This window comes from Sycon ciliatum, chromosome 1 (genome assembly GCF_964019385.1).
Source record: "Sycon ciliatum chromosome 1, ocSycCili1.1, whole genome shotgun sequence".
NCBI lineage: Eukaryota > Metazoa > Porifera > Calcarea > Leucosolenida > Sycettidae > Sycon > Sycon ciliatum.
In genome coordinates this window covers 83,797,989-83,868,547 of record NC_088643.1, presented here as the reverse complement: position 1 = coordinate 83,868,547, position 70,559 = coordinate 83,797,989, and the positions used below count along the sequence as shown (strand labels likewise).

Genomic DNA, 70,559 nt, shown 5'->3' with positions numbered 1-70,559 from the left:
CCGCCTCTATGTGCTCCACCGAAAGGAGCCACTCAACGATTCCTTACGAGCTGCATACAAACTCTCGCGCAACCTGTACCACCGGTCATTAAGAGCCGCCAAGGACACATACTTGTCAACGCTCGGAGACACAATGCTTGGCAAGGAAAGAAAGGGTGGCTATGCGTGGTGGAAACGTGCCAAAGCAATATGCAATATTGACCAAACAAATAAAAAGGCAATTCCAGACCTGCAGAACGGCAATGAAATTCACAAAACAGATCAATCGAAGGCCGAAACGCTGTGTACCTTCTTTGCTCGCCAATGCACAGACAACGCACAGACAACGCCGCCGAATACTGTAGCAACTAGTATGACAATCAATGAAGCCGACGTCGATGGCAACAAATTTGGATTCGGAAACATACGCCCTATTGAAGTCTTCGATGCAGCAAGGAGGCTGCAACAACCTAAATCATCATCAAACATCAACCTGACAAACCGTATACTAAAGCAATTCGCAGACATCCTTTCCCAATCACTATCAGTATTGTTCAACTACAGCCTTGATGATGGTGTGTCCCCGTCCTCCTGGAAATCATCCACCGTAATACCGGTGTACAAGAATAGAGGTTGCGCCAAAGAGCCTACCAATTACAGGCATATATCCCTTCTCCCATGCATAGCAAAACTAATGGAAAAGATTCTCTCGGAACGTCTACTTCGATACTTGATGACCCATGGTGTAATTTGTAAAGGTCAATTCGCATATGTACGCAACAAGTCTGTAACGGACCAACTTATCTTGCTAACCCAATCAATGGCTGTAAATATTGATAATGGCACTAATTTTGACCTGATATCTCTAGATTTCAGGAAAGCATTCGACCGGGTCGACCACTCTATACTCCTAAAGAAATTCGGTAAGATTGCTACAGCTTCGTCAGTAAAATGGCTGAAGAGCTTCTTAGGGGATCGACAAATTGAAGTAAAGGTACATAGCACTAAATCGAAGAAGCGGAACATCAACTGCGGAGTGCCTCAAGGTTCCCACCTTTCACCACTCCTATTCCTACTCTATATAAATGACCTGCCCAACGCTATGCAACATTGCACACAATAATCTATTTGCAGATGATGTCACCCTCCACTGGCTTACAAGCCTGAAGACACCCTCGCCAGTAGAGCGAACATGCAGTCTGATCTCGATGCATGTCAAACATGGGGCAGGAACAATGGAGGTGAATTCTCAGCAAGCAAGACATCCGTGCTGTGCCATAGAGCTATCAATGATACACCTACTGCAGGAATCCAATACCAAATGTACAATGAGCCATTAACGGTGGTTTCTGAACTGCAACATCTTGGCATCACCTTGACCGACAACCTGGATTTCCGCAAACATGTCGCCTCAATAACTTCGAAGTTCAGATATCGAGTGCACCTACTGTCAATAATGTCCCAGCAACTTACGCCTTCGGCAATGATCATACTGTACAAAGGGTTCGTAAGTCCTGTGATCGAATCTAGCTGTACGGTGTGGTCGTTTGGATCTAATAAGAAACCCATGACCACTCTTGATCAACTACAGGCAAGGTTTGCTAGAGCTCTACTGAAAAAGAAAAAAATTGCATTTGATTACACTTCTTCCAAATCTGTCTTAAATTCTAAATGCTCCCTAGAGTCACTAGCCTATCGTCGTCAAATCATCAGTCTCAGTACTTTTCACAGATATGTTTTTCATCATCGTGATTACCTTGCTGATTTCCATTTCAAGATTACGAATAGTGAGCGACGACCAAATAAAATCATTCTTCCCTAATTTAAATCATTTTCTAAGTCTCTCTTCATGTTCCGAACTGCTATTCTATGGAACTGTTTACCCCCCTGTAACCGTTTGAAGGTATTCTTGGAAAAGACAATGCTTGCTCAAGGCAACACAACTGATATAGGGCACTTCGTGCCCTAAGGTGATAACGCGCGTGCTGACAGGATAGGGAAAGGTGCAAGATACAGAGCTAGAGGGCAGATAAGGTTAGCGCTAACAGGGAACTGTTACACCATCCCTCCCTCCTAAGCGAGGCACATGTGCCTCCAGGGAGTCGAGGAATATGTGGAAAGGGAATAATCAAAATGAAATCGTGTCAACCCAACAACGCTCATCTAATTGAAGCACCGTGCAAGGTAACCAAGGACAGTCAGGCGAGTGAAGATAACGGAAATGGGGAAAATCTAAAACAGGAGGGGAATGGATTGCTTAACACAACAAGGATCAAGTGGGAATTCTCAAGGTACACGTGCAATTGAATTTGAGCGAGAACATTTCGCTGTAACCATAGTGTCACTAACATGCCCTGGACGCCCTGTAACGCCTCAGAGCAACTATTGGCCTACCGGCCTCGTCCAGCAAGTTCTCTTCTGGCTCCCAGGTCGCTTCGTCGTCTGGGTATCCTTGCCACTTGACAAGGTACCGAGTCTGATGCCTTCGCTGGCGATCGTCAAGAATCTTCTCCACCATGTATCTGGTCTGACCGTGCAAGTCGGTGAACGGTGGCGGGGGTGGCTGCCGCCTGCCGGGAATAGTATTCTGCTCATACCGGCGCAGAGCAGTGACATTGAAGACAGGGTGGCACCGAATAGCGCTGGGTAGATCCAGCTGATAGGCGTTGGGTCCGATCTTCTTGATGATTGGGTAGGGCCCGAACCACTTAGGGCGTAGCTTCTGTGAAGGCTGATCCCGGGCTTCTGCGGTTGTTAGGAAATCCTTGTACACCAGCACCATGTCGCCAACCTTCAGGTTGCTGGGCACCCTTCCCCTGTCTGCATACTGAGCTTGTCTAGCCTGAGCGGCAATCATGGCGTCCTTTGCCAACTTGACGGCATCCGCCCGATCCTGGATCCAGTCTGGGGCACTCCCTCCTCCCCTCCGTGCCAGGAAATCTGGTGGGGACTTGGGATTAAGTCCATAATTTAGATAAAACGGCGTGCTAGAAGTGGAAGACTGATATGAACTATTAATTGCAAATTCGCAAAGAGGCAGAAGCTTGTCCCAATTATCTTGTTTGTGGTTAACAAACGCTCTAAGCACATCCTCAATTACTCTATTCATTCTCTCAGTCTGCCCATCGGTCTGTGGGTGATTGGCAGTACTAAACGACAAGGTGGTACCTAATTGATGAAACAATTCCCGGAAAAATTCAGAAGTAAATCTTGGGTCCCGATCACAAACAATAGTGGAACTCAAACCGTGTAATCTAAACACATTCTGGAGATACAAATCAGCAGAACCCTTAGCGTCAATTTTGGAAGTCGTGGGGACTAAATGGACACATTTTGTAAGCCGGTCAACAAATGTATAAATTGCATCAAAGCCCTGAGGGGTCTGGGGTAAGCCAACGATAAAGTCCATGGAAATATCTTTCCAGGGGGTGTCTGGTACTGGGAGCGATTGCAGGAAACCGGATCTAGGCAACCCACCCTTAGTGCGCTGACATATGCCGCAAGACTTAACAAATTTCTTCACGTCAAGGCCCATCTTGGGCCAGTAGAAGAATTGACGAAGCCGGAAATATGTACGATCCCGTCCCTGATGGCCTGCCGTAACACAGTCGTGGTACTCCTGCAGGAGCTGAAGCCTTACTGCACACTTGGGTACACACAAGCGATTGTTTGGTGCTGCACGGAGGTATAGGTACCTGGACTCTTCATCCCAATAGTACCGCTCGTGTAGATTATCAGAGGAATCGCCGCGCAGCCGCTGAATTATTGGGGAAAGCTGCTCGTCATTCTGATATGCTTCCGAAATCATCTCAGCAACCCTATCACTCAGTTCCAAAGCAAACTCAATCGTATTCAAATGGGGTGCTGGTAGGATGGGTGGGCAATTCTTTTCCTCAACTACATTGCCAATTGCTGACCCGCGCAGATCAGGGCGGCGGGATAACGCATCAGCCATATTTTCCTTGCCGGGTTTGTGATTAACTGTGAAGTCATAGTCTGCAAGAAATTCAACCCATCTAGCTTCGCGCTTAGTGAGATTGGCTTTTGTGCTCAAGTAGACTACGGCCATGCTGTCACTGAACACTTCAAAATGCTGGAATAGATAAATTCTCCAGGATCGCAGTGCAAACACCACCGCCAGGGTTTCGCGTTCTGCAGCAGTGTAATTTCGCTCCGCTTGTGACAGCTTACGACTGGCATATGCCACAGGATGCCAAGCACTATCGCTTTCCCCCTGTTGGAGAAGGACGCCTGCTATTGCAAAATCACTTGCGTCTGTTGCAACTCTGAAAGGCTTCTGCACGTTTGCTAGTTTCAACAGCGGTGCACTCAACAAGGCCTGTCTCAGGGATTCGAATGCATGCTGACGGGGGCCACTCCATTCGAACCTGGCATGTTTGCCAGTGATCTCCTCTAATGGCCGCGATATAGTAGAGTAGTGCTCAATAAATCTTCTAAAGTAGTTCGCAAAACCAAGGAACTGTCTCACCTCCGTAACTGTCGTCGGTGGCTGCCATTCCCTCACTGCTTTAAGCTTCTTTGGATCCGGAGCGATACATTCACCGTCGATGCGATGCCCTAGAAACAGAACATCCTTGACACCAAACTCACATTTCGACTGCTTACAGAATAGCCTATTTTTCCGGAGCGTCTCAAGAACTGTCTGGATATGTTCAAGATGATCTTGCCAGGATTTGCTGAAGATAAGAATATCATCCAGAAACACTACCACAAACCGCCGTAAGTACGGTTGGAGAATACTGTTCATCAATGACTGAAACGTGGCAGGGGCGTTAGTTAATCCAAAGCCCATAACCCGGAACTGGAAATGACCGAAGGGAGTATTGATAGCCGTCTTAGGTACATCTTCCTGACGGATCCTAAGCTGATTATATCCCGAGCGTAAATCCAGCTTACTGAAGTATGAGCTACCTTGAATAGTATCAAACAGGTATGAGCTACCTTGAATGGTATCAAACAGGTCAATGTTTGGGAGGCAAGCTTTGTTTTTGATGGTGATCCTGTTCAAATTCCGCCAATCACAAACCATGCGCAATGAGCCATCAGACTTTTTAACGAAAAAGACTGGGGCACCGTATGGTGACTTGCTGGGTTCGATGAAGCCCTTGCGGAGGAGTTCCGTGAGCTGGGCTTGCAATTCGTCCATCTCGGGTTTGGGGAGACGGTAGGCAGCCCGTGATGGAGGAACGGCACCCTCCTCAGTCACAATCTCATGGTCGACATCCCTCTCTGGCGGAAGCTCGGTCGGCAGGTCGTCTGGAAAGATGTCCGAGTACCGCCGCAGAAGGTTAGCCAGCTGCTCTTGATGATCTGGGTGTTGTCTGGCGGCTGATGGCTTGCTGTCCTCCTCCTCGTCGTCAGTAGCGTTGACCCACGCCAGGATTCCCTGCGCGCCTTTCCTCAACTCGCGGCGAGCCTGAGAACCAGATATGAGCATGCTCTCAATTGGCGGCGACTCATGACGCTCCGTATCACTATTTTGGCCGGAAGGGGGTTTAGCAACGAGCGGCTCACCGTTCAGTTTGACTTCGTTGGTCTGAAAGTTGATATCCGGGTTGTGTCTGGTCAGCCATGGCTTGCCCAGGATAGCATCATAGCGGCTCAACGGAAAAACTGTGAAAGATTGGGTGTCGCTGAAGTCTTTCACGATAACCTTTACCGGACCGGTCCTCTGCAGTTCCGATGATGTCGATGAGCCATCAGCCAGGGTTACCTTCAGTGTTTCGTCCTTGCTCTCCGTAACAAGGCCGTTTCTTTGCACGAAAGCTTCCGATATGAAGTCGTGCGTCGATCCCGAGTCAATAAGCATAATTGCCCGGCGGCCGTTGATCCTGCCCTCAACACGGAGAAGGTCATGCTCCAAAGGAAGCTCCGTGTCCTGTACTGCGATATCAACGTTGCTGACATGGGATTCCTGTTCGGCAACATCTTCCGAATCAGCTTGCAGCGTCGGTTCTTCCAGCTCTAGTACGCTGTAACGGTTGCGTATGTCAACCGGGTAACCGTTGGGTGCTTTCCGCTTGGTCGCCAGCGAGCGCACGCCATTTTTCACTGGCGACCAGCGTTTGGGTGTTGATTGCTGGGACAATCCCGAGCTAGGTGACCTGGCTTCCGACAAGCGAAGCATCCACCCTGCCGACTCAGGTGACGCCTCTCCTCCGGTGTTAACCTTTGGGGTCGTACGGGCTGACTTCGGTGCTGAATCGGGTTCGGCTGTTGGTCCGCCGTTTGCGCTGACCTGATCGCTTGGCTCAGATCAGTGGGGTGCTCTCGCAGCACCCGGGTCTTGACAGATGGGTGCAGTCCATTTACGAACAGCAGTCCTCGGGTCAGCTCGTCGATCTCAGGCACTTGTAGGCTTAGGCGCGAGAACTCGGTGACATAGCTCTCCAAGCTTGAGTGCTGCCTGACAGCGAAGAGATCCAGTCGCACCCGCTCTTGATGATGCAACGGACCGTACACCTTGGCGAGGGCTTCACGCAGCGCTGGCCACGTCGAGAACTCCACACCCGTATCCAACGATGCGATGAGCCATAGCTTGGCGTTGCCGCTCAGGAAGCCCGCTGCGTAATCCACCATCACCGATGAGTCGGTGATTCCCAGTGACCGAATCGCCAGCTCAATGGAGAAAGCCCACTCCTTGAACTGCGATGGCTTGCCATCGAAGATCGGCGGCTCCTTAGCGTGCCGAGGCTTCCCGGACGAATGAGCGGGCGGCACAGGGAGCGGTTGTTGTCGGTTGCTCAGACGGGCGCTGACTTGGCGACTGGCTTCACGGACCTCGCTGGCCAACCTGAATAGCAACACAGAAAAAACAAGGATCGCCACGACAATGGCGAGCTCCAAGAACACCATGTTAACCATCCTCCGCTACCAGTTAACCGTTTGAAGGTATTCTTGGAAAAGACAATGCTTGCTCAAGGCAACACAACTGATATAGGGCACTTCGTGCCCTAAGGTGATAACGCGCGTGCTGACAGGATAGGGAAAGGTGCAAGATACAGAGCTAGAGGGCAGATAAGGTTAGCGCTAACAGGGAACTGTTACACCTTGGGCTTGCAATTCGTCCATCTCGGGTTTGGGGAGACGGTAGGCAGCCCGTGATGGAGGAAGCGTGCTGGGCCCATAACCCAGAGGTCGATGGATCGAAACCATCCTCTGCTACCAGTGTAACCGTTTGAAGGTATTCTTGGAAAAGACAATGCTTGCTCAAGGCAACACAACTGATATAGGGCACTTCGTGCCCTAAGGTGATAACGCGCGTGCTGACAGGATAGGGAAAGGTGCAAGATACAGAGCTAGAGGGCAGATAAGGTTAGCGCTAACAGGGAACTGTTACACCCCAGTCTAACATCGGAAGCCTCGCTCTATAAGTTCAAAGCTGCCCTCAGGAAATTTACAGCTGACCATGCTTATGCAATCAACGGAATTCCGCCGCCTTGCAGTTGATTTTCCCCATTTCTCTCCTCATCAATCCCTACTTGTCTTTGTACATACATCTACATCTACTGTTCTTTCAATCAAATGAACCCCTCGATAGGCACATTACCTTTGGGTCATTTCATAATAATAATAATTATTATATCATGAAAGAAGCCTCTTGTCCGGGCCAATAACACCAAAAACGCAGATAGATGTGAGCTCAAAAATGGAACGAAAAATAGCAAATAGAATCAAAACTCACGATGGAGTCAAACTCACGATGGAATCAAACTCATGATGGAAACTACAACCCAATGAGTTGGAAAACCAAACACAGAATTAGATATTGGGAATAGAGTCAGACATGACAACAACCGAAATCAGTACACCAAAAATCTGTCCTACAAAAAAACAAAGGAACAAGAAAAACAAGAAAGACGAAGTACAAAGAATCCCCAAAAAAGAGGGGAGAACGGGATGAAAGAGGACCGGAGAGCGGCAAACCCCAGGAGGACTTAGCGATTATTATAATTATAAAAATGTAGAAGAGAAAAGGACATGTGGATACGAGTTAAGAGTAACTCTCCATCACTGTAACATGATACTATATACAGTCAGAAAGTGCAATAACTAGGCACAAAACTGACATGTGTTGAAGCTAGGTGTCAGAACGTCGAATGTCTCAGTACTCTGTCAGTTTTGTGCCTAGTTATTGCACTTTCTGACTGTATATAGTATCATGTTACAGTGATGGAGAGTTACTCTTAACTCGTATCCACATGTCCTTTTCTCTTCTACATTTATTTATGGCTCAACATCCGAGTTTCAAATAATAAAATATTTAAATAACCGACGAGGAGACAACAGTCGTAAAATAGCAATGAAAAATATCAATTGTGAACCTTTTCGTGTGACTATCATCAGTGGAACATCGTCACATAATAAGAATCACTAAAACAACCAGTTATATACATGTAGCTAGAATATGAAAAGAAGCGCGAGAATGCAGCACAGCTCGCGGTTATGCATAACGCGTGTAGTGTGAACCTTTGCAGTGTATCTGAGAATGGTAGCAGTAGATGAATGTGGCAGCTGAACGGAGAACATTTTCACTATCTCGCGAACACATGAAAGCTCGTTCAGAGCTGAAAAAGAACAATGATATCATCATCACTCGGCCAGACAAAGGACGGGCAACAGTTATCTTAACGCGAATGGAGTATAATACAAAAATGGCTACCATACTGGACGACGGGTGTAAATTTGTGGAACTCGGTCCGGTTTCAACACATGATAAAACATTGGCTCGGGAGAAGGAAATAGTAACCTATCTGAAGAAACTCCGAGCAGCAAAGGACATAACAGAATCCGAGTTTTTCCGAATCAAGCCTATCGGTTCGGTACGTCCACGCATGTACGGCCTCCCCAAGATACATAAACCATCCTGCCCGCTTAGACCAATACTCTCCATGATAGGATCGCCCCAATACGCCATATCCAAGTGGCTCTGCGGCATGATACAACCGGTATTAGAGCATTATTGTAAACACAACGTTAAGGACACGTTTGAATTCGTTGAAATCCTTCGTGACAACCCTATCCCACCTACAGCCCACATGTGCTCTTTCGATGTTGTAAGCTTGTTTACAAACGTACCACTAGACGAGACAATAGATATCTGCGCGCGAAGAGTATACCACAATGATGATGACATTGATCTTCCATGGTTACCGGAGACGGCATTTCGACGTTTGATGCTGATGGTGACAAGTGGCGTAGAGTTCTCGTTTGGTGATGTTATGTATAAGCAGACGACAGGAACTCGACAAGCCATGGGGCCAACATTTTCGTACCACTCACCCTGGATGTAAGCTTAGCTATGGGCAAAGTGCATTCTCTGCAGTTGAAGTAATAGGAAGAGAGCCTGATCGAGCCCGTCGCAAACTGCTCGAGGCGATTGAGATTCGTGATGCCAAGCCCTATGTGAACATAAGCACCGGATGGGATTTGTTGTGAATTTTTCTCAGCTTCCCCTGCTGCTACTTCAATATTACTGAATAATTATAATATGAGGCGGGTCACTCAAATATATTCTGTTCCTGATGCCTCGTCGCGTCCCTGGTGGTAACAGTTTGGCATGGAAGTTTAACCTCATAGTGCATTGACACATGGGGCTCCGTGCTCCCCTCCTGTGCTAGAATTAACACCATTATTATTTGGCATGTACCCTCACTTCGTAGAGCACAACGGCGCGCTCTTCTTCTCCGTGATGTGCACAGTTGCACCTTTTCTCCCCCCCCCCCCCCCCTCTGTATAGAGGTGACATAACTCGCATCATTTTATTTTTTGGCGCTACACTCTGCGTAACGCCATTCACAGAGCACAATGCGCGCTACCTTCTGCTGCTTCTCCTTCGTGATGTGCTAGTTGCGCCTTTTCTCTCTCTCTGTCCCCCCCCCCCCCCTTCTGCATACTAGGTGACATAATTCGCATCTTTTTTTTGGCGCTACACTCTGCGTATATACTGCTCTTGTGTGGCTTCCACGGTATTCATTGTTATTACCTGACGATGGCCAAGTGCCGAAACGTTGTAAAAATAACGGAACTGGTTCGGATGTGATGTGCAGCGCTATGGGAATGGGTGTGTCCACCCGAATTCTTTTCATTGACTAATGCCACTATGGTATCATTTGCTTGAGCAAGTGATATCGGACATACTGAACATAAATGTACTATTTGTTGTGATCGCTAGAGTACCTCTCAACTGCTATTCATGGCTTTCAGTAGGATTCACTTGCGACAATAGTATTTTATATTTATGCCTGTATGCGTTATTGCATGCACTTGTCTTCAATGCAAGTCCCACGAAAGAAAAATGAGCCAGTGGAGTACACCCGCACAGTGATGGGTGCTAGGTGGCAGCTACATGTACGTGTAAAACTATGAATATAATAAAATATCACAGTACAGTAGAAACAGGTTAGAAACAGGTTATGCACAACTGCGAACTGCGCTGACTAGATAGCTGGGACAAAACATAGAAAAAGGACAAACAAAGGCACAATGCTTTGAAGTCAGGCAGTTAATCTTACATTGACTACAATGAGTACACAAACTGATTGCATGGAACAAAGATCAGACTGCAGGACTTGATGTGAGCTAGTGACAGAATTGCTACAGAGTACATGTACTGTTCAAAAAGAGTATGTGCAACTGGAGTAAGTATGTAATGTACTGGATAGGTTGAATGAACAATGTGTTGAAATCTACCCGCGGTTACTTTCCCAGCAACAGCAGCAGCATTGCATGAAGATGTGGTCATCCAAGTAGCTTCACTGTATGCAGGGCAGCTAGTAGCTGTAGTTATGATGGGGAGTGTTCAATAGTCTCCGGCTTGAAACACAACCTTACAGGGCATTGGCATGGCAACCTGTAGATCAACAGTATAATACACAGTAGATTCAAACACACATTGCATTATTGTGACAAATGGGAAAGAAAAGACAGTTTTTAAGGGAGCTGCAACGGGAAAAGCCTGAAGAGAGATAGTTTGAGGGAGCTGCAACGGGAAAAGCCTGAAGAGAAATACTTCCTTTGTATTCAAGCCGTTTAGCACATTGGACTAATAGAGTCTTACGGTAAACAGGCACACCAGATTTCCCGTAAGAGAACCACAAGCATACAAACATCAGCAACAGCGACATCTCCAAACATGTCACCTGCGGATAACCCCTACGTTTCCCTACCACTCGCGGCCGCTGAGAGCCAATTCAGGACACCGTAGCATAGGCGAATGAAATGAACGAATTCAAAATACAAACACACGAACAAAAGTGAGAATCAGAACAACATCATTCCTGAACTCTCCATCGAATGTGGGTGTATTGCATGAGGGTCGGTGGGAGGGTTCTGCTCCAACCCCAAACTTCTGACCTCCTTTTTCCATGGTTGGCTAACGCCCTCCCCTTTGTATTGGCTTTTGCCACTGGACGATGAAATAAAGGAAATATAATAAAAAAAACGGCAGGCCACTGAGAAGTGGAACAATCATGTGTGCTTTTGTTTGGTGCCGAAGTGTTTGCACTCACCAGATGAGCAAGATGACAAATGTGATATCCAAAGAGGAAGTGCTTGCGTGGCTTGCATGCTCAGTCTTAATCATCTCCATACTGGCGGCAGTCAATCCGTCTTCCCTTGGGAACACAATTGAGAGCAAAATCAAGGAGTTGGCAAAATGAGTCTCATCAGCTCGAGTTCTAGTACAGTATGGCGCACTGAAGAGCCCTGCACAAAAATCAGAAAATGTCCAGTTACTACTTACTATGAACCGTACCTGCATGACAAAGTATATGTAGTCACAAAATACTGAGCACAGGTCATACCATGAACAGCGCTCTATACACACAATGCACATGTAACAGTGTGTGTGTGTGTGTGTGTACATGTGTATGTGTGTGTGTATGTGTGTGTATGTGTGTGTGTGTGTGTGTATGTGTGTGTATGTTTGTGTGTGTGTGGTGCGTGTGCAAAACGGGCATCAACCCGACTTTGCACTGAAATGCTAAATGGATGGAGGTTGGTTCGGATATGGCTTAACCAACAAGATCGCTTCCAACACGTCTGTCACTACAAAATTCATGTACTCATACCTCGGAATCTTAGTGGGTATTCATCATCAAAGATTAACATTGCTAGATGGAGAGCAAGATGACAGATAGAGAGAACTAGCGCCGCAACACTTATCACGTAATGACCTCTGGATAGAGCCGTTGCATCCTCTTCTGCACAGTGCAAGATCAGTAGAAAAAACCTGAAATCAGTTCAAAAATAAATGGAATTACGCTTTCTCTCTCGCTCTCTCGCACTCTCTCTCGCACTCTCGTGCTCTCCCTCTCGCTTTCTCTCCCTCTCGCTTTCTCTCCCTCTCGCTTTCTCTCCCTCTCGCTTTCTCTCCCCTCGCTTTCTCTCCCCTCGCTTTCTCTCCCTCTCGCTTTCTCTCCCTCTCGCTTTCTCTCCCTCTCGCTTTCTCTCCCTCTCGCTTTCTCTCCCTCTCGCTTTCTCTCCCTCTCGCTTTCTCTCCCTCTCGCTTTCTCTCCCTCTCGCTTTCTCTCCCTCTCGCTTTCTCTCCCTCTCGCTTTCTCCCTCGCGCACTCGCGCACTCTCCCTCTCGCTTTCTCTCTCACTCGCGCACTCTCCCTCGCGCACTCTCGTGCTCTCCCTCTCGCTTTCTCTCTCACTCGCGCACTCTCCCTCTCGCTTTCTCTCTCACTCGCGCACTCTCCCTCTCGCTTTCTCTCTCACTCGCGCACTCTCTCTCGCACTCTCGCGCTCTGCTCTCTCTCTCTCTCTCCCTCTCGTGCTCTCCCCTCTCGCGCACTCTCCCTCTCGCTTTCTCTCTCACTCGCGCACTCTCTCTCGCACTCTCGCGCTCTGCTCTCTCTCTCTCTCCCTCTCGTGCTCTCCCCTCTCGCGCACTCTCCCTCTCGCTTTCTCTCTCACTCGCGCACTTTCTCTCGCACTCTCGCGCTCTGCTCTTCTCTCTCTCTCTCTCTCTCTCTCTCTCTCTCTCTCTCTCTCTCTCTCTCTCTCTCTCTCTCTCTCTCTCTCTCTCTCTCTCGCACACTCGCGCTCTGCTCTCGCTTTCTCTCTCTCTCCCTCTCGTGCTCTCCCCTCTCGCGCACTCTCCCTCTCGCTTTCTCTCTCACTCGCGCACTCTCTCTCGCACTCTTGCGCTCTGCTCTCTCTCTCTCTCTCCCTCTCGTGCTCTCCCCTCTCGCGCACTCTCCCTCTCGCTTTCTCTCTCACTCGCGCTCTCTCTCTCGCACACTCGCGCTCTGCTCTCGCTTTCTCTCTCACTCACGCACTCTCCCTCGCGCACTCTCGTGCTCTCCCTCTCTCTCTTGCTCTCCCCCTCGTGCTCTCCCTCTCGCTTTCTCTCTCCCTCGCGCACTCTCGTGCTCTCCCTCTCGCTTGCTCTCCCTCTCGCTTTCTCTCCCTCTCGCTTTCTCTCCCTCTCGCTTTCTCTCCCTCTCGCTTTCTCTCCCTCTCGCTTTCTCTCCCTCTCGCTTTCTCTCCCTCTCGCTTTCTCTCCCTCTCGCTTTCTCTCCCTCTCGCGCACTCTCCCTCGCGCACTCTCCCTCGCGCACTCTCCCTCGCGCACTCTCCCTCGAGCACTCTCCCTCGAGCACTCTCCCTCGCGCACTCTCCCTCGAGCACTCTCCCTCGCGCACTCTCCCTCGCGCACTCTCCCTCGCGCACTCTCCCTCGCGCACTCTCCCTCGCGCACTCTCCCTCGCGCACTCTCCCTCGCGCACTCTCCCTCGCGCACTCTCCCTCGCGCACTCTCCCTCGCGCACTCTCCCTCGCGCACTCTCCCTCGCGCACTCTCCCTCGCGCACTCTCCCTCTCGCACTCTCCCTCTCGCACTCTCCCTCTCGCACTCTCCCTCTCGCACTCTCCCTCTCTCGCACTCTCCCTCTCGCACTCTCCCTCTCTCGCACTCTCCCTCTCGCACTCTCCCTCTCTCGCACTCTCCCTCTCTCGCACTCTCCCTCTCTCGCACTCTCCCTCTCGCACTCTCCCTCTCTCGCACTCTCCCTCTCTCGCACTCTCCCTCTCTCGCACTCTCTCTCTCTCGCACTCTCTCTCTCGCGCGCTCTCTCTCTCGCGCGCTCTCTCTCTCCCGCGCTAACTCTTCAGCGCGCTCTCTTTCGCGCTCTCTCTTGTGAGCGGGTCTGTAAGCATCACAGTAAGTGTGATATGTACCACATCCCAAAATCCAAAGACTTTATTGATTCACTAAACAAACTCACTCGTGCTAGTTGTGCATGAAGTTGACTCCACCTTCTCTGGTCCTGTGGTTTGTGTTCGTGCTGGAGTTGCTGTGGCCTTCATTGTGGCTGGTGTCGTTGGTGGATGAGGCTGCGACGTGGGTGTCGTTGGTGGATGAGGCTGCGACGTGGGTGTCGTTGGTGGATGAGGCTGCGACGTGGTAGACGCAGTTGTAGTGGCTGGGGGAGTTGTAGTAGGGACATCTATACAGAAAATGAACAGAAACACCAGGCAGTGAGTGGGGAAATGATGGGTGACAGAAGTGGATATTTCAGGCATACATGTATGCGTTCACCGAATATGGGTTCAGAATTGGTGTCTGTAATTGCTCCAGGTATCTTCAAACATTCAACATTCAGATTTTCAACTACTAGTATCCTAAATGTTGTCCACCAAGCTTCTAAAAACAGCACCGTATACAATGATCAACACAGAAGAAGTAAATCACAGGTAATTTGTTCTTTTGGTAGGTCATGCAAGCTCCCACAGTCTCCACAAGCCATTCACAGACAATCCCAGCAAGATTATCTGATTCCTGTTTAGTATGAAGGTGTAGCCAAGGCTGCACTGTCCACTTCAAACATGGTTGAAGTAGAGATAATGCAAAATACAATTTCTTACCAGCTGTAACAAGGTCATGCCCTTCAACTGTACGCAATCCGTAATGGTGTTGTAGACCAGTGACACGTTTGGATAACAGGTAGATTGTGCACAGCATAGACAAAAAACACGCCCTTAGGGAAACATTATCACTGTTGAAGTTACGGTAATGCTATGGTGTTAAATTGAAGTTCATGAGCTCTATAGAAAATACAGGTCTACCCTTGTTAGTGTGCAGTTACCAGACAAACCTCATTAGGCAACGAACCAAAATCCCCCTGATTGAACATGTAAATAGTCGTAAATCCAAATCCAGATAAGAGGTAGTTCGTTTGTGTAGTGTGCACAACTTTTAAATCTGTCTATCCAATCATCGTCCTGATAAGTGATAACGAGTATTGGTTACAACTAACATGTCAACAAATGTTGTCCCTAGTTCTCGCTATCCCTGACTCATTTTAAAACTAAGACTTTCTGATATACACACTGTGGACACGCATAGCTGATATTCAGGTTACCACAGCACAGTATGTACAGGATGCTTGGGGAAGGTAGAATGGCAAGGCGTGCAGGGGCAGGGGTCACACTGCATATGTCTTTATGTGGTGAGTGTGTGACTCCTAATCCTGGCTGTGTCAGACGCAGGGCGAGAGGGGAACTACAAAAACTAGTACAACTACATGATTGTAGAGGAGACGGTTTCAAATAGGAAATAAGTTGCAAACCGGAACGGACTCAATATTTATTTTCTCTCTTGGTATTTGGATTAGAAAACATTATGTCACAGTGAGACTAGGATGTGTTTTACTCCGAGTCAAAATTTCATATGGCTCTGCGGTGACCAGACGCGCCACACCAAGCAGGTGAGTTTTTGACGTGTTGCTTCGCTCTGCGACTTGAGTTTTACGTCTTTTGAAAAATCAACTTCTTGTCGCAGGTAAACAGCGGCTCGCCTCTCGCCAATAAAGCACCTTATGCCAATAAAAACTAATGGAAGCACACACAAGGCTTATTGTAACTCTGTACTGGCCGTTGTGGAGCGATAGCAATTACCTAATTTCAGAACTCAGAGCGAATTTGACGTGCACTCTAAAACCTTTCCGGTTTGGAACCACCCCTGATTTGAAGCGAAAAATTGGGCAACTTGGAGGCAATGGGCCAACACAAAGGAGTGGCTCAGTTCGATTGACTCTGGCCTCATAGCAAACTTCAACATGCCAGTTTCCTTCCAAAAACATATTTCGAGTGAACAATCTACGCTGATGATCGGTTTGGGTGTATACAAATTTGGCTGTCAAACCGTTCCGGTATCGAACCGTCTCCTCTACATGTCCACCGGTGCACCTGTAGACTGAGTCTGTGTAGGTCTACATCATAATTATATGATAGCAAAGAGAACACGTACAACTACGGAGGATTAGCAAGACGAAATTCGCGTTCGCGTTCGCAAACATTTTTCAGAACTGGATTGCGAACTTTCGCATTTTTCGTTCGGAAAAGTAGTCGGAACACGAATCGCGGATTCGTGTCAGGGCAGTCATAAATTTACCACGCTGTACTGTCTGTACACAATGTACGTCGTGTCAACGTCATGCATGTGCGAATTCTGTTTGCTAATCCTTCTCATAACGCGAATTCCGCCACGGAGTTCGACTTTCCTTGGAGAGCGAACGCGAACGCGAATTTCGTCTTGCTAATCCTCCGTAATGTTCCGAGTGGGTTACTTGCTGTAACATTAAAATTATCATTAATTTTATACTTTTTGGTCCAAGCTTACCGTTTAGAAGTGGCACGACGAGTAGGACGACCATCATCATGATCATAGTAGTGGCTGTTCGCGACTTCATTTTTTCCCGATTCCTTCAGTACAATCGTAAACGTGAATGACTTGATGGCGAAGAGTCGGCGAAGACCAGTCGGCAACCTTGCTCCAACGGTGCAAACGATGCTTATTCCTGCGGGCACTGGAACGAGACGTTGTCTTGGGCAGCACAGGATACACGACGGCGATAACAGAACGTTACGGACTAACGAGAACGTTGACGACAGGACATCCGAAACGAACGACGGCAAACATGGACGTGTCGAAACTGTAATGATGAGCTGAAGTGCCGGTATTCTGAACTTTATTCTGACTCGATGCGCGCCATTCGAACAGAACTCTACTCCTACGGTACCATTCTCGCTGAAGCAGTGAAGGTGTTGGCTGACAAGGTGAAATGCTGCAGCGGACGTGAGAGGAGAAGGTGCCACTGGCACTGCCCCACACCACCAGCTGACAATACGGAGGATTAGCAAGACGAAATTCGCGTTCGCGTTCGCTCTCCAAAGAAAGTCGAACTCAGTGACGGAATTCGCGTTATGAGAAGGATTAGCAAACAGAATTCGCACATGCACGATGTTGACACGACGTAGGCAGTACAGCGTGGTAAATTTATGACTGCCCTGACACGAATCCACGATTCGTGTTCCGACTACTTTTCCGAACGAAAAATGCGAAAGTTCGCAATCCAGTTCGCGAACTGAAAAATGTTTGCGAACGCGAACGCGAATTTCGTCTTGCTAATCCTCCGTAATGTAGACTCTATCATCATTCAACTCAGGATCAATGTTCCCACATGTCCGCTGGAGGCCGTTCGCTCTCTGATCTCATCATTTCAGATCCATCGTCTTTGACACTTATAAGTTGCATTAGCAGACCTATGCGCCAGGACTAGCGCTAGCCTACTCGCGATCCCAGCCCGGCAGGCTGCAACCGTACAGCAATCCTTTCACTTATGCAAGTTACTGAGAGATTCCGTAATTCGTGATGAAATCGTCGGCCGAGGTGAGTTGGAGATCTGTGGGGACACCGTGCAGGTTCTTCCTGGAGATGGGATTGTATCCTCCGTAAGGGTTTTTGTGTACGGCTGCGAACCTGGACTGTACGATGGCCATATTGCCTCGTCCCTAGCACAGTATGGAACAATTGTCGGAAACATTGAGAGTGAATCCATTTCGTATGGCGGGGTGAAAATTCTCACGGGTGTTCGAAGGGTGCTGATGATCCTGAAGCATCCCGTACCGTGCAAACTTTGTATCCGTAGTACAGGTCTACTCTCCATATAACGTAATCTCTGGGACCACGCAAACATTATGTTATGTAGAAAACCGTGGGTAAAATACAAGATGCACCTCAAAATGAAGGGTATTACGAGGCGGGTTCAACCGTGCAAACATATACACACTGTACCACCATCGACATCAGATACCATCAATGCCGCAGAATATGTGCACATAGGACTAAACTGGCTAGCTACGGCTACAGCTTGATTGTACCGCGCACGTGAATCTACGTTGTATCGAGAGTGTACACGTCGGGGACTGCGCGTATAGGGTGCGTTATGCCGAGGTTTACGTTATGTAGGACTAAACTGGCCTAAACTGCCTAGCTACAGCTATACTACCGGTTGATCATACCATGCACGAGAATTTATGTTGTATCGAGAGTGCGCACGTCGGGGACCGCCGTAGCGTGTGTTATGTCGAGGTTTATGTTATGTAGGATTATGTTGTGTAGAACAAATTTTGTGTGGGTGTGATGCTGTTTCGGCGCGGGATTTGATTTTTTTATGTACTAACGAGGTTTATGTACAAGTGAGAGTTGTTATATCGAGAGCAGACCTGTAGCATGCACAGTACCTATCATCATGGCCAGCCGCAAACATGCTACAGGTGCCATAGCTCTGAGCACGTTGCACGAAACTGCCCCAGGAAATCAGCTGCCCCTGAAGACCGTACATACGCCAGCAGCGTACTACTACAGGACAGGCCAGTTACACCTTCAGAGTTCAGGAGACCCCGCCAGGTCCAGCGAAGTACCTGTGGATGACCCTCAAGAGACCACAAAGCCGAACAAGGAAGTAGAACCTGAACAATCGTATCATCACAATGATCGTAGCAGCAGTGGGGAGACCACTGTATCGCAGATCACTGTACCACAGCAGCCACAGCAGCCACAGCAGCCTGGAAGAGAGTCTCAAGAGCGTCTCAAATACCTCGACCACGGACACAGAGTGTACAGCATGCAACACCAGCCAAGCCTGCCTTTGCCCGCCCACGTGGGAAAGCAGGCCACCCCTCCCCTGATGATGAGGGTTTTTGTTCTAGCGACGGGGAAGCACACATTCTCCGCCACGGTCGTATCTCCAATGGCCTCTGCTCTGACCGACCCTCAGATAGCATGGATGGAGGAGAGCACACCTCGTGAGCGCCAGAGACTTGCCCAACGAGTGCATCAAAGACGCTCAAGCCGCTAGCTCCTGACTGAGCTACGGTTTTACGTCCGAAGCACAGGGCTCACAGGTCTGATATGCTGACCTGCGCTGTGGAACACTCTGCCAGCCAGTGTGCGTTCCTGCAAAGCCGTGGCCGATTTCGCAGCAGCCGTGTACCCGTACACTCTCAGGCCATAAACGTTTTAAAGAAGAGAAACAGTGACATGCACCCCCCCCCCCCCACACACACACACGGACAGTATGTATAGGCATATAACGAACGGTCTTTTCCTGTTAGCTCTGTTTATCCAATACATGAGATAAAACGTCTTTCTTGTTGTTTTCCCCCTACATGTAGCTGCTTCCAGCATGGTAAACGACAGTACCATGGCCTTTTCAGATTTTCATTGTACCTATTTGTAGTACCTCCCGGGATCAGTATTTCCACTTGAAATTATATCCACCCCAATTCCTCATTCTTAGCATTCTTTTATTCGCTTCCATGTCATTGGGCTTATTGCCCGTTTGGTATTGCGAATTCAAATAAAAAACAACAACAGGTTATGGTGACCAGTCCACATGCCGGGTGACGGAGTGAGAAACGTAGATCTACATACCGCATTACCGGTAACAAGTTCCTGCACGAGTTGACCTCGAGGGCGGTACCGCGGAATCCAGTGCGCGTCGCGAGAGCGGCAAGGGCTGGATGAACATCGCCCATCGGCCATCGTTGTTTTGGAAGAAATCGCAACTTTCGCAACTTTCTTCATTTTTGCGAACTATTTCGCAACTATTCCGCAACCTTGACCCCTTGGCTTGGGGTCAAAAGGTCAAGTCACGAACTACAACTAGTTAACTGTACATGTACATGTCGGACAATCGCATACTCGGTCATTTATCGCCTGCCTTCAGACTCATTTCAGAGAAACAGTTGATCAACGGTAGTTACGATAATGTGCATTCCCTTTTCCGTGCACTGGAATGATGTAGGATACGTGCAAAAGGCTATTAGCACTGTGTATTATTATTATTATTATTATTTGTTTTACATCGGAAGCTCAACAGTGCAGCTGCACAAATATGAAGAGGCCGATGGGCGTAAAGTGGTGGTTCACAGCAGAAAGGGGTGTACGAGTTTGCTGTCGCTGTACTTCTGCTATTTCTGCTCTTTCTTGGTGGTTTTTGCACAAGAACTCTCCAATTTTAAGTTGCGATATTAGCAACTTTGGAGCTTTTTCTGAAAATATGGATGCGATTTCAGCAACTTGCACTTGTTTTGGCACGGTTGCGAAAAGCATAAGTTGCGAAAAATTATGGCATCTTTGGGAAAGGGCTACCCACCACCCATGGCTGTTTCTGGACTTGTTTTAGGTTTGGATCCCGCGCACGGACAGAATGGGCACAAAAATATGAAAAAATTGTAAATGCATTTTTTCGGCTCCTGGGTGGCTCGCACACCGTGGCACTATGCCGGAATTTTGAGTTTTTCCGGCCTGGAAAGCCTGTCAGTGAGGCGCAAGAACTTTTTAATCGTATCCAGAGGGCCAGCATAGTGGCAGGAGTGTGTGGTCAAAATTTCACTCAAATCCGTTGAGAGACACCAACGTTACGGTCAATTGATTGCCATAATTATGAAATTTATGGGTAGGCTGTAGGGTTTGGCGGATAATAGTGAGGTTTTGCATTCCGAATTTCGGTTCGGCGTTCTTCGGTCTTTTGTCGAACATCAAAATGTCGAATTTTCGCACCAACGTTTGTTTTGCAAGTCGAAAATGATGTGTTTTCATTTCGTGAGCCCCAGCATCAGCAACGACCTGTCCCGTGCTCCTTTTCTTGCTGATTCCAACGAACTTTGATCGCCCAAAGAGTCGAGGGCCAAACCTGCCTCCTCAGTCGCCTCAGAAAAACCAACTCCATGGCCAAGTCAAATTTTATGCGTGTCGCCATAGTCTTTTCAGCCACACAGAAGACGGTGAGGACACTCCAGGCGAAAGAGAATCGACAGGCAGTGGAGAGGAGCAATCAGAGGTAGCTGACGATGCTATGTCGCCAAAGACGCCTGCGAAGCGATGCCGAGATAAGAAACCTCTTTGAATAAATCACGCGCTAGCGCTCTTCTACAAGAAAATGCATCCGAAAAATATTTTCGGCAAAGTGAGCTTTTTCCGAACAAACACTCCGAATCTTCGTGTGCATTTTCGACCTTGCTCCCGCGTGCCGAATCTTTTTGCCGAATTTCGGAATGCAAAACCTCACTAATGCTCGAAAAGGTGGCAGATTCTGCTCGAAAAGCAGTGAAATTGGCAGAACCATACCTTTGAGCCTCCCAAGTTGGGTTGTCTGTTGCCTTGCGTTTTCGAGTTGTAGTTAGACCGGTTTGTCCAATGGTCTTACTAGTCTCGTCATCATCATCCCGTAACGTTCCGACATTCTTTGTTGCCGAGGGACATAGCTCGACGAGTGGTGCACATCTTCGTGGCGCATGCCTTCCCCTCATTGGAACTTTCCACACCTGAGCTTTCCAAGTTAGAAGGTGAGCCTCCCAAGTTGGGTTGTCTGTTGCCTTGCGTTTTCGAGTTGTAGTTAGACCGGTTTGTCCAATGGTCTTACTAGTCTCGTCATCATCATCCCGTAACGTTCCGACATTCTTTGTTGCCGAGGGACATAGCTCCACGAGTCGTGCACATCTTCGTGGCGCATCCCTTCCCCTCATTGGAACTTTCCGCACCTGAGCCTTCCAAGTTGGAAGGTTGTTGGTTTGTGCTTCGTAGATGTGTTGGAGCTAGGTGTCAGGTCGTCGAATGTGTCAATATCCTTGTCAGTGTTGTGCCTCGTCGTCGCACTATCTAACTGTATTATCTTCTTACCTTGGTGGACTGTCATAACTAGTAACTTGTTATAGCCTCATTATTACAGGTCCTTTTCTCTTTCCACGTAGATTATTTGGCTTTTTTTACGATGATCATTACAAAACAACAAGGACAATCAAGGCTTGTTTGATGCTACTTCAACTCGCAATCATCAGGCAACAATGCTGCCTGATGATTGCGAGAGCATGAAACTTGAAGTAGCAGCAAACAAGCCTTGATTGTCCTTGTTGTTTTGTATTACGCTCTGCCTCCGCGGTGTTGAGCTCTGTCAGCACACTGGGTACATCCTCCGGTGCCATTATTATTATAATTTTGTTCACAGCTAGCTGTACAGCGCCCTTTATACTTCTAGTTTCTCAACGCCACAAAGAATTTACCATCACTACAAATTCCATGCAATGTACAATAATAATATTGCACATTTACATGCCATGTCCTCAGTCAGGCCAGGTGTAACCGTGGTTCAGTATGAGCCCACTGTGTTAGGGCGCGCTCACACTGCGATCATGAGCACGCGTCCATGCGTCAGCAAAACGCAGAAACGTGGCAGTCGTGCTCACACTAGGCTTCGTACACGCGTAGACGTGAACTTGTCACACAAACTTTACGAATTGCAGTTCGTATCCAAAAGAGTTCGTGCGTTTCCTAATAAAGTTGTGGCCCGTTTTGGATGTAATTTTTCGCATGTTGCATGTTGGAGGAAGTGCCTCGTGGCTCGTATTCTTGAAGTCGACGAAAAAAATTCATACAATCAGGTAGGTTTGGACCAGGGAGTCGTAAAATACAGGTATTTTACGACTCCCTGGTTTGGACTCTTGAGGGACTGCCGCTGACATCCAAGCGCTTTCGCTTTCCTGACCTCGTGGTCAGAGCAAGTGCCAGTGCAGTGGAAATTCCGGTAGTGGTTTCTTTCGTCTGTTGCCGAGATGAGAACTGTATTTTCCGATGATATGTAACTGAAATGCCTTGAGGTATGGCATTCCATCATCGCAGAAAAGTAGAGAAAGATAATTTCCCAAACCGAAAAGCCAGACCAAGCTGCCATCGTATTGAACGAGTACACTGTAGGAATTGGTCACTGACCCGATCACAACCAAGCAACTACAAAAACAAAAACAAAATCGACATCGTCCAAAAAGGGCAAAGAATGCATATATGGCGGTGCGTGCGTGCAGGACCACAACTACAATATTTTAAAAATGTGCAAATGATTATGTCGAGGTGACATCGACAACCGCTGTTGTTCTGGAGGTTCATCCAACTGCCATAGTTTGTCGATGTGGGCTGTGACACATGACACGGTCACCGGCTGACTGTTTCGACTTGGTGCAGACGCTGGACCAGATAATACATTCCCTATCTCTGTGTTCCACACCGTCTCACCATTAACTTCCTTCTTGCTGTGCAGTACCGCGTTGATATAGTCTGCACCAATCAGCATATGTATTTCGTCTGATGTCCCTTGTTGAGGCTTGTCACTCAGCTCTACTCCCCAACTGTGCCACTGCGCAATGGTCTGCGGACTTGCGCACTTCAGTTCCAGCTCAAGCGTTGGTTTCACGAACGCGCGTACCCGAATGCTAGCGGAGCTACCCTGGATCGTGATGGCGTACTTATCCATGCGCTGTTGGGTTGGTTCCGCGCCGAACGGCTTCACCTCTACATTTTCAACCCCAACGTGTTCTGCATCGATTGCTGACACCAACGCTGCAGTCACGAATGACGCCTCAGCACCCGAGTCCAGGAACACGCGAACCTTCGCGTTTCGAGTTCTTCCCTCAACTCGTGCCACTCCGGTCATCAGCCGCACACTTGGCGAGTGTAGACAGCACGATCCAACATTCTTCTCCGTAACTATCTCAGTCGGTTTCTCCCGGCTGTAACCTGCTCTATCCAACACATCATGTATTAGCAGGTGGTGTTTCCTCTGGCATTTCGTGCATCTCGAGCCTGACCGACATTCTCTGGCCATATGGCCATACTTAAGGCAGTTCCAGCAGAGTCTCTCTCGCTGCAGAAAACCCTTTCTCCCTTCCTGTGGCAGCGACTTTAGCTGCTTCTCTGCATCTGCGACCGATATCGCCATGCACTGTGCCGACGCCGTGGGCCTTGGCACGGATCGTTCTACTGGCTTCCTGGCAGTATCACCCTGTCGTCCGTGCGCGACCTGGTAAGACGCGCCGTGCTCCTGTACCTGGCGCAGTGACATCCCGTAGCACTGCCGTTCGACCAGGTACGTCTTCATCTCAGGTCCGCATTGCTCCAAGATTACCTGCTTTGCCATTGCTTGCAGCACCGGGGACATTTTTCCTATATCGGCGCTATACTTGGTGTCCACCTCGCCATCTTCTGTCATAGCGAGTGTGGCCCACACCTCTACCTCTCGGCAAACACGGACAACGTATTGATGAAACGACTCATCTGACCGCTGCTTGCCTGTCAGCAATGTCTTCCACGCTTTATCCGGAGTCTTTCCGAGCGAGGCAAGCAACTCTCGTTTTGCTTCCTCGTAATTATTGCATCCAATACATATCCTCTCCGCTTTGCTACCCGCTAGCGCGATGCGTAGTCGCAGCAGCCATTCGCTTTCTTCGAACTCGTTCTTGGAACAGATGTCCTCGAACAGGTCAAGATAACGCTCCAATGGCTGCGTTCCATCATATGAGGGGATTTTCATCACCGGTTGACGCCCACCGCTGTGACTGGGAGATTCCTCTGTACCTCCCATCGTGGCTTTACCCTCACCCTCCTGCGCATTGGCGATGCGCTCGTTAATCTCCTTCAGTGTTTTGGCAAACTCGGTGCGGAGCGCCTCCTCTCGCCGTCTGGCACTGCGCTCCTCACGCTCCGCGTACTGTTGGAGCCTCTGCTCCACATGTATCTTCAACAACTCGCCTTCTAATCCTAACCGCTCTCCATTGTCGATAAAGCTGGCTTCCAAATTGTTCCATAGTTCCTCTGCCATGCTCGCTCCTATCCTGGCGTGGTCGCCAAATGTTACGAACCCTCTAAGATTCTCTAAATTGTCAGGATCGTACGACCACACGGCACGAGGACAACTCTTTTCCTTTACACAGTATATTTCACTTCATCTGATAATTAGCAATGAACACTAATAACACCAGCTATTTATAGCATGCAGAAACAGCGTACATGCAAAACATAAGTATATAAAACTGGACATAACAGCGTATACAGCAAAACGCACACAACGCATATAGCGTATGCCATGCAGCAACATCAGCGGTACGGCGGAGTCGAAATACAACATTTCAACGAATACAATGCCATAAGCGCGAAGGCCTTTCCCAATTGAGAACTGGTGGTTTACAACAACCGCCGATTTTCATGAATCAACACACCGGAATTTGAGAAATTGAACATACTTCAGGCCAGGTTGTACACAAATACGCTTCACGTCTACGATCATGTTACCGCCAAGTCGTGGCACCCCCCTCCGGAGGTCGCGGTCACGATTTGAAACGTGGCCGCGACGTTTTGGTCAAGTTCATGCCGTTGCCATGCAACTTGGCCGCATGGCCGCATGGACGCTGGTTTTGGTCGCAGTGTGAGCGCGCCCTTATCGAAATGGGTGTCTTCACTCACAAGTGGTTCGGGTCCTGTAGATATCCGCCAGTACAACCACCGTCCTTAGGCTTAGTTCAAGTAACTTAGTTATATTGTACATGTATTTTATGCTGACCTTTCATATTTATATATTTATATTTATTACAACATCTCAAGACTCAGTGGAAACACCGGCCAATGTTAAGAGAGTGGGTGATTGCCAACCACGGCGATAAATAAAAGTAAGGGGAGGGAAAAAGAAGGAGTAGCAAAATGAACAGCAACAACAACTCCGTAAAGAAAGATAATGTCAAATAAAAACAGTGAAAAACACAGAGACACAAAGGACATGTGGATAATGAGCTATTTATGTCGTAGTAAATAAGGGGCGGCACGGATCTTAAACAGGCGGAGTGAGGTCAGATCCTTAACTTCTCTGGGTAGAGTGAGCCAAACAGAATAAGCAATAAAGAGAGGGGAGCGCGAAAGAGTGGATGAGTTACACTTAGGGAGTAAGAGCGAGTTTCTAGTTCTTAGAGAAGAGAACCAATTAAAACCGTGACATGAGATGAGGTGGGCACAACTCAAGCTTAATAGAATGGACAAGAGAAGCCAGGTGTGCACTGCGTCCATGTGATAACGGGGTTGTGTGAGCGATTTTATAAAGGGCGGATGATGAGAGCATGCGGGGTTGACGGAGGAGGATTTTAAGGACTTTCTTGATTTTTTACAGATATACTCGATGTGCATACTGGCCAACCCTCCCGTTTTTCCCGGGAAAATCCCGGAAAATCAACACTCCTCCCGGGGTCCCGGGGATTTCAAGCAAACTCCCGGAAAAACCAAAGTTTTGTCTGATACAGGATTTTCCTGAAAACTCCATGGTTTCTCCCCGAATGTCCCGCTTTTTGAACTTTTTTCAAAGGTATGTACGGTGCTCATTCGCACTTCGAACTGTGCACAGCACTTTGAAGACCTGACCATGCAAGATCTGCACTGACAAAGTGACAGGCGGGCGCCGACTGATCACACTGCACTACAGCCTAGTACAGGGTCGATCTGTGCTGTACGCACAGCTGCAGAGTCGAACGTTTTTTTGGCGGGAAAAGCTCTTTTTCACTTGTTTTTGTGCCATCCAGGGATTTTGAGAGAAATCCAGGGATTCTGCATGTCTTGTCAAGGGATTGAGATTGTGGTGGTTGGTCAGTATGGATGTGGGGTACCCAGCAGAGTCAATCACAATGCCAAGGTGTTTGTGAGAAGACACTATGTCAATTGGATTTGGAAAGTTGGCATGGATGAGGGTTGTGAACTCTGGCTGGGGCGGGAAGAGCATGATCTTTGTTTTTGATAGATTTGGGGACAATCTCCAGGACGACATCCAGGAAAGAACTTCCTAAATGCCAGCACGCAAGTTGTTTTTCAGGCCAGGGAGGGAAGCTGATGAGGTGAGAAGGGTCGTGTCGTCAGCAAACAGAGCATACAAACTTCCAGTCAACTTGCCCATCATGCTGGTGGCTTATACTGAGCATATAAACCTCATACAAACCCCTTACAAACCCCATATAGACCGCCACCATAGAAACAGGAAGAAATTGACTGTCGGTTTGTATGAAAGGTCAGCATAAGTATAATACATCCCACTAGTACGCTTGTACGTGAAATATAAACCATCATACAAACCAGGGAGTAGTACAATACAATATAGGTATTGTACTACTCCCTGATACAAACCTCGGCTTCGCCTCGGTTTGTATGTCGGTTTATATTTCACGTACAAGCGTACTGTTGGGTTGTATTATATTATACGTATTGATTTATTTGAATTCGGTATCTCAATAGTACAATGTACAACTTGGGAAGTTCAGTAATCCATGTACTTCAGGTGCTGATCAGGGAATAGGAAACTTCACGGTTTCGTTATTCTACAAAGAACAGAAGGGCTTCTTTGTCTTTGGTGCAGCGGCTTGCAAATTTTAATATAATTATGCACAGGCACTCAGAGTAAAGTCATGTACCCCATGTCACCAATGAGCAGATCTTATGACAGAGCCAGAGCGACACCAGCACACTGCCAGCCAGGAAATAATTTTGTACTGTTCTATTTATTTCTCAGTTTTCAGCTTGATGGATCGGCAGCACTGCCACACAAAATATTACTTCAAGTGCTATCCAAGGAACAAAGAAGAAGAAATAAACACGAAAGAGAAAGAAACAGGTTAAAGTAGTATAGTATAGTATTTATTCATAATTGTTTCTCTAGGGCAGTCCCCACAGACCTATGGTCTCCTTACGGGGTACCCTAGCCAATCTAGGATTGCGCTACGAAAAAGGAGTAAGAGAACTAGTTCTATATACGGAGAGTACAATTCCCGTGCACAGGAGCAGAACTGTTCTTACCGTGATTGGGTATTGGCCCCGACTATTGGGACATACAGCGACAAACAATTGGAGCATGGTTCAGCTTCTCAACACCCGTGGTCATGATTGTGAACAATGAACACCACGGCTAGATGGGGATCAGGGCACAATGTACAAGATGAGAGGATTGTTCTACGGAGGGCTAAGGTAGGGAGGCCTGGATAGTACTGAGTAAACACAAAAGAGACTGACTCATAGTTCTCAGGCATCATGGCCGGCTTCACAACCACCGAGTGCTAAGACACAGTACGAATGTAAACCGAGGACGCAGATGTTAGCATGTAACCTTTCTTGCTTCGACTTCTGCCGCGACTTCGTTCTCGTACTCCCCTTTATGTACAAGTGTTGTGCAAACCCTCCTTTAATATAGTCTGTCTCATTTTGCCCTAGCTGAGATGTTTTGATGCATAGTGATTATGACGCTCATCATTCGCTCCCTAGTCACTGGACAGTTCTGTCCGTTTGGTTTTAGCGAATTCAAATAAAGAAAACAACAACAACCGTGACGCTCTGCTAACAAGAGATTATGACAGGGATGAGACAGTGGAAAACAAAAAGCAGAACTGCCAGAGATGGTGTCTTTGCCAACCAACAACTACATGATATGAAGAGTTGAGTGTTGGCGTGGCTTTGCATGTTGTTATCACGTAACGTTGCACTTTCGTTTGGGAACTAGACGGAAGATGCTGGAGAAGACAAAGGTAGAAATGAATCAAACGCATTCGCCATGCGCGAGCACACACACACACACACACAGAAATATAATGACAAATTTCTTTAGGTAGCTCAAACTACTTTCGCCATGAAAACCTTTCTAAAAACAGGAGACGTGCTGGTTTCTCTGGTCTCTCTAGAATGCATTGACCTCAGAAATCATCGGATATTCGTATGAGGCAAAATACTATTACTGGTAGGGGTGTCAGAAGGTATTGTATATTGCCATTGGTGTGGTTATGAAAAAGGCAGGGGGTTGGGGCCTTCCCCGGGAAAATTTTGGAAAATTGGGCCCAAATAGCCCATATTTCATTGAATCGCCTGTTCCGGCACCCCTGACTGGGAGAAAAAGGCCAGAAATTGGCTTTTTGTCTGGCATGTTCCAAGTATCATCTGTAGCATCTGCCGCTAGGGTTTACCGGGTGTTAGCGGCCGTCGAGAGTTCCCTTTGGGAACGGACACGATAATTTACTCTTTTTTTCAAGTATTTGCCGTGTCCGGAAAACGAAAGGGAACAGAATTCGAGGAATTTCTTTCCATAGCCTTTGTATGGTTCTACTAATTTCAATGCTTTTCGACCAGAATCTGCCAGTTTTTAGCATTACTACTTGAAGTAGTACTTTATTTGCCAAGGCCTACTCCCAGCCAGTCAGAGGAAGATAAGAGGACTGATCCCATGAATGTTCCATGAGGGCCTGCCACCATAACAAAAAAGAAGAAGAAATAAACCTGCCACAGTTTTCTTCCTCTTCTCCTTTTTAGGTTTTTGTTGTTGTCGTCGTTGCTGTTCAAAACGTGAGAGGGGCCCGGAAAAGCCACACGATTCGGGTCCGAACTAGCACACACTGCATTTTATTTGCGAAACGAGGCTAAAAATGCCTTGCGACTTCACACGGCATGAAAATGATGTGCCCAATAAAAGAAGTGAGGAATAAAAGAAGTGAGGGAGGGTGATAAGCCAACTATAGCAAGAAGAGAGAAAGGGAAATAGGTATACGGGATTGTAATGGGAACTGTGTGATGGGAAAGCGATTGCAAGCTAGAAGAATATTTGGATGAATTTGAGGGCGTTTCGAATAAGTAGTACAAATTACGATTGAGCGGGTTCAACCTCTGACCCTGTGAGGAGGGGTGGGGGGCATTGGCAGGAAAGTCACCAATAGGTCATCTCTCCTTGGCAAGGAGATTGATTACTTTCTAACAGCGTATTTCTAATGCACAGTCCACTTGCTAATGCTCATTGAGGAGCACAACAGATACTTCATCACTGGTTGCTAATGCTCATTGAGGGATATAACAGGTATCCCCACACAGTCACTTACCCCGAGTTAACGTAAGTCTGTTTCTGATGCGGCATTTAGCTGGGAATCTTCTCTATTGAGCTGATGGAATCATGGCGATCCGTTGATCTTGTGCCATACGGCTGGAGCAGTTGGCAGGGAGGAAAGCAAATGGGGAGATACTAAAAGTCAGCGAAACTGGCGATTACCATACCGCTACTCTCTTACTTTATCTGCTGCATTCAAATGTACATGTACATGTATAGGCCTAACAGGTCATATTAATTTTCATGTACAGGTGTTGTCGCTGAAATACAACCCATAGTGCACAACTGGTGGCCTGGACTAGTTCAGATTTCCCCTCTGTACCCGCTGTGCATGTTTAAGTTAAGTTCAGCTACATTGTACATCCGTACCACTTCCAGGGCGCCATGGGCCGTGCAAGTTGAGGGCACCAAATATGCACTTTGGGTCGAATTTCACTGAGCACAATTGTACATGGGATATTATAGGTTGGTTCACTGCAATACTTCACATCATGTATTAGCCATCCCTGCAAGAACACGCAAGCATCATCGCAGCCAATCCAGTTGTTGCAGCGCGAGGGTTTCACGCGCTGATCAACTCTATATTGCGGTGTTTATTTAGCCAAGAACCGCAAGAGTGAACGCGTACGTTTACGCTCCTTGCTCTACAAGACTGGGTCGGAATGCCTAATGTGCGGTGGAGAGTCACTGGGTTAGTTTGGGGTGACTGAAACCAAGGTATTGGTTCACAGCCGATATGCATGGATGCCTTCTCTGCAGTCTCGGACCAACACTTCTGGAGCTTGTCGAAAGGCAGTGTAGTATCCCTGCCTTGCTAGTACTGAACCGCAGCTGACTCCTACTCATGATACCGTATAGCGTATAGTGTAGAGCGTATATTTAGCGTATCCCCGTACGTTAGCGTATGGAGTCTGTTTGTCTGTAAGAGCTGCAGTGTTTTACTTATTTCTAAAAAACTGCAACAACAACAACAGAGCCGAGCAGAAGAGCTGCTCTGACCTCCAGGTGTGCACCGGAGAAAGTTCCTTTATTCAGTGCCGCTTCTCTTTCTTGCCTTCTTACATGTAATCCAGGTGTGTACCTGAGAAAGTTCGATTAAAGTTAATTCGTGTTGATTGCCATGCCTCCACTCGGCTACACACTACATTGGTGGTAGCGGTGCGTGATTTCGTCCCTTGCTGTTTAAGCAACTTCCGTGTTGTTGTTACCCTCCTTAGTCAATCGTTGACGTAATGGCTCAACCCGCTGCCCGCCACGTGCACAACTGGGCCACCCCGGCCAAATACGCAGGTCAGCTAGACGACAACTGGTTGGTGTAGCGTTGGCACGCTGGTGACTTCAAAGCGTGTAGCGTTTAGTGTTTAGAGTATAGCATATCCCCGCACTGTATCCCCGTACATTAGCGTACGGAGTCTGCCTTTGTATCAAAGCTGCTGCTCACGATTCTTTTATAGCCAGTTAGTTAATTTAGTTGCCAGTCAGTTAATTTCGTTGCCAGTACATTTCAATTGCCAATTACAGTGTGTTCACTGAGACCCTTGTGCGTTCTTGCGTCCGAGAGACTGCGGCCCGCTACAAATTGGTGGCAGCGGTAAATTCGTTTTGTTTCATTCTATACCTAACTTTGTTACTTTACACGTTCTCCGATCCGATGGCTCAACCGAATGTACCTGCTGTGGTACCCGTCGCTGCGCCCGCTGCAGCCCCAGCTCCGCCCGCTCCTGCCCAACTACCGAGAGGGGCGTACCATGTGCAGTCCGAAAAATACAAAGGTCGCCTGCAGGACAACTTCGCGTCCTGGCTGATGCATTTCGACCAGGTCGCCGCGGTAAACAACTGGAACAACGTTCAAGAGACGCAGTTCCTGGGCCTCGCACTGGAAGGCGAGGCCCAGCTGTATTACCAATCGCTCCCAGCGGCCACTAGGAACGGAGGCCGCCAACAGCTAGTCCAGGCGCTGCAAGCTCGGTTTGATCCTCCATCGCGCAACGTTTCAAGCTCGTCGCCAGGCAAAAGATGAACAACTGGGTACTTTCTGTGAGGCGGTTCGCTCCCTGGCCCGGCAAGCTTACCCCCAGATGGCCGCGGGGGACCTCGACAGCCTGGCAAAAGACCAGTTTATCTCCGGGCTTGACTCACGGGGCATGCGGGTCTGCGTTCGGGAGCTAAACCCGCAAACGACAGACGGGGCCCTCCAGGCCGCGCTCCATCACCAGGCAATCCTAGCTGCCGAACTGCCCGCCGCGGAACCTGTGCCGATCCCTGCCTTTGCTGTTTCCCAGCCGCTCGATACGGTGACAGACCAAATGAAAGCTGGGTTAGACCATCTGGCTACGTTGGAGGCCAGTCTGCCAGGACCAATTCGTCAGTCCCGACCTGACCAACTACCACAGCCCCCGCAGACGCAAGGCCCCACACCTGTCACTTGCTGGTCATGTGGCCGACAGGGTCACATCAGCCGAGAATGCCGTGCCCGTCATCCTGCGCCGGCGGGAAACTACCGGCGGCAGTACTAAGCACCTCGGACGCTAGCCCTGCTGCATCCTGCTCTTCCGGGACTGACGTAAGCACTGTGTTTATATGCCTTGCTGTCTTGCTCCTTGCCCACCCTGTTACGCTCACGATTTTAACGGTTTTGCTCACTGTGCTGTACCGCCACCGCCTCCCTGATGTACGTGCTTTTCTCCTCGACCTCTCCCCATTACACTTTTTTTCGTCGAGACAAAGCGACCATACATGCCGCCTACCTGTAATACCCGTGACTGTGAACGCAGTTGATTCCAAAGCTTTGTTAGACAGTGGGTCTTCCAAGTCAATTGTGAGCAAGAAGCTGTGGGATTCTCTGAGTCAAGGCGCTATCGTGCCTCCACTCGGCTACCCACTACAGCAGTACAGGCGGCGAACAGTGGCGTCTGTCCTTTTCCCGTGATGTGAATGGGCTTTCAAGCCCTCTCGTTTCACACATGTACTTCCAAATCAAAAGCTAGCAGAAGGTTGAATAAAGTCGGTTTAGTTTGTTCACGACATGAAAATCCCAACGGCAATACATACACATCTCTGACGCCGTTCTGCTCCATTTCTTTATCCACATACCACATGGCATGGCACATACCACATGGCATGGCACATACCACATGGCATAACACATACCACATGGCATGGCACATAGCACATGGCATGGCACATAGCACATGGCATGGCACATAGCACATGGCATGGCACATAGCACATGGCATGGCACATAGCACATGGCATGGCACATAGCACATGGCATGGCACATAGCACATGGCATGGCACATAGCACATGGCATGGCACATAGCACATGGCATGGCACATACCACATGGCATGGCACATACCACATGGCATGGCACATACCACATGGCATGGCACATACCACATGGCATGGCACATACCACATGGCATGGCACATAGCACATGGCATGGCACATAGCACATGGCATGGCACATACCACATGGCATGGCACATAGCACATGGCATGGCACATAGCACATGGCATGGCACATAGCACATGGCATGGCACATAGCACATGACATGGCACATAGCACATGGCATGGCACATAGCACATGGCATGGCACATAGCACATGGCATGGCACATAGCACATGACATGGCACATAGCACATGGCATGGCACATAGCACATGGCATGGCACATAGCACATGGCATGGCACATACCACATGGCATGGCACATAGCACATGGCATGGCACATACCACATGGCATGGCACATACCACATGGCATGGCACATACCACATGGCATGGCACATACCACATGGCATGGCACATACCACATGGCATGGCACATACCACATGGCATGGCACATAGCACATGGCATATAGCACATGGCATGGCACATAGCACATGGCATGGCACATAGCACATGGCATGGCACATACCACATGGCATGGCACATAGCACATGGCATGGCACATAGCACATGGCATGGCACATAGCACATGACATGGCACATAGCACATGGCATGGCACATAGCACATGGCATGGCACATAGCACATGGCATGGCACATAGCACATGGCATGGCACATAGCACATGGCATGGCACATACCACATGGCATGGCACATAGCACATGGCATGGCACATAGCACATGACATGAAACGTACCAGAAAAAGTACCAAACTCTGCCAAAATTTCTGCCGGCATTATCCACCAAGAACTACCTCTACCACCATCCAGTACCCACCCCTACTTGGCCTCAAAAATGTCTATCAGGCGTACTGCTAGACCGCAGCAGAGCACGAGCATAACATCAAAGTGTTGAATGCACGTATACACCAGGTTGCATACGTGCATGACAGATGTATGCACTGCGGATCACACGTGCATTCTTACTTACAAGGGGTGTCGTGTGCTTGCTCCGGAAACGCAGTAAATCAGGATCCACGTCAAAGGATAGACGTTCACTCCTTCGCCGCCAGTGGCAATAGAAGTGGATTGACTGCAGGAGGACTATGATGATGACAACGATGAGGATTGCAATCAAGATGACTTCATTCCTCCTATCACGTCCGTTATCAGCGTGTTGTGCCCAGTTTGTGGGCCTGTCACGAGATGGTGCCCGGCTTGTGTGAACCAGCACTACAGTGCAGAACACAAGATCAGAATAATGCAGGATGTGCAGTATATGCGTTGACTAGCAGCTCTGCCGGGGCTATGCACTGGCACAGGAAACAATGCAGCTTAATCTTAGCGTACCATCCCCCCCCCCCCCCCACACACACACTCTCTCTCTCTCTCTCTTTCTCTCTTCCCTTGAAGTCTCTCTGATTTCCGCAACCTACACTGTTTGCCCGGTGCTGATGATGTCCACAGCTTGCGATCATCCGGGGTTGAGTTAACAAGCATCATGCCTGTGCGGTCATCCGGGGTTGAGTTAACACTCATCGGAACTGGGCTTGCGGCAGCCGTTGTTCCGGTGGGACTTGCAAGACTACTTTTATGACTACTTTCAGTTGGGGCCATTGTCGGTGGTGTTGTCTCCAGTGATGGCATTGCTCGAGTAGGTGAAGGCAATCCTGGGATATCTACACACGGAAAATGAGCACGAGCCAAGGGAAATCAGATTTGTCCGGTCAATGGCTGATTGAAATGACGGTGTGCGGATTGCGCTATGGCAGTTTTCCGCACAGTCAGTATTGAACAGGAAAGTTCTCACTTTCGCGTTACAACCGGCCATACAATAAGTGAAGCACACTTCTTTATACTCGCAGTACAACGTCAGAATGTATGTCCAGGTACATGCAAATGTACAATTGTCAATTTGCCATGCACTAAAGTTACCGGTGGTACCAGTTCATGTACATTGATTGTTGATTGATTCATTGATTGATTAAAATAAAACAATACATGTGCATGTACAATGAATACTGTGTCGCAGTACTGTACTGTGCTGTCTTAGTGTACGTGTGTGTGGGGGGGGGGGGGAGGGGGTGCATTTATAGCAAGGGCGTCGGAACCGCACCGGCCGGGGCGGCCATGGCCGCCCCACTTTTTCGGCCGTTTTTTTGTTTTTTGAGCACACTGCAACAAAGCGCGATGATCTCAGCGCAAACGTGGCAAATCCTTGTCCCCGATCGTGGTTTGTTGCAGAATCAAAAGCCCATGTACACTGAAATGGCACCAAATGCCTGGGAATGCTTGCAATTGGCTTCAATTTTTGAATTTTTTTCCCGGGGGAGGGTAATGTTTGTCCCCGATCGTAGCATCTTCTTTGTTTTTTGCAGAATCAAAAAGTCTTTCATTGTAGTTACCGTACACTGAAATGGCACCAAATGCCCGGAAATGCTTGCAATTGGCTTCAATTTTTTCTCGGGGGAGGACCCCCGGATCCCCCTTCCATGGCCGCCCCACCTCCAAAGTCGGTGCGACGCGCCTGTATAGAACATAGACTTCACCACAGTACCACCACCACAACGGTCCTAGACACTGAGAATCGATTTCCAAACTGAATCGCCAAACTTTCGCCCTTGGAGTTCTTCCTCTGTCCATGCATTGCTCAGTACGGCAATGGGCAGAATGTAGAACGATGGTTTGCTGGCAACTCAATCGAGTTTCACGCGTTGCGATCACCAGGCAGAAACTGAAGCTACTCTTTACATGTACGTGCACATGTAAATTGAAGTGCACTGTACATTGTACATTTTAGGTGAGAAAAAACCATAGTAAAACCTGTACCTAACGGCCGCCGTGACGTGACGACCACCGGCCTGGTACTACCGACCACTCTGCCAGGCACGGACGGTGTCACATTCAAAACGCACTGGGACTAGCAACTGCCTGCTGTATACAAACCACGACCGCCTTTTTCTTGTCCCAATGTCGATATTTGACCTGTGACTAGCGACCGCTATGTAGGAAAACAAAGGTTGTTCAAAGCTCCTTCTTTGAAATTTTGATCATTCTCCATGGTCCTGAACAGACTCTTTCAATTTTGCAGCTGGGCGCAAGCTCATTTTCACTGTGGATTGCACTGCACCTGACAATGACAAAATTATTTTGAGGAGTGGAAGGCCGGAGGCAACACTAATACTAAGCAGCTGGCTCCCAACAGACGACAGTATGAACTTCTGGTTCAGTGGTTTATGAGTGTGCCGTCGCGTGGCAAACCTGGTGCCTGGAAGTTCAGTTCTACTGTTTTGTTTTACACAGGCTCATCCCTGGTCAAGGCTGTCTCTTTATATCTTGTCCTATCTCTTGTTTGCAGAGCTTCACGGCTACATGCCAGCATCTGCGTCCTCTATTCACATTCCTGGCTGGTTAGAAGCTTGGAAGAAGTGGCACAACATCATCAAAGGAACGGTGCTGTCGGGCAAAGCCGCTGATGTCTGTGACGAGGAAGTGGCCAGCTGGAATGAACACCTGGGAGATCTATTCAAAGTGTACAACCCTAAGGACATTTTCAACGCAGATGAGACCGGGTTGTTTGTCCGCACTCTTCCAAATCGTTCTCTTGTCGTTCGAAAGGATTCGTGCAAAGGCGGCAAGTAGTCTAAAGAGCGGATCATCGTCCTTCTAGCAGCCAGTGCCATGTGTGAAAAGCTGAAGCCATTGGGCATCGGTAAATCGGCTAACCCTAGGTGTTTCAAAGAGGCCAAACAAGCAGCACTGGGTGTACAGTACGAGGCCAATAAGAAGGCTTGAATGGTGTTGAGTCTGTTGTATGTGTGTCGTAGTTGGCTGAAGGCTTTAGACCGCAGAAGTTTGCTGCAGCTGGACGCAGCATCCTGATGTTCATCGACAACTGCCCAGCTCATCGAACACTCGACTTGGAGCATGTTGAGTTAGTATTCCTCCCCGCGACTCCTGGCTTCAGAAGTAGTGTAGCGTTGGCACGCTGGTGACTTCACAGCGTATAACGTATAGTGTTTAGCGTATAGCATATTCTCGAACGTTACTATATCCCCGTACGTTAGCGTATCCCCGTACATTAGTGTACGGAGTTTGCCTGTGCATAAAACCTGCTGTTCACGATTCTTTTGAGTCAGTTAATTAAGTAGCCAGTTAATTTCATTGGCAGTTTAGAGTTAGAGTTCAACCTTCGATCCAGTCTTTAGTAATAATAAAGTTAACAACAGTGTGTTCACTGAGACCCGTGTGCATTTGCCTCCGAGAGAGACTGCGGCCCGCTACAGTAGCAACTGAATTTGATGTCAGCGATATCACTTTAAAAAAATTCTCCCTCTCTAAGTATTGTGTGATCTGAAATAAAATATGGCACCGTGTAAGTGGTGGGGAATTGTATTAGCTGCATCTTGACATATACTGTAAAGTACGGCGAGAGCGCCGCGTCTCGTGAGAGCGCCCCACCTTGATTTTACATCCAGGTAAAGGAAAGCCGTAAGGCAGAGTTCAACAAAGTGTGTACTGTTGGAGGACACTTCGTAGATTGTTGTGTGGAGCTCGTGTCCGCGCACTTGAAAGTAAATTGAGTGCCGATGGACTGCACAGCGTGCAATGTGTGCACTAGGTTCATGTTGTATGACCTACATACAGGACACCACCTCAACAATACAACCACCGAGATGGTGGCGCACTCTCGCGGTACTTTACAGTAATTATAACAGGGGCGTCGGAACTGGTGCTGCAGGAGCAGCCAAAGCCTCACGAATAATGTTTTCCCGTGATATTTGAAGCAATGAAATATGGGCTATTTGGGCCCAATTCCCTAAATTGTTTACAGGAAGGCCCATGACCCACATTTTTATAGTTTCACCAATGTAGAGTACCTCCTGACGCCCATGTATAATGGGATCCATATATGGTCGCATGATGCAAACCTCTAACTAAAGACCATCTGCCACTAGAGACCACCTGCCACTAAAGACAATCTGCCACTAAAGACCATCTGCCACTAGAGACCACCTGCCACTAGAGACCACTAGCTCTGGTGCCAAGGGGTGGTCATTAGTTACAGGTCTTACCAAGAGTATGTAAGCTCCCAAAAGTGTGCAACTCCTGATACCCTTTTTATGGGGTTCGCCGACGATCATGACCATGTGACCATGTGGTGTAGTGGTCCTGCTGACCATGTGGTGTAGTGGTCCTGCTGACCATGTGGTGTAGTGGTCCTGCTGACCATGTGGTGTAGTGGTCCTGCTGACCATGTGGTGTAGTGGTCCTGCTGACCATGTGGTGTAGTGGTCCTGCTGTACATTTAGAGCCAGTTATAGCGAGCAGCGGAGCAATAAAATTGATAGAACGCCCTGGCAGAAGCTCGCTGTGCGTATGCAACTCCCCAGTATGATTACGGCAGATTTTCGGATAGTGCGCACGCTATCCTTTGTTGTTCGTCATGAGAATACGAAACGTACCCGAAACACACGATTTGAGAGTTGCACACTCTTGGGAGCTTGTTTATTCTTGGTTTTACTGTAGACACATCTGTCATGCACTCTTCAGCTACTATGATGCAATGCAGTATGATATCATGATTGTGTACTTACTAGGGGTGACTTCACCGTGCACTACTGAGACACAGGCAATGAAGTGGCCGACCAACAGCAGAACAGCGCAGGGAGAGCCATCGGCGACGATGTTACAGTAGCAGTAGAGCATGCAGTAGAGCATTGTATGCAGGAAAGAGGCAGAGCACACATGTATACACATACATGTCCGCACGCATACACAGCACACATGTACACAATACGCACATGTACACACGTGCACACATGCGCGCGAGCGCTCACACACACACACACACACACACACATGCATACACACACACACACACACACACACACACACACACACACATGCATACACACACACACGTATGCGGACATGTATACACATGCACGCACGTCAGGCAGAGCCAGATCAGATCATGGTCTAAGATGTGCTAGTACATTGTAACGTAATTGCACTACTTTATAAGCGTATATCAGGCTGCAGGTCGTTGTAGCTGTTGTCTATAGACTGATGTGTCGCGATATGTTTGGCACATACTATGTAGACGTTGTGTACTGTTGGTTGGGGTTGCATCTCTACATATCTCTTTTTCAGAACACTGTTGAACTGCCGTCATGTGGGAGCGATGGAGGAAGTGGAAAAATACCAACGCCAAACTCGGAACTCTGGCATCACCGTATGATTCCTGCTGTTATGCAATTGCAATGGGGGAGGAGAAGATACGCCCTGCGGTCGCCAGTGAAGCAGCTAATTCCGGGCCCAGGTGTGCTTGTGGTGCCAACAAATCAGCCCTGTATATGGCCCAGCACAGCAGAGAACAAGGGGTGCCCGGAGAAGGGGAGGGGGGCACCGCATGCATTGTACTTCTGCGATTTAAAAAAATAATAAATGATGAAACTGCTTTTCAAAGTAAAACTGTCCAATGTCAGTTGTTCTGCTCGACGATATGACCCTTGCTCTTGGCATAGTGCGGCACATATTGCGGCATAGTGCGGCACATATTGCGGCATAGTGCGGCACATATTGCGGCATAGTGCGGCACATATTGCGGCATAGTGCTACAGCACAGTACTACCACTAGTTCCCGTCACGAGTCAAAAAATCATCCAATACGACACAATCATAGTACATGTATACGCAGTCAAGCTTACCGTTCCCAGGCACCATCGCCAAAATAACTGCCATGCCAGAGATGAGGGCAAACACATGTTTAACAGCTGACGACATCATTGACCTAGAGTGGGTAAGATTCTTCTCCGACAGAGGTTTTATCCGGTGACCGGGACGGATGGAAGCGACAACCGAACGGTACGGTGTACGGTACGGTATTACGATGTACGACGAAACGCCAGTATACCGCGCGTACCGGTACGGTATGGCGGTACACTGGTACAGTATGGTACTGGTACCGGGTGTTATTGGCAGGATGATGTCCAAGACAGGACCGACTGGCAAACCGGTAAGAACGGAAAACAACAGCAGAATACCCACAACGAACACCGAACATCGATGAACGTTGAACAACAACTAACGTAACGATGAATGCCGACAACAGAACGCAAGACTAATCGCATCCTGACCAAGGACTCTGGGATTTATTCGGACTCTGTCGTGCTCCGCACGCCACTCAAGCTGCGCGCTATTGTTGACAGAGAAAGGTCTCCGGCGCTGAGAAAGTGCCGGACACCCCCATTGTGCTAGCTCCAGAACGATGATGTTTGAGCACGTTGGCTTCTCACCTCAGACTCTAGCTCTTCGGATCATCAGCTTTGATAAGTCGCTCAAGATACCGCTGCTTTTACGTTATTCCACGGACGCTACAAGCACGTCAGAATCCTGGCGCGAATAGCAGGACCGCAAAGCTAAAAAAACCTCGCCATGCATCAGCCATCACACACTCCCAGCCGAGCTGGCCAGCGTGAATCGACCAATTATTTACAGGTAATCATGGTAGTAATGATGTTGATGATTGGTCTTCACCTGCTCACTGGTAGTGGTGGCTGCAGTCCGGAGTCGAACTGATCGGAAAACTAAGGAGATGCTACAACTGTATCAACTATGTATGCACATCGTGCCAAAACAAGTAAAGTATAGAGGAAAAAATAAACTCCAAGCTGTACTTGTTGTACTCTAGGCTAGCACTTAGTCTTTGCAGTCTTGACTTTTGACTTTGAGTTTGAGTCTTGGTCACGTTGGTGATCATGGTGATCACACCGCTACTTGTTTGAGCTCCTGCACTGGCTGCGGAGTGCAGCACTATGCTGCACTCCGCAGCTAGCTTTGATAGGCACCAGAACTACACTTAGAAGTAAGCAAGCTAACTAAGACTAATACTAGTAATACTACTAGTATTAGTAAGTGTTGTATTACAGTTACTATTGAGAGCTAGAGCCTTAGGCTTAGAAGTAATTAGTTAGAGGTGCGACCACCAGCAAGCCGCGATGTCAACACCGAAGCCGCTACAAAAACCGCGACACGTCTCACAGTCACAGCCCAGCCACTGAGCTTCCACCGTCTGCGCCAGTGCCAGTGCGCTAGTACTAGTAGATCTACTACTACTATGAGTATGAGTATGAGTACTACATCATTGTACTACAAACAACATTTACAGTGACACTCAGTCAGTGAGACACCCATACTGCCATAGCACAATGTCATGTCATGACTTTTGGTAAGTCCCCATCCCCAAATCATGCAAATACACATCTTGCTCGAGTCATGTACATCCATACATTATTGTATGAAGAGTGTGTGCTGACAACATGACAGCAGACTTTTGTCATGTTGTCAGCGCATTTAGTAATCATAGTAAACTATTTAATTTTACTATGAAGTCTCTTTTTAATACGGGCAAACAAAAAAGTAATACAATCCACGGTGCCATGGCATGGTGAAGTATTAGAACACAACACCAAAAATGAAAAGAATATGAACATGTGTGTGAGTCCCGTGGCGTGTTTTATAGGTGACAATAGGGCTTGAAAGTGCTACGTCACAGCATAGCAACAATTTCAAAAATTCAAAAACTGGATCCACTTGGATCCAGTTTTTGTATGGATCCAAGCACATTTCAAGCCGCCTTACTCACAGCAAGGTGATGTAACCAGTAAAACTGACTGATTTGGTAGGGTACCCTGTAAGAAGGCCTTAGGCCTGTGGGGATTGCCCTATCAAAAATTTGATAATAATAATAATAATCCACACCCGCCTGTGTGGATTCACAGGAAGTGTGAGTTACGAAGTCTGAAGAAAATGTTGAACAGTCTCTGCTGGGATGACGACTACACCATAGCTCAGTGGTTAGAGCATCGCTAGCTACAAGCGAGGGTCCCTGGTTCGAGTCCTGGTGGTGACAGTCAATTTTTTCTTCAGACTTTTCCCGTTTGTCTCTTTCCCTCAAACTAGTGAAAATAATAATAATTTGGCTACTGGGGGCGGGGTTACAACTGGTGGCGAAGTAAAAGTCATCCCTGCATACGACATGAGTGAGTTGCTATGCACCCACATACTGAGGCAATAGCAAAGTCACACCTTAGTGGATCCAAAATAGAAATCTGATATCAACTTACTACTCCCTGGCCGATTTTGACGTCATCACTTTCAAGCCCTATCATCATGTCACTTCAAGCACGTTTCCTTTCTGTGAGACTAGTGTACGGCATTCTTATTCTATTCTCAGTACATCATTGAATTGGTTTGGTTTTTATTACTTGAGTTCGTTGCATGCCTCAACAATACAAAGTACAAATATCAAGAGGGACGAACGAAAAGAGGAAGGTAAAACAGAGCAGAAAGTGTTGTATTTTGAGTACGATTCTAAGTCCTTATCTCATTCTTCCTTTGTGTTTTGTTTGCCGGAGGATGTACTAACCCGGCTAGCCCTGAAGCCTAGACTCTAGAGCCCACATATTCTCACACAGCTTTTCATACAGCGCTACAAGACCCACCCTCTCCTGGCACATGTACCGACATGGTCGGCACCCCATCCTCATGTTGCCTGATGATTGCGAGAGCATGAAACTTGAAGTAACAGCAAACAAGCCTTGATCGTCCTTGTTATTCTGTTCTGTTTTGTTTGCCAGTAGAAGAGCTTCAAGAGGCTTTAGCATCACGTGTATTGACTACGTACAATCACGACATCGGTCTACGCATCACCATCACCCCCGAACCAAAAAGTGGTCAACTCCTCGACGTCACATGTCACATTTGACCCCTGCAGCGGCAGAAAACGGCATCACATACGAGAGAGCAGAATTTGGCAGAACTGGCGCTTGAAAAAGCAGAATATCTATCGGTATCCCGAGTCCTAACTGACCTAAGTCTCCGAACGTCAAGGCTTTCCCTTGCTCTCAGCAATCCTGTGTACTTTTTTTAGCACTGAAGTTCAAGCGCTCGCTTCTGCTTGGCAGAGGGCGCTGCGTTTTGGGGCCTAGACACAGCGCTACATCATCCGGTCTGCAAGCCACAGTACAAGTAGTGGCAGGCGCTGGCGCTTGGCGGTTCCTCAATTTTTTTATATTTTTTTATAATTAATATAATAAAATATAGAATGATATGCAACCGGATGAGCAGAAAAATCAGACAGCAGAACCCCATGTCCTTCGAGCAGAATTTCGAGCGGACTGAAAAGCAGAAATGCTTCTTTCGCCGAGCATTATCCGCCAGTCCCTATCTACCGCACCATGCCTAACATGCACAGCACTCCATCATCAGCACAGCGCCCGTGCCCGTGGAGGAGCAGGAAGTCGAGGCCGGATAACCACGAGACCGAGGCTGAAGTCATGGATAAACAAGGAAGGACAACATGTTACGTGTGATGCCTTTCCACCAAAGTAACCAGATCATCCGCTATGTACATGATGGTACAATAACAAGTAGCTCCACACGATGTACGTTTCGCCGTATACCGGTAGGTAATGACGGCTCATCAGGTTACCGACTGTACATTGGGTTGAAATTTGGTACTGCACTTGCCTGCGACCCGAGAGGTCCCGTGTGCGAGCCCCGCAGTCGCACATCTGACTGCAAAATCCCCACGACGCAGCTCACCAGATCAAGGACTTAGGTATGTAGGTGTGGGTTCTCTTCACTCAGTAGACTCGAGTCGAGCGAGCTGCAACTCCCGGTGCCGAAAGGCGGGCTCACGCCCCCTCTCTGACCCTCGAAGACGAAAATGATAGTAGCCGACTTGCCGAAATCATGTTTTAAAAATAATTGGAAAGCTCGAACATTCGTTCGTTTGAAACAGAAGGATGTTCCAACGACTCGGAGGAACACACGCTTCCTGCTAAACGAGACACACGACTGACTCACGACTGCCATCCGGAGCACACGAGGAGCACGTCGCACCTTCCACTCGGCAAGAAAGCACCACTCCGGGCCCTGCTCAATACGTATAGGATATTGACCAAGACGAGGTCTATATTTCCCATATCGACCGAAGTCGAGGTCAATATCCTATTTATCACGATTCCTTTGCCATAACCCCAAAATTTGAACCTTTAGGAGCTATTTTAACCTTTTTAGTATAGTATTTGTACTATAGTGTACATAGGATGTTGCCTATTTTGGGTACAAGACTGTAAGAACAACAGAGTTCAGCATCTGCAGCACAGTGGCTGGGTGGTATAAGGGGTTGCTTGAGATTCATACTGTTGTGGGTTCGAATCCTGCTTGTTCTCTTCCTTTGTCTTCTTTCTTTCAATTTTTTCTTTTTGAAGTGGAGAGAAAAATTCTAAGTCCCTCCAAAGTCGAAAGATTACAATGCCTAAGTGGTCGATACAAGCGGTCGATATAAGCGGTCGATATTGCGGCGATATGGGTAATATAGGACCAGTCAAGGATCACGAGAATTAGTGGAGGTCGATATAGAAGAGTTAGTATCTAATATTGACTGAGTACGTGGTCAATATAGGAAATAAAAGCCGAGTGAAAGACTGAGGCGAAGCCGAGGTCTTTTATTTCCTATACTGACCAAGTACGAAGTCAATATTAGATTTATCACGACTAGCCAAAGCCTGTGTTCAATTGCTAAAAAGGAGTCTAATATAAACGGTCAATATAGCCCTAAGAAGTGAAATACGCAGGGATATTTCACTGCTTAGGTATGGCAAAAATCTATGGGAATCAATACTAAAAGGGAGTGATAAACAGTGTTTCGGGGAATTCACCCCTCATCATACAGTTGAGCTTGAGTAGGCTGGGGAAGATTGTGCCTGAAAAGCACCACATGCAGTGTCCTCCAGGCCAAACCACTACTAGTACATGTACCAGGGATGCAAACCCGGCGCTAGCAACGGTTGTACCCACTGATGTTGGTGACCATAGCGCTCTGGAAGCCTAGCTATATTCAGCTTGACGTTGCCGTTCCGCCCGCGTAATCCACGACGTCGCGGCTGACCAGGAATATACGCGTTGACATTTTAAAACTCTTTTCGGCAAGATATCCTTGAGGCTTAAGCGCTTTTGCCTACATGATTTCTCGGATCGCAATGATGTAAATCGCATGCGGAAAGGGTGGTACACTAAGTTCCTGTGTGTTTTGGACAAGCATGCCCCGCTGCACAACTCTAGGCCTTCCCGGAGGGCGATACCTCCCTGCCACGGTCTGACAGAGAACTGCACCAGCTCGAACAGCGTAAACGGCGGCTGCACAGCCTAGCCGTTGGCGGAAGGATAGGACAGATGGCGCACTGTATACCGAGTTCAAACAAGCACGTAGCTTTGCGCAGTGGTAGTGCCATAGCCAATGAGGTCCAACCCAGGCGTGGTTATTGCTAGTTGAAACGTAGCAATCATCGGAATGCGTATCGGCGCAAGAGAAACGCGTACTAGCACTTCTCCCGTCAGTGTGAAGAAAATGTTGCCATTCTAAATGCAGTCACTGGGCGTTCACGTCGCCGCCAATATCCTAGTTGTATCATCAGTGAGGTGGCCGACACGTTCCACTCCATTGTCACCGATCACAACCGTCCTGAACAACTCTGCACTCTGCAAGGTCCCGCTGGACCTGTCTCCTTGACCGAACTAAACTTGATCCTGTGACTCCTGCTGACGTCTGACGTCTCCTTGAGCAGTTGAATGCGCGGAAAGCCACAGGTAGTGACGGCGTATGGTGCTCTCTGCTACAGCAGTGTGCTGACTTGCTGGCATATTCTCTTGCTGTGCTGTTCTGCACCTCGCTGAGCACTGGACCCATTCCATCTGCATTTAAATTGGCGTCTGTCGTGCCACTGTACAAGGCCGGTGACCCATCAGTCTCCACCAACTATAGACCTGTATCGTACTGAGTATTCTTTCTCTCAATAGTGTCCAAGTTGCTGGAGAGGGTAGTGCAACACCACTTAGCTCGCCATTTGCACTTGAGCAAGGCACTACCCGAAACACAATTTACGTAACCTTCCGCAAGAAATGTTCTACGGAAGATTCCCTCTGCGTGCTGACGGATAATCTCCAGAAGGCGAGAGACAAGTGGCAAGGTCACAGAGCTGTGCCTATTAGACAAGCTGAAGGCTTTTTGATAAAGTGCACCACGACAAGTTGATCCCAGACCTCCTTGCGGTTGGAATTTCTGGAAATGCCCTCAGTTGGTTCGTCGACTACTTGTCCAGCCGCAAGAAGTAGATCCTCATCTCGTCTTCAACCAGCCCTGCGCTGACTTTCACCTGCACAGTACCCACGGCTCTGTTCTCGGCCCTGTCCTCTTCAGCATATACACACGAGATGTCCCTTGGTTTCCTCGCCTCTGCCAAGTATACAATATGCGATGACATACAGTTTAGCCCTGTATGATTCCCAGGCGAAAGCGTCCAGAATCCTCACCACAGCGGCAACTGCTCTGGCCGATTGGCTGAAGTTTCGAGGCCTCATCTCGAATGCCGCCATGAGCAAGGTTCTGACTATCTCTCCCCAGCAGCATGTACAGGAAGTAACAGTCAAAAGCGGCGACTGTCGACTCCCTTCATCGTCTTCTGCGCGCTACCTCGGCATCCGCCTTGACAATCGCCCAGATTGGGACACCCATGTAATCTATGTGGTCAAGGTTGACAAGGAAATTGGCGCCCTGTGGCGCGCACGCCGAAGCCTATCAAGACGCTCTCGTCAGGTGTATGTGAAGGCGGTCATAATGCCCGACCTAACCTGCTTTATAAAATTATGGCTCCTGCTGCTTTTCAACCGCAATGCCAGAGGGTTGGTTGGTTGATTGGTTTATTTTAAATCGGGAACTAGGCCCAATGATATAAAGCGAATGGATAAGCCGCATTTAGACAAGAGAAGACAGGAATTAGAAAATTATGAAAGAAGAAGTATCTGACAGAGGAGTCAAGCGAGTATAAGGGGTGACAGGGTGGTCGAGGGGAGCTAGGGGGAGGGCTAGTCTGAGCAACAATATGGTAGGCAACTTATGCTAAACTTTTTCCGTCTTGCTATGGTCCGAACGTCATCCGGCAGCAGGTTCCAGAGTGCAGATCCTGCGACGGACGGCCGAGAAGCGCCAGAGCGAGTGGAGGATGGCTGACTGAGCAGATCACTAGACCTCTGATGACGGGTTCTCCTGCCAGCAGATCTGACGAACAGTACAGACAACGTGGTACTAGCTTTCCCGTGAAGGCACCTCCAGACAAACACTAGTAGCTTGCGCTTGCTGAGTTCGCCTATCCGGTACAAGGCGTGCTGCACCAGTAGGGGATGCACGGTTGTGTAGGGTGGGTGGCTGTTGATAGCTCGGATAGCCCTGTTCTGTAGCAGACCCAGGCGATAAAGCTGGCGACCAAGGAGCGCGGGGAAGGAGGCATTACTGCCATAGACTATGTCAGGGATGACAACAGCCTGGACGAAGAGACGCCGTGCAGATCGGGATAGGGAGCGACGGGCTCGCCACAGCGCACCAATCTTACGGGTAGTCATGCTGACAATTCGCTCGACTTGAGCGTCCCATGAAAGCTTACTATCAAGTACAACACCGAGGTGTGTGGTAGTCGATGCTGTTGGAACGGCTACTCCACGACACTGGACAGTTACGAGAGGGTTGTCCACCTGTGGGTGAGGAAGAAAGGTCACAGCTCGGCTTTTGGTAGGGTTGAGGACAAAGCCCCTCGCCTGTAGCCAAACAGCTAGATTGGTGACTGCCGTCGTAAGCGTAACAGAGACAGCCCGAACAGAACTCTACGAGAAATACAATGCTATGTCGTCCGCAAACTGGATGCTGGGTACAGGGTGCAGGATGGAAGGGACGTCGCGGGTGTGAATGGAAAATAGAACAGGACCTAGCACAGATCCTTGTGGTACACATGCATGGGACCACACGTGCAGGGAGTGGCCTGAAATAATGGGGAGTAAAGACACAGGTCGATAATTATTGGGGAGGGAGGGGCGCAGAGGCACGACTGAAGCCAGTTTGAACGCCGAGGGCACTACACCAGTCCGGAGCGAAACACAGAATAAAACGGCAAGAGAATACGCCAAAATATCAGCACATTCCTTCAAAATGGATCCTGGAATTCCATCACTGCCAGTTGCTTTCGAAGCATCAATTTGCAACAGACACGTGTAGACATCCGATGGAGAGACTGGATCGAAGCGGTGGAGCGAGTCCATGGTGGGAGGGCCGCTTGGTACAGAGAGAACATTGGGACGTTCACGATCCGTGACAATCCGATGGAAGGCCTCGCTGACTTCATCAACCTTGCAGGTTGGCTCTTGCTTGTGGCGTGTGCGGCCGGTGACGGCATTGACTAACTGCCAGGTCTTCCGCGCGTTTCTGGCATTTACTTGACACTGCACAGCAAAATACTGGTTTCGTTTCCGTCGTCGAGCATTACTTGCCTGCGATCGGGCTCGCTTATACTCCTGATGAAGCGACTGGTTGGCTCTATCCTTCAACCAGCGGGCGTGTAATCTGTTTTTTTGTTTGTCTTTACCAGCTGGAACAGCTCTCTATCTGACCAGGGAGGGAGAGAAGCCTTCGTTGCCTTTGGCGATGCCAGAGGAGCATGGCAATTGAGGACTTGCATGAACGCAGAGTACCATTTGTCCCACATCCTGTTGACATCGTCATGGTTTTCAAACTCATGAAGTCGAGCGGCAGCCAAATCCTGACGAAGCAACTCCATGTCCACTTTGTGAAGCTTCCTACTTAGGCGCTGGGACCGTGGTCATGGTGGTGGTGGGGTCTCAACGTGAAGCTGAAGACAGGCTTACACTGCAAAGTGGTCACTGATGGTCTGAGGAACAATAGTTGCCACCGTCGACACATCAGTGTTGCGAAATTGTATTGCGAGTATGATTTACGCATGCCAGAATCAGGTCCGGTACTGGGCCTACTGGGCACCCAGGCGTTACTCTAGTTGGTTCATTGACCACGTTGCGGAGACCGTAAGAGCGACACAATGTCATATCCATGAGGTGAGGAAACTGTGTAATGCACCGGGATTACTTTGATCTACGTTCACATTCAGCATTTCAGGTCACCAACAAGCGTGACAGTCGACGCCCTGAGGGTGGCCTGGTGCAGCATAACCTCAAGCTTGGGCCAAAAAGCGATTGTGGCATCTGGTGGTCTGTAGGTACATGCTAGGAGGTGCCGTTCTTGGCGCCCTCCCAGTTCGAGCCACGTAGACTCCACACCTGGGTCAACTGAAACGACTGCAAACCGCGCAAAACAAAGCCATTCGCTGTATCGATGGCAACCCCGGACATGCGACAGCCATGCAGCCGCTGCTCACTGCTCACTCCCTGTACCGTGTCAGCGAGATACAGCATTACAGGCAAAACAAATTGATCACTATCCGGCGCGGCATCCACGCCCGCACCAGCCCTGTGCTCGCCCAGCTTCTGACCCCGGCACAAGGCACCCCTATCCGCCATCAGCAGCCAAATGGCCTAAGCCAGGCAAATCATAGCCGCTGCGGTCAGCGGAGATTTTCTGTTGCTGGTGCTCTGCTGTGGAACGCTCTCCCTGGTGAGGTTCGCACAATTACCCGGCTACCTGTGATATGGGTTTTTAAAAGCATGCATGTGTGCCATATGCATGTAGGGAGTAGTTCGAGTTACTGCTGATCGCTCTGCTCTCCCTCCCAGTACAGTTCGGTAATCTTCACTTAGAGAAGTCCATCAAACCCTCCACTCGGCAAACCTGCAAAAAAGCACCACTCCCTGCTCAATACACAGTGTTTCGGGGAATTTACCCTCGTCAGTTGAGCTTGAGTAGGCTGAGGAAGATTGTGCCTGAAGAGCACCACTTATATAGTGCTCTCCTGGCACAAACATCACCAGGGATACAAACTTACAGAGACGCTCTATTTCCAGCGCGACAAACACCTCGTGAACACCAGATGGTAGCGTGAGTCAGTGTCGCTCATGGAGGTGCTGAACAAGCGCTGAGGACCGTTGGCCATTCACAACGTTATTGCCCCCAAACCAGCTAATTCGCAAGCCCGCGCTGGGGACAACAATGAGAAGAAGCGGTGCTCTTCAGGCACAGAGAATCACGTGCGTGTACCGGGACTAACCTCAACGGTACATGCTCACGGATTCGTGCGCCAAGGTGCTTAACAGTTCTGCCCACATACCGACTCTCACACTGTATCGAAACATGGGTGGTGGCAAATGAGAGCCAGTTTATCGTAGATCAACTTTGACCAGAAAATTTGGTGCATATAATTTAATTCTCCCTGCCACGTCTGTATAAATAGTGGTGGGTGCTTTGCCATTTTGTGTAAAATGTGTAAAATAAGCCCCTGAATGGACGAGGAGGGCAGTGAATTGCTTCCGCAGGGCCTTTGGACGACGTCAGGCCATCTTGCCATCACTAGAGACAATAATGAAGAACAGTAGGCGACGGAATACACTCTGTGAGAACGAAAACATTGCTGCGATGCTATTCTACCTATCCAATTCCACCATATGACACAGCCACTACCGTATTTTCCGGAGTATAGTGCGCACTTTAGATGTGCTTTATTAGGCCCTAAGTTACTTGAAAATCGGAGGTGCGCACTATGAAATGCAGGTACTTCAATGAAGATTGAAGTGCGTACCCCCAATGAAGATTGGGGGTGCGCACTATACTCCGAAAAATACGGTAGTTACAAATTCAAAAACATGGCTTTCGCAGCATACAATGCAGTTGACAGATTAATTTCATCCACTAGCACATCCTTGAAGTGATATCTATCAACTTCAGAACATTGATGACCGAATATCCCAGTTTGTGATGCCATTTTACAAATTATATTTTGTTAAAAAATGACACGCCAATTATTTGAATCCTGAGAATACTATGAAAGTAGGGCATGCTTCAAGACACTTTCCAAAGTGGGATTATTCCCAATTTTTGAGACAACGGGCATGAAGGATAGCACTTCCACTTGCAGTAATTCATTTGGACGAAGCTTGCCTAGAAGTGGCTGAAAAAACGTCATTTTACCCACATGTTAAACAGCCAAATCACCTCGTACTCATCAGTTGGCCAGGGCTATGAGCGATAGTGCTTTCTTGAGCGATGTAAGTAGCTGGCCGGAATGGGCCAGAGATTGGACAGTGGTCCAAGAGGTTTATAGGGCTTTTGAAGTGGGATGAGGATTCCTCCGCCTACTTCCACTGACTGATGCCTGATGGCTATACGGGTAGGGCTCCCTGGTCTGACATCCGCTAGCCGATTTACTGTTGCTGTGTGTAGACTATCTGCACCACAAGTATTCTGTGCAAGGTACTTACAGTCCAGTAGTATACCAAATTCTTGCAAGTAGCTTCTGCTGTTCCTGTTTGTATTACATGTACTTTTATTTGTTCACGTTGTCATGTTCCTTCTTCCCTCTAGCTCTCATAATAACCGTTGAACCACCTTCAGTGCTTCACTTCCTTTCCCCGGGAGACTCCCTTTGTTTGAGATTGATACACTGTACAGCAGGGAGTCGTCAAATACTCCCTGCTGTACAGGCATCCATTTGCCCCTGGAGAATCCTCATTGACATAATTGAAAATCAAGAAGTGGTGACGTCATGAGGGGCAAGGTGGCGGGGCCGGGGGCCGCGCAGAACGAAGAGCAGGCCCACAACACTGTAGGCCAGGGATTATGCAATTATTATGGACTCTTCTTGTTTATAATAATAACTATTGTGTCTTTGAAGTCTGTCTGAAATCAGCTATCAGTTGTGAAAAGTTGGGAAATAGTCGAGTTCCTCTGTGTAAAGCCTGAGTGAGTTACTCGTCTGCAGTGTCAACATGTCGTACTGTAGGCAAGAAGGTAAGTAATCGCGTTTGTCAGAGCACGACAGAAAATTTATATATTTTTGCAAAGCACGTATGAACATAATGCGATTCTTGTACACCTATTGCTTTTCCCACTATAACGTCGTGCGAGTATACTGGTGCTAGTGTAGTTGTTTTTGATCTCATCTCTCTACGCTATACGACTCTGTTCTGTGACACGAGAGCGAAATTGTAGTAATATATAATTTTGACTATTAAATTGCAGTAATTTCTGGAAATTTTGGAAGTACAATCAAGAACATGAACGGACACCCTACCATACTTTTCAGGGTATATAGTGCAGTACAGGAGTATAGTGTGCGTGCCCATGTTTGACTAAAAACTTGGCCCACTGAAGGACAGGTACGTTTATTATATTATTATTGTTGACATATCCGCATTCCCGTAGCTATGCAAAAGACGTTACTTCAGTAACGTCTGGCGCTAGCCAGGGTCCACACAGCTTTAATTTGGTATTTATTCCCGTAGCTATGCAGAAGACGTTACTTCAGTAACGTCTGGCGCTAGCCAGGGTCCACACAGCTTTAATTCCCGTAGCTATGCAGAAGACGTTACTTCAGTAACGTCTGGCGCTAGCCAGGGTCCACACAGCTTTAATTTGGTGTTTGTTTGTTTGTTTGTTTGTGTCACACTTGGCGCTATCCCGTATCTGTCCTGTACCGTACCGTACCAGCACAGACAGCTGGCCACAATAATATTTGTTTGTTTGTGCCATCAGCATGCCCGGCGCTATCCCATACCTGTCCCGTACCATCAAGAGTACGGTACCATCAAGAGAATGAGTATATATACGAAGTGTATGGGGGAATGCATTCAGGCCAATAGTGCAGTAGCATCTTGTGTGGATTTGTGTGCGAGGCCGAGATCCCACTGGCAGGCTGGCTGGGCCGCCTGTCGACCAGCCCGGGAATCGCATGTAGGCCGATAGCATAATAATTATAACGTATATAAATGTATAGCAGAGATTCGTATTATGTAAACGACTCCCTGCTGTATAGGGAGATTTTCTGGAAAGAAATACGAAGTAGGGAGACGAGGAAATGCTATTAGAATGGACTTTAGTTGCCGAATAAAAGACGGGATGCGTCAGCAAAAACATACTTTGTAAGAAAGATCCCGTCATCTCCAAAATAATCCTGAACGGGCGAGTCAGCGCCGGTCACAGGAAACGTCGGAAGAGAGATCCCGTCGACTCCAGAACGTCCGTGATCGGCAGAGTCAGCGCCGGTCACTAGGGGTGTGCGGATAATGCTCGAAAAGGTGGCAGATTCTGCTCGAAAAGCAGTGAAATTGGCAGAACCATACAAACCTTATGGCGGGCAATTCCTCGAATTCTGCTCCATTTCTTTATCCACATACCAAACATGCATGAAACTTACACGAAAAAGTACCGAATTCTGCCAATTTTTCTGCCGGAATTATCCGCATATGCCTACCGGTCACAGAAACGTCAGGACAGATATAACTTCGACTCCAGAACACTAGCCAGGGCCATCACAGCTTTGACACGTTACATGCATGATAAGCAAGCAAAAAAGCATAGCGTAGGGCCCTGAGCTTCCAAGCTCTCTCGTTTGGTGTTTGTTTGTTTGTTTGTGTCACGCCTGGCGCTATCCCGTATCTGTCTAGTACCGTACTGTACCATCAAACATAGCTGGCCACAAACAGCTGGCCACAGTAGTTGCTGGCTCCCGTATCCGTCCCGTACCGTACCATCAAACACAGCTAACCACAATATTCGTCGTATGTACTCTTGGTCGTATTATGTACAGTAAAACCTGTGACTAGCGACCGGCCTGGTACTACCGACCACTTTGTCAGGCACGGACGGTCTCACATTCAAAATGCACTGTGACTAGCGACTACCTGCTGAACGCGACCAGCGACCGCCTTTTTCTTGTCCCAATGTCGGATTTTGACCCGTAACTAGCGACCGCGATGTAGCAAATCAAACATTGCTTGAAGCTCCTTCTCGAAATTTCGATGATTTTCCATGGTCGTTTCGATACTACAGCTGGACAAATGAGCACAGTCTCATTTTTACTGTGGAATCAGTGTGGATTGCACTACACCTGTCATAATTTCAAGTGCTGTCAAGAACAAACATGATAGGAAACGTCTTGGAGAGCGCATCCAAAGCGCTTTTTGATCGATGTTTAAATACTACTCGAAGGAGAAACTAAGACTGAGCGGCTCTCCGCGAAGTGCAATCACACAGCTCAGTCACCAGACTCACCACTACACCAGGTCACACTGACAGTCAGTCTGTGCTGGCTAGCTAGCATGCTACGGTATTATGTACTCACCTGTAGAGGGGACGGCTCGATACCGGGACGCTTTGACAGCCAAATTTGTATAGACCCAAACCGATCATCAGCGTTGATTTTTCACTCGAAATATGTTTGTGGAAGGAAACTGGCATGTTGAAGTTTGCTCTGGGGCCAGAGTCAATCGAACTGAGCCACTCCTTTGTGTTGACCCATTGCCTCCAAGTTGCCCAATTTTTCGCTTCAAAAAAGTTCAAATCAGAGGTGGCTCCAAACCGGACACGTTTTAGAGTGCACGTCAAATTCACTCTGGGTCTGAAATTAGGTAATTGCTATCGCTCCACGACGGCCAGTACAGAGTAACAATAAGCCTTGTGTGTGCTTCCATTAGTTTTGATTGGTATGCGGTGCTTTATTGGTGAGAGGCGAGCCGCTGTTTACCTGCGACAAGAAGTTGATTTTTCGAAAGTCGTAAAATTCAAGTCGCAGTGCGAAGCAACACGTCAAAAACTCACCTGCTTGATATGGCGCTTCTGGTTATCGCAGAGCCATGAAATTTTGGCTCGGAGTATAACACATCGTAGTCTCACTGTGACATATGTTTTCTAATGAAAATACCAAGAGAGAAAGTGAATATTGAGTCCGTTCCGGTTTGCAACCTGTGTCCTATTTGAAACCGTCCCCTCTACCATGTGTGTACGGAACACAGGCCAGGATACGATGGCGGATGTCTACAGTGAAAGGTGCGAAAACTCGCAACATCGCCGCATCACGTACTGGTACACACCAGTACAGTTTACGTTACACTACATCCAAGTCGGAGCGACTGAGTTTCCACTGTAGATCAAGTTGATCAACACACTGATACCAGTTGCCAGTGTAGTCGCTCACAGATGAGGATGGAGTCGATAGTGACTAGTGCACTGCCTGGCCAGGCCAGCGCTGCTCTGGAAACCCAGTGAGTCGACATACGTGTCAAAAGGTCGTATCGCTTCCGGTGTATAAAAAACTTGATTTTCTCTCTCTCCAAGTGTTGTATGATCTGAAAGAAGAATGTCAGTGCGCAAGTGGTGGGGGATTGTATTATCTGCATTTTGACATACATATCATATAATGGGATCCATATATGGTCGCGCGGTGCAAACCTCTAACTAAAGACCACCTGCCACTAACGACCACTTTTCCGGGCACCAAGGGGTGGTCGTTAGTCACAGGTTTTACTGTATACGACTCCCTGATGTATAGGGAGATTTTCTGGAAAGAAATAGGGAGACGAGGAGGAAATGCAGTTAGAATGGACGTTGTTGCCGAATAGGTGATAGGATGCGTCAGCAAAAACATACTTTGGAAGAGAGATCCCGTTGTCTCCAAAATAAGCGTAAACGAGCGAGTCAGCGCCGGTCACAGGAAATGTCGGAAGAGAGATCCCGTCGACTCTAGAACGCCCGTGATCGGCAGAGTCAGCGCCGGTCCCAGGAAACGTCAGGACAGACATCCCGTCGACTCCAGAACGCCCGTGATCGGCAGAGTCAGCGCCGGTCCCAGGAAATGTTTCCATCAGTTCTAACAACATGCACGATGAGCTAAGCAACAAAGCATAGCGTAGGGCCCTGAGCTTCCAAGCTCTCTCGTTTGTTTGTTTGTGTCACGCCTGGCGCTATCCCGTATCTGTCCCGTACCGTACCATCAAAGGCTAGCTGGCCACAAACAGCTGGCCACAATATTCCTGTCCTGTACCATCAAGAGTACGGTACCATCAAGAGAATGAGTATATATGCGAAGTGTATCGGGGGAATGCATTCAGGCCGATAGTGCAGTAACGTTTTGTGTGGATTTGTGTGCGAGGCCGAGATCCCACTGGCTGGCTGGCTCGCCTGTCGACCAGCCCGGGAATCGCATGTAGGCCGATAGCATAATAATTATAACGTATATAGATGTATAGCATGGAGTTGTATTATGTATACGACTCGTATTATGTATACGACTCTCTGCTGTATAGGGAGATTTTCTGGAAAGAAATAGGGAGACGAGGAAATGCAATTAGAATGGACGTTAGTTGGCGAATAGGTGACAGGATGCGTTAGCAAAAACATACTTTGGAAGAGAGATCCTTTCGTCTCCAAAATAAGCATGAACGGTCGAGTCAGCGCCGGTCACAGGAAACGTCGGAAGAGAGATCCCGTCGACTCCAGAACACCCGTAATCGGCAGAGTCAGCGCCGGTCAAAGGAAACGTCAGGACAGACATCCCGTCGACTCCAGAACGCCCATGATCGGCAGAAACGGGACAGGTACAGGATAGCGCCAGGCATGCCGATGGCACAAACAAACAAAAATATTATTGTGGTCAGCTGTTTGTGGCCAGCTGTCTTTGATGGTACGGGACAGATACGGGATGGCGCTAGGCGTGACACAAACAAACAAAAAAAGATAAAAAATAAACACCAAATATTAATCCCGTTGCTATACAAAAGACGTTACTTCAGTATCGCCTGGCGCTAGCCAGGGTCCACACAGCTTTGACACGCTACATGCATGATGAGCAAGGCAAAAAAGCATAGCGTGGGGCCCTGAGCTTCCAAGCTCTCTCGTTATTGTTGACATATCCGCGGCAAGCCGCTTATGTACAACAGTATGGGAGAGGATATTAAAGAAATTTGTTTGGGAAAGCCACGCTAGTATTGAATGCTCAACAATGATGGGTGTGGGGTGCACCAAGTTCCCATGATCTGAAAGTACAGTTATTGTTGAAAACACTAGGTGACCTGCACTCTACAATGTGACCTGTGCGATTACTTCGAGTATATCGTTAAATGTCTGCCTGTTCCGAGCCACCGATCGCAGTGTCTCCAGGTCCTTAGACTCCGGAGGCGCATGGACGTTGCCTTGGCTAATTCGTTGTCTATCACCACCGGTAGGGTGAGGCGCTGGCGTCCGAGCCAGCCCCGATTCTGTGGCTGGAAATATGCTGTCATGCTCACCTGCGCTGGAGTTGTTTAGGGAAACATAGAATATGGCCAAACAGTTTCCACCGGGCTCTTCTGCTGAGTACAGTTATTGGCTCGGCATTACAGCGGGTGCATAGGTCTGTGTGGGAGATTATTGGCAGGTATGATATCCCTAAAGGACGGCGGAGCTGCTTTCTGTGGAATGCATCCATTGCTGTTCCATCCCGGGATGAAAGCACCCACGCGCCACAGTTTCAGGTCAAAATGGATAGCGCAAATGCATGAAACAATCTCAGGCTGGTTGCTTCAGAGATGACTTGTCTCCGCATCCACAGATTGACAAGTGTGTTGAAGGCAGCTGCGGCTTGCTCGCGCCGGTGTTTGAGGTCTTCTGATACTCCGTACAGTGAACCAAGCAACCGGACGGTCCTCCATGGTTCCTCACCTCTTCTTGAAACATCCTCTTCCTGGTACAGATTGGTCCACTCGGTCTTGGTAAGGTTAAGGTTGAGGTTCCACTCCTTGAACACTGCCTCTGCCTCGGTTGGTGCGTAAGGGTTAACGTCGTCAGTGTATGCCGTTTCACAAGGTATGGACATATCGACAGTCGTGTAGGCTTCCCTCCGATATTCAGCACGGCAGGTCTTGGCAATATCTTGGCACGTAGGCATCGCATTGTCGCTTCGAGGTAACACGTGAAAAGCACCGGAGACAAACTATCTCCTTGTGGGGATGCCTATTGATGTTGGGAATTCTGCCGAGAGCGCATTTTTTATCTTCACTCTTAGCCGTGTATTGTCCAATACCGTCTCCAATTCTCCACCATTCGCACCTCGTCTGTGTTAACTATTTGTTTCATTACTTCCACCAATCTTCCCCTCTGTACCGTGCCGAACACTTTGCTCGTATCTATTCCGAGGACTGTGCATTGCCACTTGAATCGTTCAGCCTTGGCCGCCAGCCACCGGCCATACAGTGTACCAGACAATATCCGCAGTACTCCAACCCGGACGGGAAGCGCTCTGGGTTGGAGATAGGTAGGAGTCGATCTTTGGCACAATTCTGCGAGATGCACGAAATCCCGTAGAATCTCGAAGAATCCCGTAGACCCGGTTGGGTGTTGAATGTGCCAGACCCTATTGTGCTTACAGCTACCTGAATTCATTTCATACTAAATCTTTTTCGGACAAAATCTAGGTAGTCATTAGTTCTATCCAAAGTGATGAAGCTGGAAAAGCGATGGTTGGTTTGCCATTGATAATAGGGCTAAATTGGTCAAATGTGCATGTTTAGCACACAATGAAAACTCAATCGGGCAGGTACACACCTACAACTCCTGTACAGAACTTCATACATATGTACAGCGTGCATAAGGACCATTTGGACTTAGTGTTGCTCTGGTCCTTCCCAGTCCCAATGCTCGGAACCACCAGACCGTATTTGGACTGCATCTGAGCAATGTTAACACAAACCAAACGATCGTATTCCAAGCGGCGCAGCTCTGGGCTGACAATAATAAGCCTGACGTTGTTGAACACACCCTAGGCATTTGTGTGAATTGATCCAACTGGCTGCCCTGGAACAAGAGTTTGTTTTTCTCTAGACCTGTGAGTGCAAGTACGGGTATTGCAGAATGCGTGTTGCGGACACCACGGCGCCTTCTCCACGGCGGGTAGAGACAGATGCACTGCTGCCCACTTAGCCTGATGCCATTTCACGCATTTTTATGGCGATGGCCATTTTTTCTATCTAGTGCTTACGGCATTGCTGTTGATTTGTCCTGCCTGTTTAGGTAAAGATCGGGTAATCTTTGTCACCGAGGAAGATCACAAGTTACCTGAGCCTGCCAGTGCTGAGAACGGCGACGACAACAAGGATGCTAATGATGGTGTACCGGAGGGTGCTGTTCTGCCTAATGGAGAGATAAACTGGGATTGCCCGTGCCTTGGTGACATGCCCCACGGCCCATGTGCAGAGGAATTTCGGGCGGCGTTTAGTTGTTTCATTGCCAGGTCAGTTCACACTCTTTTCCGCCTCCCTGTTGTAAGTGTCCCCTGTAGTGCTACAGTCAACTTTGCGTATAACGACACTCGGCTGGGCATCAGAAAAGTGTCCTTATACCCGAAGTCTCATTATATGTATTACAGTTAGATGGGACTTTGCTCTGGGCACGGAAATTCAGTCGTTATTCGCAAATTGTCGTTATATCCACAGTCGGGTTGCTAGGTGTCACGGTTCAAGAGAGGACTCGATTTTTGTTCAATGTTTACACAGCAGAAGACAGCCATACACGAGCAAAATTGATTTAGTCCCAGAACACCAGCAGTGACAAGAAGCTGAGAGATTGAATGAGAATGCATTGCAGCTTTAGCGACTGGGCTCGCTCTATTCAAGAGCACTGGTCTGTGTTTTTTCATTCATCTCCTGGGATCGGGCACTATAATCCAGCCAGGTGCTGTATTCGCTTGATACTTTGCAAGACTTCAGTCTCGCATTTGTTGGCGCAGTTGGATGAAGCCTAATCTCTTGGCTTGGGTTGAGCCGTTCCCCCTCAAGTAGATTGCACTTTTGTGTAGGAACCTTTCTGTTGGGAGTGTTTGGCATTCTTCCTTTCTAGCTGTGCTTGAATGCTGTTGGGAGTGTTTAGCATTCTTCCTTTCTAGCTGTGCTTGAATGCTGTTGGGAGTGTTAAGCATTCTTCCTTTCTAGCTGTGCTTGAATGCTGTTGGGAGTGTTTAGCATTCTTCCTTTCTAGCTGTGCTTGAATGCTGTTGGGAGTGTTTAGCATTCTTCCTTTCTAGCTGTGCTTGAATGCTGTTGGGAGTGTTTAGCATTCTTCCTTTCTAGCTGTGCTTGATAGCTGTTGTATGTGTTCCATGTGCTGTTTTCTCTATTCAGTACTGAAGAACAAAAGGGCAGTGACTGCATCGAAAAGTTCGTGACAATGACCGAATGCACACGTCGATTTCCTGATCTCTACCCAGATAGCTCACAGGACGAAGCAGAACAGTCCGAATCTTCTCAGCCTGAAGCAGCGGGAAAGTCCGAAACGTCTCAGCCTGAAGCAGCGGGAAAGTCCGAAACGTCTCAGCCTGAATCTGCAGAGAAGTCTGAATCTGCTCAGCTAGAAGTAGTACCGGTACAAGAAAAGCCGGAGCCTGCTGCAGAAGCGTCCTCAGAGGTAGATTCGAAAAAAGGGAAACAATCTTGATGGTTGCCAGAGCGTGGTGATTTTAGGCCTCTGTCTATCTAGTATTTTAATTCGGTTAACCCTTACAATGTAGGCTGAAGTTTAGGCAATGACTGACTCACCAATGGCAGGTAGTTTTGTCAGCTGCTGACCAGAAGATTGACCCTTCTGCCTGGCACACGACCTTCATCATCCGGTGTGATGCAGCATCACTGCACTTTCTGGCACTGCTGGTCAAAGACTGATCTGTCCCCCACCCCGGTGCAGTCAATGGATACCGTGCCCGGTGTGGAGATGCACTGCAGTTGTCTGACGGTTGCCTGAGCCCCATTGTCGACTGAAGTGGTGAGGGGAAATTTGGTTCAGCTTTGAATCTCACTGCCATGTGCAACACTTTGCTGATTGCTTCTGGCATGTTGCTCTCAGTTTGCACAATCCAGCTCCCAGTCGACTTTGGGTGCTGGCACAGGGCCTGACCTGAATGATTGTGAAACTTGTCACCTTGTTTTCGTCAATAAATTCAGTTGCGCTTGGTGAAAGTTAGGGGTGAAAGTTTGCAGTAACATCCCAAGTTCAAGTACAGGTCCTCCCTCGTTTGTAGACGTACTGTCGGGGACATGGAAATCCGGTCGGAGGTCAAGCGACCCCAGGGCGCTGGCCATGCAGCCGAGAGTACGCATACGATCAACAGGTGCACTGCATACGTTCTGTACGCACTGAGGGCACCGGCCCCGGTCATTCGACCGGATTTCCGTGTCCACGACATGACAGTACATAATCCCTGGGCCATCAAAGAACAGGGCTTGCAACTAAAGCCAAGGTATAAGAAGCACTGCCTCATACTTTCATGGGGTACCCTCAAGCTATCAAGTCAATCTATTTTTTGTTTGGGGGGGGGGGGGTAGGTCCTAACTAAACTTTTTCGTTTCGTGAAAAATGTCGATAATGCCGGATAGCCAGTGTCTTTCTGCTTCATCATTGTGTTTTGACCTTGGTCCTGCATGGACAAAATTATCTTATATTGAGGGTTTGGTACTCCAGGGCCAAGGGACACATCAGATGAGAACGGAGATGCAGCCCTGGAATGCACCTCAATGATAATTACATGACTATTGTACACGTATGACTTCACTGCAAAAAAAATTCATAAGCCTGTTCCCGATCTTATACACGTGCAAATGCTGCACAATCTGATTTTCATATCCTCAATTCCTCATTGCTTCTGCAGTACTTATAAAACTGCCACAAAACTACATTCCTTTCTTTACACAATGCGATCGAGTCAGTGCCATGCCAGGGGCCGGTCACACTGATGGAAATTTTGAAAAGCAGGATTCACAGAAGATTTTTTGCGATGCGACGACCGCGAGCGGGGAAATCCCCGAATCGTACCCATCTCGCAGCTCACACAATTGCCGCAGCCGGGTCATCGCAAAAGTTGAGCTTGAGCGCGATGCGACAAGCGATATGGCGTACGGTATTGACCTTTTCTGCTGCAAAGTTGTACAAAGGTTCAAAAGTTGTTTGTAGATTTTTAAAATTGTACTAAGCCACTCGAATACCATGGTGACGTGCTCACCGGTATTGAATTTCACGCCAAATCAGCAAGGCGAAGTCTCGTTGCTGACTTCTGTGAATGGTATTTCATCGCAAAAAAGCTTCTGTGAATCCCACAATAAAAGAGCCTGGCACAAGGCACTCGTCACTGAAATCTTCCCAATCACACACCACTGCTTTCATTTTTGTCCGTTAAAATATGTTTGATATTTACCCAAGGCGTTCAATTAACCTACACCTCAAATGGCCCTAACCTAGAGTACAAAATGCGCCAGCAGATCTACAGTTAACTCAGCATGTATTCTTGTGACATAAAACCAGAAATCGAAGGATTCAATTATATAAAAAAAAGCACCGCAAAAGAGTTTCATGTGATATATACAAGTTTGTTTGTTGTAAAGAAAATAAAGAAACGGTCGTCAGTCCCGGAGTTGAATGTACAGTTGAATGTACAGTGACTGGCTGCCATCTCTTTACTTCTTCTCAGAGTTGGAGGAGTCTGAGTCTGATGTTGTGTCAGTGGTATTGTCACTGCTGCTGCTGCTGGAGTCGCTGCTGCTTGAGCTGCTGCTGGAGTTGTCACCGCTCATCTGTCAAACGAGGAACAAGAAAACATGTACTCAATAAGACAAGACCTGAATTGATTGACGTATTGTGCAGTGGGACACTACACTTGCTTAGTACGATGGTCGTTCTGAGCACCGGTGTACATGTATTACTGCATACTGAAATATTGTGGATAAGAAGTAGCTTTAATTCCAAGTACACTTTCCTATTCTCAATGGGCAACATCTTATCAGAGCACCACTGTACAAACAACAAATTCATGCATCCCAAGATAACTAACTATGTGCTATATGCAAACAATCAAGGAAGACTACCCATTCAAGGTCACTGGAGCCTGGCTCCACCGGATATAAAGAACGTTAGTATGTGACATCATACACCTTGCGCAGTGCTGTGGAAACACCCATGTCTTCTCCCCGAATCTGCATCACAGTCCAAAAAGGTGCTTCTTACAGCAGAAGTTCTACAGGGTACAAGTTGCCAGGAGTGGTACTCACTTTTCTGTATGCAATCTCAAAGAGCTTGAGTGACTTCTGTTGCAGCTCGTCGGTGGCTGCCTTGAGGCCATCGGCATCCTCGCTGTCCTTGTTTGCAAGACGCGTGCGCAGCTTCTCAATCTCCTCCTTGACGGAGTTGACCTATAGAGCAACCCATATGACACGACGTATACAGTAAGACTTCAATAGAACAGCAGCAGGAGGAAAATACTCATTACTCATCCCCCCCCCCCCCCCCCCCCAAAAACACACGCAAGCACTGTAACATTGCAGGCATCACCAATAGTTGCACCAAGTAGCACAAACTTTCTCCGAGAAATAACACGGTTTTGATCACATCACGGGATACCTGATGAAAGTGACCCGACATCAATTGAAATTACTAGATTCCAAGGCGATTCAAGTTCTAAAGCTCCTTTACCTCTTCCTCTGAGAGCTGGTCCTTGTACTCATTGATTTTGGTCTCGATGTCATGAAGAGAGGACTCGGCCTTGTTGACAACCTCGATAAATTCCTATGGAATCAGAGCAAGGGGACAGCATACATAAATTTGATAAAGCAACCTCCACCACAGGTACATCACACATGTCATGCTCTGCAGGCACACCAATGAGAGGCATGCAGCTTTAGTAATACAGGCACTATAATGCCACTAGTCCAAGAAAGAAACAAAAAAGGAACAAGGTACACACACAGAAATTTACACCAACCAATTTGGACAAAAGCCTGTTCATGCAGTAAAACGGCTTCCTACCTTGCGCTTCCTGTCTACCTCTGCGTTCTCCTCGGCATCCTTCAACATCTGTGCAATCTGGTCTTTGCTGAGACCACCGCTGGGCTGGATGACAACTGACAGCATAATACAAGCACAGCATAACATGAACATAGAGTTCATACACATCAAACCAGGGCTCAGAGCAGGCAAGCAGGAGGGAGGGCATATGAGACTATGAAGGGATGGCATGCCAATACTCCCACCACATTCATCTGTACGTCATGCAAACATGACATGTTCGCAGAAGCAGCATGCACACGCTAAACAGTACACATACTTGCTTGCTCCTTTCCAGTGGCCTTGTCGCGAGCAGAGACGTTGACAATACCGTTGGCATCAATGTCAAAGGAAACTTCGACCTGGGGAACACCACGGGGTGCGGGCGGGATTCCAACCTAATACAATAATAGCAGCAGATAGTGAGAGAAGAGGTGGTAAGTATTTAACCCTTGCAAGTTGCAACTCATGCAGAGTGATGCCAGTCACATGCAGGAGAGAGAGAGAGAGAGAGAGAGAGAGAGAGAGAGAGAGAGAGAGAGAGAGAGAGAGAGAGAGAGAGAGAGAGAGAGAGAGAGAGAGCAGAATAGCAGTACTGCAGTGAACGTATGCATGTTTAAATACAGTGCACCCTTACCAACATGAACTTTCCGAGGGATTTGTTGTCATTAGCCATCTCACGCTCTCCCTGGAGTACGTTGATCTCGACCTGAGTTTGGCCATCAGCTGCGGTGGAGAAGACCTTCAAGAAAAAAGGACCACAAGAAATACGAATTGTAAAAGAGCTTTCAAACGACAATGCCACATGCTCAGGAAACAGATACAGAATGTAGCTACTAAATCTGTAGCCAAGAGAGCATGTATTGCTCCGCTCTGCTTGATGACAAGTTCCCCAATCTAAGCATCCAATGGCAAATAGGTTACCAGACAAATCATCAAGACGCAAACTCACCTGGCCTTTCTTGGTGGGGATAGTGGTGTTTCGGTCGATGAGCTTCGTGGATACACCACCAAGAGTCTCAATACCCAGAGACAAAGGAGTGACATCCAGCAAGACCATGTTGGAAACGGTGCCAGAGAGGACACCACCCTGGAGGAACAACAGAAAACACACACACACGCGCGCGCGATACTCTTGGGTTGAGCCATACTGCCAGGTACGTGCGGAGAGAGCTGCAGCAGTGACCTCAATCAGAGGAGTATTAAACTGACTGCTAACATTGTGCAGTTCAAGAGTTCTACACGCATCACCATAACATCATCTACAGCTCATTAGCTACAACAGCGCACAGTAACATCAGCAACGAACTGATCACTGCCTCCGCCGGACACAGGACACGAACACACAGCACTGGGAGCATACCTGAACAGCGGCACCCATTGCAACGGCCTCATCGGGGTTGACAGACTTGTTGGGAGTACGACCAAACAGTTCCTGTACAGTTTGTTGAACCTGTTCACAGAACGAAAACAAAAGAAACACCAGGTGAAGCGAGTGCAGAGAAATACAGGAAGCTACACTGCAGCTAAACTGCAGAGTTAACTATATGAAATGGAAGTGTAACTGTTAGTAGCATGCAGGAGCAGTGACTAGTACTGACTACCAAGCTTTTACTTCCAAAAATAGCCCCGTAATTCCACATGCTACGTGCACTCCAAACATACAAGTTAGCAAGAGTGCAGACAAATGCAAACATTCAGCCTTGCCTACGAGAAGGTCGTTAGGCATATACATACACCGACGCAGCTAACACGCTACATACCTTGGGCATGCGGGTCATGCCACCAACAAGAAGAACTTCCTTGATCTCAGACTTGGAGACACCGGCGTCGTTGATGGCCTTCTTGCAGGGCTCCAGGGTGCGCCTGACAAGTTCTCCAGTCAGGTTCTCAAAGAATGCACGGGTAATGGTAAGGTTCATGTGGCGAGGACCGTTGGCATCGGCAGTAAGGTATGGCAAGTTGATGTCAGTCTGGATTGACAATAGACATACAGTAGCAAATGATACCATTTAACGTTGCAATTAACAAGCACTAGCATGCATGGTTCCCACAGCACTGCTACCACAGAAAGCTACAAACAAAATCCTTTATGAAAGGTCCAGGATGTCATATCGAGCACATGTCCAGCACAGATAATTCACTAAAAAGAAGGTGACTTGCATGGGATGTGACCAATGAATTCATGTAGAACTGATTCCCCAATATACATCTCTGCTGTAGAAGTTGTAGTTACACACATTCTGCCAATGGGTACATCATAATAACATGACACACACCAGGTAAATACAATGTACCAAATCTCTACTGTAGACTACAGCAGGCCGAGGAGGAAGGGGCCATAAATTATCACATCGTGAAATGATATGCAGGATTGTGTGCGGGCGCACTCACCTGCAGAGAAGAAGACAGCTCAATCTTGGCCTTCTCAGCAGCCTCACGCAGACGCTGGACAGCCATGGTGTCCTTGGTGATGTCGATTCCCTCCTATAGTGTCACACACACACACACACACACACAAAGTAAGAACAAAGTAAGGACAAGTTCATACATACAAAGTGATGAAACAAGGAGATGATGAAGGTGTTCATGGTGTATCTAAAGAAAAAGATAACTGTCACCACCATCACTACCTTCCCATACTATAATAATGATGATAATAAATACAGCTCGCATCTTCCCTGAACCTATTAGACAGGAGCAGGGTAGACGCATATGTCAAGCCGAGTTAGTCTACCTCCTGCAGCTTGGAGAGCGCTCTCCACGGAGAGATCCCGTTCCCTTAAACAGCTGGACATATTGGCAAGCTCAGCATCCAGCAAGGTGCTCCACATGATGCAAGACAAGTGTTGTACTCATCCCCCATGCCAGAGCAACCACATACTGCCATATTTGATTACTACAGCGAGGCTGACCGCAGTCCAACCTTACCTGCTTTTGGAACTCAGTTGTAAGGTGCTTGAGAAGAGCTAAGTCAAAGTCTTCACCACCAAGGAAAGTATCACCGTTGGTTGACTTGACCTACAGCAGGCACACAGGGAAAATGCAGCGCTGTTAGCGATAATTTTTTGAAAGGATTGGTCAAATTCAAAGATCAGTCAGGGAAGTGAACATAAATGTTAGTGATGAAGTCAAGATAATGGAACAAGAGATGATATTGATGATTATAAATTGTTGTCAACAAACTCAGATCAGTAGAGACTGACATGTGGTACTACATTGTAGAATTTCTCTGACAATCCCCACAATTCCTTACCTCAAATACACCCTTGGAAAGCTCAAGAATGGACACATCGAAAGTACCACCACCCAAGTCGTAGACGGCGATACTGAAACAACAAAGCATAGTACAAATAGAGATCAGTCAGAGCCAACCACATGTACATGTAGCTCATAACGATACGTGAACTTATCCCAACACTATCACCGTGATGCGTAGCTCGTGCTCTTCTTCGTTGCGCTTTCCTTCCCCTCTTGGATCTTTCCGAACCTGAGCCTTCCAAGTTGGAAGGTTGTTGGTTTGCGCCTTGGAGAAGTGTTGGAGCTAGGTGTCAGGTCGCCGAATGTCTCAGTACTCCTTGTCAGTTTTGTGCCATTTTGTCGCACCCGCTGACTGTATAAGATCTGGTTATGTTGGTGGACAGTTAGTCATAACTCGTAACATTTTGTCCTTCTCCTTTTTCACAATAATTTAATTGGCTCACCGAGTTGAACTATCACATGGAAACCCGCGGATTTGGCTTATCGCCATTTTCTGTATCAGGTCAACCGCTTTTCACCATTCTGTTGTGGTCTGATCTCTTACTTCAGTCATGTGTCAGTAATCAGCAGGTCTTACAGTATCACTTAGAGTCATGTCTCAACAAGCTGCTGGGTGGTGTATCTATATGTGCATCCATTAAACACAAGTGTGTGGGAGTTGTCAGTCGGCAAGTCATGATCCGCTTGCTTATGTCCACTGACCACATAACGTACGGTGGAGCTCCCTGGCCTGGCTTTATCCAGCGCATTTCAGCCAACTCAGGACCATGTGCTTGGGAAGCTCATAATGTTTCTCACGTGCCCTGCACGGTGCACAGCAGATTGTTATGTATTAACTTACACCTGGTCTTCTTCCTTGGTCAAACCGTAAGCCATGGCGGCAGCTGTGGGCTCGTTGATAACACGCTCCACCTGCAGACCAGCAATCTGACCAGCATCCTTGGTGGCCTGAGTATGCACACGAAACAGAAATGAGGGGCGAGTCGTCAAATTAATCTTAACTGCGGACTGCTAAACTACCTGCAGTCCGGTAGTTGTATGGAGAAGATGCAATGCCATAACAACCATAGATCAAGCCTTATCACTAGGGAAATATAGTCACGCAGATACTGGAGACCATTTGCATTCCCGTATGAAGCAATACAATACGAACTCCACTCGAAGCAGCCGGCAATAAAAAGAAGCACTCGGACAAAGGGGGCTTTCCAAAGAGCACTTATAAGTCTAAACAATATCCAGCTTGTGCTCACCTCAGTAGCATGCAAGTGCAAAAGGTCTCCAGTGACTTCGCGCAAAACTAAACCACCCCACAACCTATTTGAATTCGAAGGACCAAGCACGAAGTAGACTAGATAAAGAAATGGAAACTAACCTGACGCTGGGAGTCGTTGAAATATGCGGGAACAGTCACAACGGCATGGTTGACCTTAGTGCCAAGGTAAGCCTCTGCACAAACGCATAATTATAAAAGAACAGAATTTAGTACACTTAGTCACTAGGTGTGTCTCCAGCCGAGTCGGCCACGAACCTTGATTTTTTTGTGCAAACATCGATGGCAATGAAAGCCATGACACACCACTTGTTGACAGTGAAGACAGGAAAAGAGCCTGCTCCAAGAAACCCAAGTAACAGCCTTCGCATGATGCTTACAACAAAATTTAAATTCAAATTTGTGAATTGGGTGGCTAGTTATTCACCCTCCAATGCAACCCAACACCGACACTATAGTTCCAAAAGGATCTGCTTTGTAGACGGGTGTATTAAGCAAGCACATACCAGCAGTTTCCTTCATCTTGATGAGAACAAACGCTCCAATTTGACTAGGCGAGTACTGCTTGTCATCACACTTCATCCAGGCATCACCGTTCTTGGCCTTGACCAAGTCGTATGACACTGCTTTCCTGAACACACAACACAAGCAACCAGAACACAAAGTGATGGCAACCCTGTCAAGCCATGAAACAGTAATTTGTCCATAACAATCTTGTGTCACACGAACACCACCCAAGAAAACAACTTTGCAAACTTGAAAATCACATGGATAATAATGAGGGAAACAGGGAATATATGTTCACTGACACTGTTCAGTCTACATCGGTTTAACGTGAAAGGGGCAGTGAAGTGATGTGAACTGATTTTATAGAACAGACTAAATACACTCCAAGTTCTCCGGAGGTTCCACTGTCAACTTACAAGTCCTTCTGAACTTCCTTGTCATCAAACCGACGACCAATGTAACGCTTAGTGGCATAGAATGTGCGCTTTGGGTTGGTGACGGCCTGGTAAAGTACGACAGTGACAAGAGAGTTAACAGAATTAACAGCGAGGAGACGAAGCACGCTGACAGCTCGGCCATAGCCAGTCACAACTGATCGATTTTGACATTCTCGTAATGATCACTAGAGTTAGCAGATCCATGCAGGGTAGGACTTGGTCCTCTGGATATGTAACCGTACAGCCCATTAATAAAAAGATGATATCCTAGCTTTTGGCCATAAATGGGTCAAATTTTGAGTTTTTTTGGAAAAGCATGAAAATCCAGGTCGATTCACTCTACTTGCAAGAGTACATTGTGCGGTTTGAACCCCAGTTGAGGTACCTTTTTTGGACCTTTTTGAACTTTCAAATTTCGTGGCACTGCACCGTGCACAATAAAATCACAACAAAATCACCAAATACGGGAGCTTGCCAGAAGCCAGCAGCGCTGATCTTTTTATGAGCGGACTGTAGTTGACAAATAAGTAAGCAGCCGCTTTCGGCCTGTTTATCAATAAATTAATTCTAATAATGGCAATGAGGAGGGCAAGCTGAAGTGACATTTGGATTACCGTATTTTACCGGTTGTAAGTCGACCCCGGTTATAGGTCGACCCCCGTATCCGGAGGTCTCAATTCTGCAATTTAAAGTTTTCACCCAACGAAGCACTACCAACCACTCCCTGCTACTAACACATCAACAAATCATGTAAACATTCCTTATTGGAGGGGATAACGTCCCAATCCTTGAAAAAGGCCAACAAACTGGCAAACATGTGTACACATGGTCCACTCATGCATGCAGGGCAGGTCATTTTTTGTAAGATTCTGATAGTTCCCGGTTACAAGTCGACCCCACCCCTTCTCCTTCTATTTTTAGTGGTAAAAGGTCGACTTACAACCGGAAAATACGGTACTTTATTAAACAATGTAAGCGATGGAGACGATGCGAAAACAATCTAAAAGGTAAGGAAAAAATACATGTAAGAAGACAAAAGAGTGTCTTCTAG

At 47.9% G+C, this 70,559-nt stretch overlaps 4 protein-coding genes and 1 pseudogene across 6 annotated transcripts in view; 2 read left to right on the top strand and 3 right to left on the bottom strand.

Moving 5' to 3' along the window:
* Positions 1-10,306: 10,306 nt before the first annotated feature.
* Positions 10,307-16,967, bottom strand: LOC135805943 (uncharacterized). Of its 2 annotated transcripts, none has more exons than XR_010551186.1 (6): positions 16,631-16,967; positions 14,875-14,901; positions 14,235-14,456; positions 12,072-12,203; positions 11,511-11,615; positions 10,307-10,852 (listed from the first exon to the last, which is right to left on the bottom strand). XR_010551186.1 is itself a non-coding variant. In XM_065320065.1 (6 exons), the coding sequence occupies exons 1-6, from the start codon at positions 16,698-16,700 to the stop codon at positions 10,786-10,788; spliced, it is 618 nt and encodes a 205-aa protein (XP_065176137.1). In that variant the 5' UTR covers positions 16,701-16,967; the 3' UTR covers positions 10,307-10,785. The 2 variants fall into 2 exon arrangements, 1 of the variants encoding a protein (XP_065176137.1); XM_065320065.1 differs by having other exon boundaries at positions 11,511-11,610.
* Positions 16,968-27,632: 10,665 nt separating this feature from the next.
* On the bottom strand, positions 27,633-41,066 carry LOC135805941 (uncharacterized). Of its 2 annotated transcripts, none has more exons than XM_065320062.1 (6): positions 40,116-41,066; positions 39,000-39,023; positions 34,839-35,081; positions 34,394-34,635; positions 30,004-30,104; positions 27,633-28,653 (listed from the first exon to the last, which is right to left on the bottom strand). In XM_065320062.1, exons 1-5 carry the CDS (start codon positions 40,192-40,194, stop codon positions 30,039-30,041), a joined length of 654 nt encoding a protein of 217 aa, XP_065176134.1. In that variant the 5' UTR covers positions 40,195-41,066; the 3' UTR covers positions 27,633-28,653; positions 30,004-30,038. The 2 variants fall into 2 exon arrangements, with proteins under 2 accessions (XP_065176134.1, XP_065176135.1); XM_065320063.1 differs by having other exon boundaries at positions 39,000-39,020.
* A 4,617-nt stretch (positions 41,067-45,683) lies between these two features.
* Positions 45,684-45,756, top strand: LOC135807219 (U4 spliceosomal RNA; annotated as a pseudogene).
* Positions 45,757-52,054: 6,298 nt separating this feature from the next.
* Positions 52,055-60,970, top strand: LOC135805944 (mitochondrial intermembrane space import and assembly protein 40-like). The gene is made up of 3 exons (XM_065320066.1): positions 52,055-52,210; positions 59,243-59,462; positions 60,349-60,970. The coding sequence occupies exons 1-3, from the start codon at positions 52,189-52,191 to the stop codon at positions 60,659-60,661; spliced, it is 555 nt and encodes a 184-aa protein (XP_065176138.1). The 5' UTR covers positions 52,055-52,188; the 3' UTR covers positions 60,662-60,970.
* A 1,508-nt stretch (positions 60,971-62,478) lies between these two features.
* LOC135805934 (stress-70 protein, mitochondrial-like) overlaps positions 62,479-70,559 on the bottom strand; it is a 10,127-nt gene continuing 2,046 nt past the window's right edge. Inside the window, exons 3-18 of the mRNA XM_065320054.1 lie at positions 69,488-69,573; positions 69,071-69,195; positions 68,667-68,740; positions 68,136-68,242; positions 67,290-67,362; positions 66,965-67,054; positions 66,428-66,520; positions 65,797-66,006; positions 65,397-65,486; positions 64,986-65,123; positions 64,671-64,775; positions 64,314-64,431; positions 64,016-64,110; positions 63,683-63,775; positions 63,262-63,402; positions 62,479-62,787 (exon numbers count right to left, since the gene is read on the bottom strand). Of these exons, the coding sequence (XP_065176126.1) occupies positions 62,671-62,787; positions 63,262-63,402; positions 63,683-63,775; positions 64,016-64,110; positions 64,314-64,431; positions 64,671-64,775; positions 64,986-65,123; positions 65,397-65,486; positions 65,797-66,006; positions 66,428-66,520; positions 66,965-67,054; positions 67,290-67,362; positions 68,136-68,242; positions 68,667-68,740; positions 69,071-69,195; positions 69,488-69,573 (1,755 nt within the window). The 3' untranslated portion in view covers positions 62,479-62,670. The remainder of the gene's footprint in view (positions 62,788-63,261; positions 63,403-63,682; positions 63,776-64,015; positions 64,111-64,313; positions 64,432-64,670; positions 64,776-64,985; positions 65,124-65,396; positions 65,487-65,796; positions 66,007-66,427; positions 66,521-66,964; positions 67,055-67,289; positions 67,363-68,135; positions 68,243-68,666; positions 68,741-69,070; positions 69,196-69,487; positions 69,574-70,559) is intronic.

What these genes read in the sequence shown, in the direction of transcription:
- LOC135805943 (XM_065320065.1), bottom strand. Translation starts at nt 16,700, where the DNA reads ATGAAGTCGCGAACAGCCACTACTATGATCATGATGATGGTCGTCCTA. An exon ending in CGTCGTGCCACTTCTAAACG is followed by an intron (nt 14,902 to 16,630) that starts GTAAGCTTGGAC and finishes GATTGCGTACAG; the next exon opens with TTGAAGGGCATGACCTTGTT. An exon ending in GCATGACCTTGTTACAGCTG is followed by an intron (nt 14,457 to 14,874) that starts GTAAGAAATTGT and finishes TTTTCTGTATAG; the next exon opens with ATGTCCCTACTACAACTCCC.
- LOC135805944 (XM_065320066.1), top strand. Translation starts at nt 52,189, where the DNA reads ATGTCGTACTGTAGGCAAGAAG. An exon ending in GTCGTACTGTAGGCAAGAAG is followed by an intron (nt 52,211 to 59,242) that starts GTAAGTAATCGC and finishes CTGCCTGTTTAG; the next exon opens with GTAAAGATCGGGTAATCTTT. An exon ending in TTTAGTTGTTTCATTGCCAG is followed by an intron (nt 59,463 to 60,348) that starts GTCAGTTCACAC and finishes TTCTCTATTCAG; the next exon opens with TACTGAAGAACAAAAGGGCA.
- LOC135805941 (XM_065320062.1), bottom strand. Translation starts at nt 40,194, where the DNA reads ATGATGTCGTCAGCTGTTAAACATGTGTTTGCCCTCATCTCTGGCATG. An exon ending in GCACGGTGAAGTCACCCCTA is followed by an intron (nt 35,082 to 38,999) that starts GTAAGTACACAA and finishes TTCCGTGTGTAG; the next exon opens with ATATCCCAGGATTGCCTTCA. An exon ending in GCAAGCACACGACACCCCTT is followed by an intron (nt 30,105 to 34,393) that starts GTAAGTAAGAAT and finishes CAACTGCTCCAG; the next exon opens with CCGTATGGCACAAGATCAAC.